Below are 71,182 nucleotides of genomic sequence, written 5' to 3' on the forward strand. Positions count from 1 at the left end.
CAACGGCTCCCAGATCTGCAACGGTCGACTGCGCTGTTTAAGGAAGGAAATCGGGCACCGGACAGTGTCCGGTGTGCACCGGACTGTCCGGTGCGCCCGACGACAGAAGGCAAGGATGGCCTTTCTGGATTTGTTCTCAACGGCTCCTAGCTGCCTTGGGGCTATAAAAGGGACCCCTAGGCGCATGGAGGAGGACACCAAGCATTCCTACAACATTCCTAAGCACCAAGACATCGTTTCCACGCATTTGGTTCATTGTGATAGCATCTAGAGCTCTTGTTGAGTTGTGAACTCATTGAGTTGTGTTGCGAGCTCTTGTTGCAACTTGTGTGCGTGTTGTTGCTCTGATTTTGAGTCTTGTGTGCGTTGCTAGTTCCCCCTTACTCCGTATTTCTTTGTGAATCTTAAGTGTAAGGGCGAGAGGCTCCAAGTTGTGGAGATTCCTCGCAAACGGGATATTGAAAGGCAAAACAAAACACCGTGGTATTCAAGTTGGTCTTTGGACCACTTGAGAGGGGTTGATTGCAACCCTCGTCCGTTGGGATGCCACAACGTGGAGTAGGCAAGCGTTGGTCTTGGCCGAACCACGGGATAAACCACTGTGTCATCTCTGTGTTTGATCTCTTGTGGTATTGTGTTTTGTTGTGACTCCTCTCTAGCCACTTGGCAATTATTGTGCTAACACTTAACAAGTTTTTGTGGCTATAAGCTTAAGTTTTCACAGGATCACCTATTCACCCCCCCTCTAGGTGCTCTCAATTGGTATCGGAGCCGTTCTCTTCACAAAGGGACTAACCGCCCGAAGAGATGGATCCTAAAGGGAAGGGAATCGTGATCAACGACAAGGAGAAGGAGTCCTTCATCAACGAGCCAAGGGATGACAAGTCCAACGACTCGGGCTCGGGCCACAGACGCAAAGATGGGAAGAAGAAAAAGACAAGACGTATCAAGGAGATTGTCTACTACGACAGCGATGAGTCTACTTCCTCCCAAAAGGACGACGACCACAACGAATACGAGAGAAGGAAACCGGTTAATTCGAACTTTTCTTTTGATTACTCTCGTATTCCTCAGAGTACTAATGCTCATTTATTATCTATTCCACTTGGTAAACCTCCTCATTTTGATGGAGAGGACTACGGATTTTGGAGTCACAAAATGCGTAGTCACTTGTTCTCTCTCCATCCTAGCATATGGGAGATTGTAGAAAGTGGAATGCACTTTGATAGTACGGATAGTCCCATGTTTATTAATGAACAGATTCATAAAAATGCACAAGCTACTACTGTGTTGCTAGCCTCTTTGTGCAGGGACGAGTACCATAAGGTGAGCGGCTTGGACAATGCCAAGCAGATCTGGGACACCCTCAAGATCTCTCATGAGGGGAATGATGTCACCTTACTCACCAAGATGGAGTTGGTGGAGGGCGAACTTGGACGGTTCGCAATGATAAGGGGCGAGGAGCCAACTCAAACATACAACCGGCTCAAGACCCTTATCAACAAAATAAGGAGCTACGGAAGCACGCGATGGACGGATCACGACGTCGTCCGCCTAATGCTAAGGTCCTTTACTATTCTTGATCCTCATTTGGTGAACAATATTCGTGAAAATCCTAGGTACACCAAGATGTCGCCCGAAGAAGTACTTGGGAAATTCGTTAGCGGGCGAATGATGATCAAGGAGGCAAGATACGTGGACGACGCCTTGAATGGTCCGATCAACGAGCCGCAACCCCTTGCTCTCAAGGCAACAAGGAGCAAGGAGGCACTACCGAGCAAGGTGGCGCAAGTTGAGGCGGCCGGGCTAAATAATGAGGAGATGGCCCTCATCATTAAGCGCTTCAAGACGGCGCTTAAAGGAAGCAAGGGACAGCCAAGCAAGACCAAAGCCAAGGGGAAGCGCTCGTGCTTCAAATGCGGTAAGATTGGTCATTTTATTGCTAACTGTCCCGACAATGATAGTGACCAGGAACATGGGAGCAAGAGGGAAAAGAAGAAGCATTACAGGAAGGCCAAGGGCGAGGCACATATCGGAAAGGAGTGGGATTCGGATTGCTCCTCCTCCGACTCCGACAATGAAGGACTCGCTGCCACTGCCTTCAACAAGTCATCCCTCTTCCCCAACGAACGTCACACATGCCTTATGGCAAGGGAGAAGAAGGTATGTAATCAAAACAATGTCAATTATGATTCATCTAGTGATGATGAGTCTAGTGATGATGAAATAGATTACTCTAGTTTGTTCAAGGGATTGGATAGAACTAAAGTAGATAAAATTAATGAATTGATTGATGCCTTGAATGAAAAAGATAGACTCTTAGAAAAACAAGAGGATCTTTTATATGAAGAGCATGACAAATTTGTAGAGGCACAAAAATCTTATGCTTTAGAAGTTAAAAGAAATGAAGTGCTCTCTAGTGAATTATCTTCTTGTCATGAAACCATTACTACTTTAAAGAGTGTTAATGATGACTTAAATGCTAAACTAGAAGTAGCTAGTAAAAATTCTTGTGTAGAACATGTTGAGATTTGCACTAGGTGTAAAGATTTCGATGTTGATGCTTGTAGTGATCATTTAGTTTCAATTTCCAAATTAACTGAGGAATTGGCTAGTCTTAATGCCCAACTTAGGACTAGCAAGAATGAATTTGATAAACTAAAATTTGCAAGGGATGCCTACACGATCGGTAGACACCCCTCAATTAAGGATGGACTTGGCTACAAAAGGGAAGCCAAGAACTCGACAAGCCATAAGGCTCCCATCTCCGCCAAGGAGAAAGGGAAGGCCCCTATGGCTACTAGTGCTAAAAAGAATCATGCCTTTTTGTATCATGATAGGAGACAAACTAGAAATGCTTATAGGAGTTATAATTCTTACGATGATTTTTCTCATGCTATGTTTGCTTCTAGTTCTTCATATGTGCATGATAAAAATGTTGGTAGAAGGAATGTTGTTCATAATATGCCTAGGAGAAATATTGTTAACATTCCTAGGAAAGTTAATGAGCCTTCTACAATATATCATGCTTTGAATGCTTCCTTTACAATTTGTAGAAAGGATAGAAAGGTGATTGCTAGGAAGTTAGGGGCAAAATGCAAGGGTGATAAAACTTGCATTTGGGTCCCTAAGACAATTGTGACTAACCTTGTAGGACCCAACAAGAGTTGGGTACCTAAGTCCCAAGCCTAAATTTGCCTTGCAGGTTTATGCATCCGGGGGTTCAAGCTGGATTATTGACAGCGGATGCACAAACCATATGACGGGGGAGAAGAAGATGTTCACCTCCTATGTCAAGAATAAGGATTCCCAAGATTCAATTATATTCGGTGATGGGAATCAAGGCAAGGTAAAAGGGCTAGGTAAAATTGCAATCTCCAATGAGCATTCTATCTCTAATGTGTTTTTAGTGGAAAGTCTTGGATATAATTTGCTATCTGTTAGTCAATTATGTTATATGGGATATAACTGTCTATTTACAAATGTAGATGTGTCTGTCTTTAGAAGAAGTGATGGTTCACTAGCTTTTAAGGGTGTATTAGACGGCAAGCTCTACTTAGTTGATTTTGCAAAAGAAGAGGCCGGTCTAGATGCATGCTTAATTGCTAAGACTAGCATGGGCTGGCTGTGGCATCGCCGCTTAGCACATGTGGGGATGAAGAACCTTCACAAGCTTCTAAAGGGAGAACACGTGATAGGTTTGACTAACGTACAATTCAAAAAAGATAGACCTTGTGCAGCTTGTCAAGCAGGTAAACAGGTGGGAGGAGCGCATCACAGCAAGAATGTGATGACCACTTCAAGACCCCTGGAGCTGCTGCATATGGACCTCTTCGGACCCGTCGCCTATCTGAGCATAGGGGGAAGTAAGTATGGTCTAGTTATTGTTGATGACTTTTCCCGCTTCACTTGGGTGTTCTTTTTGCAGGATAAGTCTGAAACTCAAGGGACCCTCAAGCGCTTCCTAAGGAGAGCTCAAAATGAGTTTGAGCTCAAGGTGAAGAAGATAAGGAGCGACAACGGGTCCGAGTTCAAGAATCTTCAAGTGGAGGAGTTCCTTGAGGAGGAAGGGATCAAGCACGAGTTCTCCGCTCCCTACACACCACAGCAAAATGGTGTGGTAGAGAGGAAGAACAGGACGCTAATCGATATGGCGAGGACGATGCTTGGAGAATTCAAGACCCCCGAGTGTTTTTGGTCGGAAGCCGTGAACACGGCTTGCCATGCCATCAACAGGGTCTACCTTCATCGCCTCCTCAAGAAGACTTCGTATGAGCTACTAACCGGTAACAAACCCAATGTATCTTACTTTCGTGTATTTGGAAGCAAATGCTACATTCTAGTGAAGAAAGGTAGAAATTCTAAATTTGCTCCCAAAGCTGTAGAAGGGTTTTTGTTAGGTTATGACTCAAATACAAAGGCGTATAGAGTCTTCAACAAATCATCGGGTTTGGTTGAAGTCTCTAGCGACGTTGTATTTGATGAGACTAATGGCTCTCCAAGAGAGCAAGTTGTTGATTGTGATGACGTAGATGAAGAAGATGTTCCAACGGCCGCTATACGAACCATGGCGATTGGAGAAGTGCGACCACAGGAACAAGATGAACGTGATCAACCTTCTTCCTCAACAACGGTGCATCCCCCATCTCAAGACGATGAACAAGTTCATCAAAAGGAGGCGTGTGATCAAGGGGGAGCACAAGATGATCACGTGATGGAGGAAGAAGCGCAACCGGCACCTCCAACCCAAGTTCGAGCGGTGATTCAAAGGGATCATCCTGTCGACCAAATTTTGGGTGACATTAGCAAGGGAGTAACTACTCGATCTCGATTAGTTAATTTTTGTGAGCATTACTCCTTTGTCTCTTCTAGTGAGCCTTTCAGGGTAGAGGAGGCCTTGCTAGATCCGGATTGGGTATTGGCCATGCAGGAGGAACTCAACAACTTCAAGCGCAATGAAGTTTGGACACTGGTGCCTCGTCCCAAGCAAAATATTGTGGGAACCAAGTGGGTGTTCCGCAACAAACAGGACGAGCACGGGGTGGTGACGAGGAACAAGGCTCGACTTGTGGCAAAAGGTTATGCCCAAGTCGCAGGTTTGGACTTTGAGGAGACATTTGCTCATGTGGCTAGGCTAGAATCAATTCGTATCTTGCTAGCATATGCCGCTCACCATTCTTTCAGGTTGTTCCAAATGGATGTGAAGAGCGCTTTCCTCAACGGGCCAATCAAGGAGGAGGTGTACGTGGAGCAACCCCCTGGCTTCGAGGATGAACGGTACCCCGACCATGTGTGTAAGCTCTCTAAGGCGCTCTATGGACTTAAGCAAGCCCCAAGAGCATGGTATGAATGCCTTAGAGACTTTCTACTTGCTAATGCTTTCAAGGTTGGGAAAGCCGATCCAACTCTGTTCACTAAGACATGTGATGGTGATTTGTTTGTGTGCCAAATTTATGTCGATGACATAATATTTGGTTCTACTAACCAAAAGTCTTGTGAAGAGTTTAGCAGGGTGATGACGCAGAAATTCGAGATGTCGATGATGGGCGAGTTGAACTACTTCCTTGGGTTCCAAATGAAGCAACTCAAGGAAGGCACCTTCATCTCACAAACGAAGTACACGCAAGATCTGCTAAAGCGGTTTGGGATGAAGGACGCCAAGCCCGCAAAGACTCCGATGGGGACCGACGGACACACCGACCTCAACAAAGGAGGTAAGTCCGTTGATCAAAAAGCATACCGGTCAATGATAGGGTCTTTACTTTATTTATGTGCTAGTAGACCGGATATTATGCTTAGCGTATGCATGTGTGCTAGATTTCAATCCGATCCTAAGGAGTGTCACTTAGTGGCGGTGAAGCGAATTCTTAGATATTTGGTTGCTACGCCTTGCTTCGGGCTCTGGTATCCAAAGGGGTCTACCTTTGACTTGGTTGGATACTCAGATTCCGACTATGCTGGATGTAAGGTCGATAGGAAGAGTACATCGGGGACGTGCCAATTCTTAGGAAGGTCCCTGGTGTCGTGGAACTCTAAGAAACAAACTTCCGTTGCCCTATCCACCGCTGAGGCCGAGTATGTTGCCGCAGGACAGTGTTGCGCGCAACTGCTTTGGATGAGGCAAACCCTCCGGGACTTTGGCTACAATCTGAGCAAAGTCCCACTCCTATGTGATAATGAGAGTGCTATCCGCATGGCGGAAAATCCTGTTGAGCACAGCCGCACAAAGCACATAGACATCCGGCATCACTTTTTGAGAGACCACCAGCAAAAGGGAGATATCGAAGTGTTTCATGTTAGCACCGAGAACCAGCTAGCCGATATCTTTACCAAGCCTCTAGATGAGAAGACCTTTTGCAGGTTGCGTAGTGAGCTAAATGTCTTAGATTCGCGGAACTGGGATTGAATTGTAGCATACATGTATTTATGCTTTTGATCATGTTCCTTTTTGCATTTTGTTGCTTATTGTGGTGCTCAAGTTGTACAAACACTCCCTGGACCTCACAAGTCCGTTGCAAAGTGATGCACATGTTTAGGGGGAGATGTGTTACAACTTGACCCTTTGAGACTAACCATGTGCTTGAGTTGATGATTTAGTCTCGAAGGAGGATTGAAAGGGAAAAGGTGGACTTGGACCATGAAAGACTTCCACTGCACTCCGATGAGAGGGTAACTTATTCCAAGTTCATCTCATAAACTCTTATTGCCATTTGATCTTCATTGAAGACTTTGGTGAGGCAATGGGGTTATAGGGCCAAGATTGATCCCGTTTTGGTGCTTGATGCCAAAGGGGGAGAAAATAAAGGCCAAAGTGATAAATGGATCAGCTACCACTTGAGAAACCTTGAAAACAGTAGGATAGAGCTTTTGGTTTGTCAAAACTCTTGCATTGTCTTTTTTGTCAAAAGTTGGCCTCTTATGGGGAGAAGTGTTGATTATGGGAAATAGGGGGAGTTTTTGAAATCTTTGATCAATCTCTTTTGGAATGACTCTATTTGTGCTTCAACATGTGTGTTTGACTTAGAGATAGAGATTTGAGTTTGATTTGCAAAAACAAACCAAGTGGTGGCAAAGGATGATCCATATATGCCAAATTGAATCAAAATGAATTTGAGTTTTTATTTGAAGTGATATTGCACTTGTTCTAGTTGCTTTATGTTGTGTTGGCATAAATCACCAAAAAGGGGGAGATTGAAAGGGAAATGTGCCCTTGGGCCATTTCTAAGTATTTTGGTGATTGAGTGTCAACACAAGTGCTTAAATGGGAATCTATGCTCATGGATGAACAAAGTGCAAATCTATAGCAAAGGTATGTTTCTAAGTCTTAGTACATTGGTTTTGTGTACTAATATACTTGTCTAAGTATCAGAAACAGGAAGAAGAGGAAAAGAGAATAGTTGGTTGTGTACAGCCAAAAGGCTGTTTCGGTCTGGGGCACCGGACTGTCCGGTGGTGCACCGGACAGTGTCCGGTGGTGCACCGGACAATGTCCGGTGCGCCAGGCTGCCTCGGGCGAACTGGCCGCTCTCGGGAATTGACTGGCGACGTACGGCTAAAATTCACCGGACTGTCCGGTGTGCACCGGACTGTCCGGTGAGCCAACGGTCGGCCGGGCCAACGGTCGGCCGCGCGATCTGCGCGGGACACGTGGCCGAGCCAACGGTCGGAAGGGGGCACCGGACTGTCCAGTGTGCACCGGACATGTCCGGTGCGCCAACGGCTCCCAGATCTGCAACGGTCGACTGCGCTGTTTAAGGAAGGAAATCGGGCACCAGACAGTGTCCGGTGTGCACCGGACTGTCCGGTGCGCCCGACGACAGAAGGCAAGGATGGCCTTTCTGGATTTGTTCTCAACGGCTCCTAGCTGCCTTGGGGCTATAAAAGGGACCCCTAGGCGCATGGAGGAGGACACCAAGCATTCCTACAACATTCCTAAGCACCAAGACATGGTTTCCACGCATTTGGTTCATTGTGATAGCATCTAGAGCTCTTGTTGAGTTGTGAACTCATTGAGTTGTGTTGCGAGCTCTTGTTGCGACTTGTGTGCGTGCTGTTGCTCTGATTTTGAGTCTTGTGTGCGTTGCTAGTTCCCCCTTACTCCGTATTTCTTTGTGAATCTTAAGTGTAAGGGCGAGAGGCTCCAAGTTGTGGAGATTCCTCGCAAACGGGATATTGAAAGGCAAAACAAAACACCGTGGTATTCAAGTTGGTCTTTGGACCACTTGAGAGGGGTTGATTGCAACCCTCGTCCGTTGGGACGCCACAACGTGGAGTAGGCAAGCGTTGGTCTTGGCCGAACCACGGGATAAACCACTGTGTCATCTCTGTGTTTGATCTCTTGTGGTATTGTGTTTTGTTGTGACTCCTCTCTAGCCACTTGGCAATTATTGTGCTAACACTTAACAAGTTTTTGTGGCTATAAGCTTAAGTTTTCACAGGATCACCTATTCACCCCCCTCTAGGTGCTCTCAGAAGCATTACGCAAGGCATTAAGACCTCGAAGGAGTGAAACCACTCCTCCGAGGCCTCGGGGGCTACACCCGGCGGGTGCGCTCGCGTGCACCCACCGGAAGAAAATGCAACCGAGAAAAGCTGGTCCCCTTGCAAAAAAGTGCGACGAAAGCCTCCAAGCGAGTGCTAACACTCCCTTCGAGGCTCGGGGGCTACTGTCGGGGACCATAATTAGGGGTACCCTCAAGACGCCTAATTCTCAGCTGGTAACCCCCATCAGCATAAAGCTGCAGAGGCCTGATGGGTGCGATTAAGTCAGGGATCAGTCCATACGAGCGACTCGATCACGCCTCGCCCGAGCCTAGCCTCGGGCAAGGGCAGCCGACCCCGAGGGGTTTCCGTCTCGCCCGAGGCCCCCTTTTAACGGCGGACACATCTCCGGCTCGCCCAAGGCCTTGCCTTCGCTAAGAAGCAGCCCTGACTAAATCGCCGCGCCGACCGACCGAGTCGCAGGAGCATTTAACGCAAAGGTAGCCTGACACCTTTATCCTGACGCGCGCCCCCCGGCAGAGCCGAAGTGACCGCCGTCACTTCGCCGCTCCACTGACCGGTCTGATAGAAGGACAGCGCCGCCTGCGCCACTCCGACTTCAGTGCCACTTGACAGAGTGAGACTGACAGGCAGTCAGGCCTTGCCAAAGGCGCCATAGGAAACTCCGCTCCGCCCGACCCAGGGCTCGGACTCGGGCTAGGCCCCGGAAGACGGCGAACTCCGCTCCGCCCGACCCAGGGCTCGGACTCGGGCTAAGGCCCCGGAAGACGGCGAACTCCGCTCCGCCCGACCCAGGGCTCGGACTCGGGCTAGGCCCCGGAAGACGGCGAACTCCGCTCCGCCCGACCCAGGGCTCGGACTCGGGCTAAGCCCCGGAAGACGGCGAACTCCGCTCCGCCCGACCCAGGGCTCGGACTTGGGCTAAGGCCCCGGAAGACGGCGAACTCCGCTCCGCCCGACCCAGGGCTCGGACTCGGGCTCAGCCCCAGAAGACGACGAACTCCGCTTCGCCCGACCCCAGGGCTCGGACTCCGCCCTGGCCTCTGCCGAACGACCTCCGCCTCGCCCGACCCAGGAGCTCGGGCTCGGCCTCGGCCATGGAAGACAGACTCGACCCCGGCTTCGAAGGAGCCTCCACGTCGCCCGACCTAGGGCACAGGCCCGCCACGTCAACAGGAAGCGCCATCATCACCCTACCCCGAGCCGACTCGGGCCGCAGAGAACAAGACCGATGTCCCATCTGGCTAGCTCCGCCAGATAGGCAATGATGGCGCCCCGCTAGCCCTGTGACGACGATGGCTCTCAGCTCCCTTACGGAAGCAGGGGGACGTCAGCAAGGACCCAACCGCTCCGACAGCTGTCCCTCCGCCAGGCTCCGTTGCTCCTCCGACAGCCACGACATCACACCAGCAGGGTGCCAAGATCTCTCCGGCTGCCACATTGGCATGTACTTAGGGCGCTAGCTCTCCTCCGCTAGACACGTAGCACTCTGCTACACCCCCATTGTACACCTGGATCCTCTCCTTACGCCTATAAAAGGAAGGACCAGGGCCTTCTTAGAGAAGGTTGGCCGCGCGGGGACGAGGACGGGACAGGCGCTCTCTTGGGGCCGCTCGCTTCCCTCACCCGCGTGGACGCTTGTAACCCCCTACTGCAAGCGCACCCGACCTGGGCGCGGGACGAACACGAAGGCCGCGGGATTTCCACCTCTCTCACGCCCGTCTCCGGCCACCTCGCTTCCCCCCTTCGCGCTCGCCCACGCGCTCGACCCATCTGGGCTGGGGCACACAGCACACTCACTCGTCGGCTTAGGGACCCCCCGGTCTCGGGACGCCGACACTTGGTAACGCGCGAATGATGACGAGCATAGTGCACGCAACAGTATGTGCGTACTGTCTGCCAATGGAATGGACAGACACGCCGCCTGCGGAACGGACTGGTCGTCGCCTGCCAGCGGAATGGACATGTCTCATTAAATGCGGAGGTGGCACATCGCCAGTCAGCGGAATGGACAGGGCTCATTAAATGCGGAGGCGGCACATCGCCTGCCAGTGAAATGGACAGGGCTCAATAAATGCAGAGGCGGTACACCGCCTGCCAGTGGAATGGACAGGCGGCGTGCCTTATCCGCAATAAATGCAGAGGCCTTACGTCAGACTCCGCCTGTTGGCTTACATCACGTGCACCATGCCACGTGGCAGCATCGAGGCTCCGCCTGGGCGGGGAGCAGAAGTGTAAACGATAAGGTCCGGACACGTGTCGGCTCCGGACCCCCGCCTGACCTTGATTAAGGCCTGGGCATTCTCTGTCCTAGAATCCCGGGACCCTGCCGTGAGCGGCCCGAACTCCACATGGAGGGGTCCAGACCCCATCCCAGGGGTCCGGTTTGCGCCCGTGGGGGTCCTGGACCTTACCCGGAGGCCCGATCTGTATATACAGGGGTCCGACACTTTCCCATAGGGGTCCGGACTCACTTTTGATACCTTGGAGTATATCATCTTCTCCGGCCATGTGGCGGCCCCGGGACCATCCACGTGGAGGGGTCGGGTGCTGTCGCTGGCCTAGAGTAGTTGTCCGAGGCTGGGGCGAGCCATGGTCTGGTCTCACGCACAACTCCTTTACCACGCGACTAAAGATAGTCGCGTGGGTACCGCGTCTTCATACGGTTGTAAGGGGTACCCCTGTTTTACGGTACTGACACATTTCTTGTTACCTGATATACTCAACAAGTTTTAATGATGCTTAGCCTTGCTTAGAAAACAAAATATTTGTTTTAAAAGGTGAGGCTTCACACTAGAATGGGAATGCTTACAAAGAAAAAACTTATGATGGTGGACCCATCATGGTCGTGATGGATTCAGCAAATCCGAAAAGAATACCACTGACAGGTACCAAGTTTTGGGTTATAAATTAGAAGATGAGACCGTGCGGGTGACTTGCACGAGAAGAGAGTCTCGGTGTAGTGTCTTCGACTGAGTCGTTTAAGGACCGAGCCGATGCAGGTTTGATGATAGATGACCTTTTAACTGGCCACATATCTCATCATGGGTAAGCTTTCCCTCGACCGGACCAATATTAGAATAGCTCGCCTGCATTGGGCGTGGGAGATGGTGAGAGTAGCGTGTACCCTCCATGGCAAGAGGCTGTACGGTGGAGTAACTGTGCTCTCGGGTAGTGGAAACCCGTTCTGGTCTTGAGAAACCCGGGGGCGAGTTGACATATGCAAGGGTTAAGGGAGAGATCCCCAGCTGGGTTTTAATCGATTTGAATCGCCGTTACTTCTCGGATTTGAAGACTTGGTCACTGCCCTACACCGTAGCGACAAGTAAACTCAGAGTTTAATAAAAGACGGCTAGTGTAGGCCAAGTGCTTGATCTAGATTAGGAAAATCTAGATTTAGGAAAACCACTCACTTGACAAATAAAAAGAATTTATAAGGATCAACTTTAGTGTGTGTTGTGCAAACTAAGTCATTGGTTCTTGATAAAACTTACCTTGACTCCTAAAGATCAGCATATCCTTGAGAGTCTTTTCTGTTAGTCGGGTAAGACTTAAGAAAGTACACTCTATACTCAGGGTTTCTGAACTCATGTTGTTGTAGGTGAAGAGCCTGTAGAGTTTTGCTGCTTCTATTCCAAGATCGTCCCCAAGCAGGAGGACAAAAATTAAATATGAACTTATGGAAGGTGTCTACCTTCCGGCGATGTAATAAGTAGAAGTATTCAGACCCTTATATTGTAATAATCACTCTTTCTATATTGTTACTTTAACAATATCAATATAAATTAAGTTATTGTAACTCTTTTTTCCGCTTTTACTCTGATATGTGTAATATTTGTGAAATGGGATATGCGCTCTTGGGAGAGGTTGAAAAAGAAACAAGAACTAGGTCATGTCAAGCTGTTGGGTGCGATGCGTGGCTGAACAGCCGAGAGAGAGGAGGCGCTCTATCCTGAGTTTAGTTTGTATTGGTTGTTCGCAAATAATTTATGAGATATTAAGGTCGATGATAACATATATATTACTCATTTTCATGTAATCGTTATGAGCTAATATTTTATCAAATATTAATGTGTCATCTCAACGCACGAGCATTGTACTAATGTTTTATATTCTATGTTCAAGTATAATGTTTTATATTCTATGTTCAAGTATAAATCCGTAGCAGTGTACGGTCAATTTGCTAGTTGGTGTTTAATGAGGATCACTAAAACAGTATCATGATGTAGTGATTAATCTTTCTTTTTCTTAGCAAATGTGAAATACTAACTCAAATAAAGAGGCGATGCAATTAGGCTAGATCCAACCCTGGTGTGGTCTGTGTCGCCGCCACCATCGTCGGTTTCTATCTGCCGCAGCAACGCGTTACCTGTTGATAGTAGGCTGTAGCAGAGGCCAGTGCGCAGTTAAGAGCCGTTTTCCCCAGTATCCCAAATACGGCATCTTCCAACTGGAGTCTGGAGGAACTGATGAGATGCTTAAGTTTTAAAGCCACTCTGCATGCATAATGTTTCCACGATAAATAAGCAGCCGCGTTTCATACAACGTAGCCCACTCTGTACATTCAAGTAGTTCTCTACTGACTAGTAGTAGATAGAGTAACTAATAGATGCAATCCATCAAAGGTCCTCAGCGTGCGCCATCGAACCAAGTAGGCAATCCTATAGAAAGATCCAATCCAATCCAAGCAAGAACTCGGTCGCGTCATCCCCCCACGCTTGGCGTGCGTGAAGCTCGGCGACTTGGGTGTGCGCGCGCGTGCATTGCTTATGCATGCTTCCTAGCTAGGCGTCGCGTCCCTCACTGTTTGCCACCGGCGCCGGTCTCGATGTCGTTGCTGTTGGTGCTGCTGTCCTCGCCATGGCTCTCGTGCAGCTCCATGATGGGCTTCATCTTGTGGTCCGTGATGGCGATGCAGATGTCGTTGGGGAAGAGCTTCCGGAGCACGAACGCGTGCACCAGCGTGGTGACGAACAGCGCCGTCACCGTGAGCACGGCGATCACGGACAGCGCCACGCAGAGCGCCTTGGTGAAGGTGTTGTCCACCTCGGTGGAGTAGCGGATGGACGCGATGGCGGCGCCGGTCATCGGGAACGTGTACGCCCACCACGCCAGCGAGAAGCGGAACCCCCGGAAGAAGTTGATCCGCACCGCCAGCGACGCGTACAGGAACATGGCGATGAAGTAGGCCACCCTGGGCCCGTAGCCGAACTCGCCCGTGATCTTGGCCCACGCCATGCTCGCCACGCTGGGCGCCGCCACGAAGAGGAAGAAGACCGGGTGGAGCTCCTTAGGCAGCGTCTCGTTGGTGGGGAGCCGCTGGTACAACGTGACGAACAGCACGCTGTAGTGCGCCAGCCCCACGGAGAAGAAGAAGACGGGGCCCTCCCTGAGCCCCATGTTGGCGCCCAGCAGCGCGCCCACGAAGTTGCCCACCACGGACAGGTGGTTGGACGGGTTGGCCACCTTGGACAGGCGCCTCTGGCCGCCGGACATCCACTGGCCGTAGATCTTGAGCTCCATGAAGAGCACGGGCGCCATGAGCGCGTACCAGAGCCACCTCGGCAGGGGCTCAGTGGCCACGGACGGCGGCACGCCGATGGCGAGGAAGAGGCAGGCGATCCACGGCGCGAAGAAGAAGTTGACCCGGATGGGGTGGTAGTACTCGCGCCTCACGGCCTCGAAGAAGAAGGCGAGCTTGAGCGCGTAGACGGCCGTGATGGCGCACATGAGCAGCACGGAGATGCACCAGAGCACCAGGTTCACCTTGTGGGATACGTGCAGGAACGTGGTCGGCGACGACGACGCGATCGTCTTCCACAGGATCGCCTGGCTGCTCACGCCCAGGCAGATACCGAACGCCGACACGGGGAACCGGAGCAGGAACGGCCACGTCTTGTCCGACGGCAGCACCAGTTCCTCAGACGTCTGAACACAAGGCAGGAGAGATGATTTATAATTATAATCGGTCAAACTTAAGCACTAGCTACTGTAAAGCGATCTACTATACCTTGAGCTTGTCGAGTTCGGGGCCTTCCAGTGCGGCGAAGAAGCGATCGACTTTGGGCATGGACGTGGTGCGGGAGGTGGCGGCGTCGACGGCGTCATCTCCTCGCACCTCTTGGACCTCCGGGGCGCCGGCCAGGTGGGTGAGCTGGCGCTCGAGCTTCCCGGAGAAGGTCTTGAACGTGTCATAGCGCCTGTCCCGGCTGATGGCCCTGCAGGCCCGGGCGGCTCGGCTGCCGGCGCGCTGTGGCTGGCCGCCGGGAATGGGCTGCGAGCGGAACACCAGCTTGTCCGGCTGGTGCATGAACCGGACGCCCCCTCCTCCATTCTCCCGCGCGGGCGGCGGCGTCGGCGCCGGCGCCTGCTGCGGGTCGCCGGCCGCGGCGTTGGCCTGGAGGGCCTGCCTCCGGAGGCCGTCGTCGTCCGAGTCGGCGGCGGCGGCGTTGGCCGGCGCGGGGATGACGGGCACGCCGAAGCCGAAGCCGATGGGCGACGCCGGGAGGCTGATGGAGACGGGCTGCACGGAGCGGTAGCCCGGCGCCTGGAACGGCGAGTCCAGCGGCGGGAACACCACCTCGCTGCGGCACGGCACGCGGTCCAGCGGCGGCACCTGCATATGGGATATACATACATATACGTGCAAGAAGAACAGGATGAGTCCACGTTGGCCGTGACACGCGACCGGACGCGCGGGCAGAGGAGTAGAGAGCAAAACGGAACCCACCCCGGGGCGGGACGACGGCTTCGTGGGCGGGCGCGGGCTCGGCGTGGTGGCGTCCTGGCCGTGCGGGCTCGGCGTTGGGGTGACGTCGAAGCCGGGCAGGTTGGAGACCTCCACCTCGGCGAGCAGCGGCGGCACCGCGCGGGGCCGGGGCGTCGTCCTGCGGTTGGCCTCCGCCATGGCTCACTCAGACCAGACGACTTGAGTGACCGTGAGACCTCAAGTCCTGCAGCTGGGGAGCGAGGTAGAACCGCTCAGAACTACATTAAAGCAACAGGCACAGCGTACTGTAAAAAAAAAGTAGCCGGAAGTGAATCCCATCTCAACTCATGCATGGCCAGATTGTCGTGAGTCGTGAGGAGAGCGAAAAATCCACAGGAGAACTTACAAGTGTCAGTGCCCAGCTGGACGGCTGATTAAGCTGAGATCAACGGATTTGGCAGGAAGCTATGACGAATCTGAATCGATAAGATAACCTAACACTAGTTGGAGATATCTGGACAGTTCTTGTGCCGAGTTGTCGTTGGACGGACACCTCTTGTTCGATCGAGAGCAGCAGAGGCAGCCCGACCGGAGCATGTGCAGGCAACGGGGGTTCGGGGGGGCTTTTAACAAATGGCCAGGCCAGAGGCCAGAGGCGCCGGCAATGATGATGGCAGCCTGTAATGAGTGCAACAAACAAATGTGTCTGTGCTGTGCGGATACGTACGCCAGCGGACGACGAGCATGCATGCCGTCTGTTCCTTACTTCCTTGTGTTTCGTTAGTCCAGTGTGTGTAGTCACTCAAACAAACGCGTGTCCAACGGCCCCGCGCGGCCAAATCGTTCGACAGCTGACATTGAGATGAAAATTTGGCAGATCGAGCAGCTAGCCACTGCTTTATTTGAGTCGAACCTATGGTTTCTTTCTTGTACAAGCGCTAGGCCGTTACAAAATGCGGTGCGATGAGCTAATGATTCCGTTGGCGGCTGTTGGAGACGCACGCACGCCGTAGGGTTAACCAACTCGTCCGTGGCATTCTGGAATAAGGCGCCACGTATACGGTGCCACATTTGCGTTTAGTTTATGGATGTCATGGCGTTGAGACGGTTTCCCTACGACCAACGACTATGGCTGAAAAATGCTAAATAATTTGTTAAAAATACACTATCTCCTGTACAATACCGCCGGGTCTTGAAGAGAAGTGAGAGCCGGCGTCACTTAACCGGAGCCGTGCCAAACATGCCTACTGTACATGGCACCGCTGGGGTACACTTGTATGGTATGGATGACAGGTCTGGCCACGCTAAATATGCTCCCGCCGGGGGTCCCACCAGTAGCGTTGAGAAGGATCCATGCATGGATGCATTGTACTTCCTGCGGTGCCGGGGCGCACCAGGTGTGCATGCAAACTTCAAATCGGAAAGCAACTAGCTATCACTAGTCCCTACTAAAATACTAGTAGTGCTACGTACGACCAGGGCCAGGCACGGTTTACAAAACCGTTTTGTATACTAAAACCGCTACCCACCGGTAACGGTTTACCAACGGTAAACCGATAAAAACCGGTAAAAACCGACCGGTTTGATCAATTCAAATCAATTTGAATTCGAATCGGTTTACCGACAAAAAACCGGTGAAAAACCGCTCTAAACCGCCGGTTAACCGCGAAACGAATCGGTTTTTGCTGTTTTTTACATAAAAAATGGAAAATTTTGACAAGATTTATTTGTAGTTTGCTAAATTCACATTGCATAGTAAATATTAATTGATCCACACGACATGTGTTCACCAAAATAACATATAACATACATATGTAACCACAAACTCTAGTTCTCATGCAACAAACAACCAACGAACTTCGCAATACTCAAATACAAGTTCTTTTACAACTCTCCAACGAGGCAACGACACATAGGTCGACTTATTTCACAATACTCACATATTTATCTCGAGTCATAGTGATAGTACTCAGGCATGTTGGAGGGATCGTGATATTGTTCCAATCCGTTATAGTGATAGTGATAGGTCTATACAAAATATATGAGATACATTAGCGGGAAAACAAGAACGACAAATAAATATTTATCCACAAAGCAAAAAAAACACATCGGTATGTGTGTTTAGAGATGGCAATGGGTACCCGCGACCTGATACCCGACGGGTATTTACTCCATTAAGATATGTATGTGGGCTAAATATTCTACCCGTGGGTCTGTTATTGGGCAAAAATCTTCACCCAATGGGTAAACGAGTATTAGAACGTTCTACCTTCACCCATACCCGTTAACCCGTGGATATAAAATATCCAATATAAACTTAGCCCAAACATAAACTTGGACTTTAGTCATCCATCTTTTTTACTATTTAACAACCTTTTAGGTCATAGTGTCATAGAAGACTTAACAACAATTTAATGACCATGTAATGGAACATGTAATGTGCTATGTAGTACTGTTCTAGTGTTACTACTTTATCCAATTGTCTTTGGTGTGTTGAATGGATGGTTAAATGATGCTAGAAATTTTGTAATGTTATTTAGATGGATATACTTGACATTTGTATAATATAATATTTTGATAGATTTTTAATTTTTATGGGTACGGGTGACCCATACCCACATGGGTATGGGTATGGGAGTAAATCCATATCCACCGGTGTATATGGGTGATCCAATGGGGTTATTTTTTGTCGTGGGTATGAGTATGGGGTACTAATACCCGGTGGGTATTTACCCATTGCCATCTCTAGGTGTGTTTGATGTTTGTGTACCCACGGTTTACAAAACCGTTTTGTATACTAAAACCGCTACCCACCGGTAACGGTTTACCAACGGTAAACCGATAAAAACCGGTAAAAACCGACCGGTTTGATCAATTCAAATCAATTTGAATTCGAATCGGTTTACCGACAAAAAACCGGTGAAAAACCGCTCTAAACCGCCGGTTAACCGCGAAACGAATCGGTTTTTGCTGTTTTTTACATAAAAAATGGAAAATTTTGACAAGATTTATTTGTAGTTTGCTAAATTCACATTGCATAGTAAATATTAATTGATCCACACGACATGTGTTCACCAAAATAACATATAACATACATATGTAACCACAAACTCTAGTTCTCATGCAACAAACAACCAACGAACTTCGCAATACTCAAATACAAGTTCTTTTACAACTCTCCAACGAGGCAACGACACATAGGTCGACTTATTTCACAATACTCACATATTTATCTCGAGTCATAGTGATAGTACTCAGGCATGTTGGAGGGATCGTGATATTGTTCCAATCCGTTATAGTGATAGTGATAGGTCTATACAAAATATATGAGATACATTAGCGGGAAAACAAGAACGACAAATAAATATTTATCCACAAAGCAAAAAAAACACATCGGTATGTGTGTTTAGAGATGGCAATGGGTACCCGCGACCTGATACCCGACGGGTATTTACTCCATTAAGATATGTATGTGGGCTAAATATTCTACCCGTGGGTCTGTTATTGGGCAAAAATCTTCACCCAATGGGTAAACGAGTATTAGAACGTTCTACCTTCACCCATACCCGTTAACCCGTGGATATAAAATATCCAATATAAACTTAGCCCAAACATAAACTTGGACTTTAGTCATCCATCTTTTTTACTATTTAACAACCTTTTAGGTCATAGTGTCATAGAAGACTTAACAACAATTTAATGACCATGTAATGGAACATGTAATGTGCTATGTAGTACTGTTCTAGTGTTACTACTTTATCCAATTGTCTTTGGTGTGTTGAATGGATGGTTAAATGATGCTAGAAATTTTGTAATGTTATTTAGATGGATATACTTGACATTTGTATAATATAATATTTTGATAGATTTTTAATTTTTATGGGTACGGGTGACCCATACCCACATGGGTATGGGTATGGGAGTAAATCCATATCCACCGGTGTATATGGGTGATCCAATGGGGTTATTTTTTGTCGTGGGTATGAGTATGGGGTACTAATACCCGGTGGGTATTTACCCATTGCCATCTCTAGGTGTGTTTGATGTTTGTGTACCTCACCAAGTGTTAGACTTTTCTCCTGATCAACAAATCTTAAAAACACATATATAAGAACTGGAGCTAAGAGTTCTAGATTTAGTCTTGTGTAGACGGATAGTTATTGGAAGAAATGAAGCTACTTGATCTACGGATTCCATCTTGGACAGGAAATGAAAATGAAATTAACCACTAAATGCCGAAACTGAACTTGAGCTACGGGTTTATCTTCACATTTAGCATCTTCACATATAGCATACAATAGTAAACAAGACTAATATGACTAAATTGACCACTAAATACTCAGTTTTGATATTAAATCTGGTTTTTCGGTAAAAATTAGCGGTTTACCGGTCTTAAATAACGGTTTACCGGTCCCAGAAAACGGTTTACCAGCGGTTTTCGGTTTTTATGAATTTTTTCAAATTTTTTAAATTTAGAATGAATTTTGAAAAAAAACCGGTGGTTTACCGAAACCGCACCCCGGCGGTTTCGGTAAACCGACCGGTTTACCGCCGGTTTTTACCGGTTTTGTAAACCGTGTGTGTACCTCACCAAGTGTTAGACTTTTCTCCTGATCAACAAATCTTAAAAACACATATATAAGAACTGGAGCTAAGAGTTCTAGATTTAGTCTTGTGTAGACGGATAGTTATTGGAAGAAATGAAGCTACTTGATCTACGGATTCCATCTTGGACAGGAAATGAAAATGAAATTAACCACTAAATGCCGAAACTGAACTTGAGCTACGGGTTTATCTTCACATTTAGCATCTTCACATATAGCATACAATAGTAAACAAGACTAATATGACTAAATTGACCACTAAATACTCAGTTTTGATATTAAATCTGGTTTTTCGGTAAAAATTAGCGGTTTACCGGTCTTAAATAACGGTTTACCGGTCCCAGAAAACGGTTTACCAGCGGTTTTCGGTTTTTATGAATTTTTTCAAATTTTTTAAAATTAGAATGAATTTTGAAAAAAAACCGGTGGTTTACCGAAACCGCACCCCGGCGGTTTCGGTAAACCGACCGGTTTACCGCCGGTTTTTACCGGTTTTGTAAACCGTGGGGCCAGGCCAGCGATCGAAGAGAGAAGGCGACCGGGAGACGAGACCTTAGCTTAAATTGCGGCGAGCCGTCGCCGTCGCCGTCAGCCGGACGCGACAAATCGCGCATATATATATATGCTACGCTATAAACCTGGTAGTACCTGTCTGTCGCCCATGCACACCGATCGAATCCATCCATCATCGCCGGAGCAGCGCTAGTCTACCGTCTACGTCACGTCGGCCGGCGTGATTAAGCGCAGGTGGCACCAAATAAATCAATAAATTTCTACGCAGTCACACGCTTGCGGTTGCAGGCGCGGCGGCGGCGGCGGCGCGCGGTTGGCCGTGTCATGCACGCTACTACTAGACAGTAGTACTGCCTGCCAGCTACCTGCGCGCGGCGATAGAATAGAACTGTGTGCATGTCCTCGGCGGCGGCGCCGTGATTAGCACCAGTAGATTGATTAATCCGATCGTGGTAATGGATGGGACATATAAATAATGTATCAGCAAGGCGATCGAACGAAACGACACGAGATCTAGCTATATATATTACACGCACACAGCAAGCTGGATCCTAACCTGGCCGTGGGTGAGAGATAGAGCTCAGGGATCGGAGCTGTCGCCGTCGACGGCGGCCACCACCGTCCGCAGTAACACGAAGGCGCGCCGCCCGGCCCGTGCAGCAACGTGTAGACCGTGGTGCATGGCGTCGCCACTCGCCCGCCCGCCGGGAGCCGGGAGGAGCACCAGCAGCGACGCACGGCCCCACCCGAGACCCCGCGGCCCGGCCGGGGGTTGCTAATAAGTTCGTCGTTCATGCTGCTCCACTCCAGGCTGGGATGGACGGACGCTAAACATGGCCGCCGCCGTGATTGGCGCACCCCCCGGGAGAAGGAGTGCCTGGCTGGCCTGCCGCGTCCGTCCAGTCGTCCACCCACGATGCCGAAAGCGCAGACGGCCTGTTTTTCGGTCACGCGTATAAACTGAACCGCTTTTTTTTTTTTTTTGCTTTTTTGGGTCCCAGACCACGCACCACGCATGCAGCAGTACGTGGTTCCTTTTTCCAGTCGAAAACGAGTGCGGGCGGCAGAGGCCACGTGGTAGGGGCAGGGGCGCAGGGCAGGCCCGGCCGGCAACAAAGGATCGCCGGGGATCTTGTCAGCCGTGCCTCTGTCCGTCCGTCGTCAGCCTGCCCAGCCCAACTGGCTGCCATAGTGGCTGTGGCATGGGCGCATGGCCACAAGGGACATTTAAGTTGTACTACTAGGTGCAGATTCCAGACAGGTAAGGTACAAAGTGGTTCCCAAGTCCAAAAAAAATATGCAATTTTTACTCGTGGATAGTAATAATTTAGTCGTCCGTCGATCCCCTATGTTGTGCCACAGACCCTACGCAGAAGCTTGAATTTTTTCCCCCTCCATCTTTTACTTGCCCAGAAGATAGGAGTCGGATCACATGACCCGACCAAGTACGGTACAGGCAATGCTGCGTTCCATTTGTTCATGTGCAGTAAGTGGAGAGCGAGATGGATGGACTCACCTGGCTCTGATGATGATGCCCCGCGACGAACGCCACGCCAGGCCGGGACTCACTCACTCACCGACGAGTCGACGACGCGGCGCGCGGCAGTGCTCCTGGTCTTGAGGGGCACCGGAGATTGGTTGCCTGTGGCTGTGACCGGAGATCGACGTGTGCGGGGGGCGTTTATATATAACGTATTACGGATCTCTCCTCCGGGAGGCAGCTTCCAGGATCCTCCTTGCCCTGTCCCAGTGTCCTTCCTCCGTCCTCCCCTCCCACGCAGCTGTTTCCACGAGAGAATACGCAAGAAACCAAACACACGCTGGGCTGAGGCCTCTCTGTCCTGGTGTCCCGGGCGGTTCTTCCGGGGGGTTTACCTGATGCCTCTGCTCTGCTCTGCTCGCTTCCCCCTTCCATTTATTTCTATTTAATGTATCTGCTAATCGCTTCCCCTTCCATTTATTTCTATTTAATGTATCTGCTAATAGCACACATATAAACGCGGATTCTGCCACACGGGTTGCAGCTGAAACGGCGACAGGTCGACTAAACAGGGGAGGTAATTTCTCTTTTCCTTTACATCAAATAGTTCAGTATCTAGAAAGCGATGAATTCCTAATATCGTGATGACTCAACTGATTTTATGTTCATATTGATTTTGGATGATTCTTGTTTTCCCCATGGCCAGACTCAGCAGAGATAAATTAAGGTGAGAGATAGAGAGAAGTAGAGATAAGATGTATTGGAAAAAGAGAAAGATGTATTGAGAAAAGATAAATGTGTATCGAAAAGTGAGAAGGTCAAAATGTTTCGCGGTAAATTTTGAATCCTATAATGGTCTTCTATTATCGAAAGAGGGAATTGTTATCTTTGTGTGTATATATATAGAAATGCTATTGTTACAAACACATATGGACTATATGCAGTCGCACTGTCAGTGTTTTTTCTTTTACAACAAGCTTCTGTTCTGAAATTATATTGTCTATGATTTGTAACATGCTTGGTGGTATCAACAAGCTTTTGTCTGGTCCTTGATCGGGTAGGCGGTAGTGTTGTGCATGGCGGACTTGAGATAGTTGATGGTTTGTCCGAAGCATTGGAAATCTGAGAGTGATCTCCCTTGTATGATTGCTTTGGCTAATTTGGTTTTGATATGCCCACGACTGTAGGTGCTGTTATGCTCTTGTTTATTTATTGTGTTTCCTGTTATAGTTATAGAGTTTGATATTAGATCATTTAGTTCAGTGTATTCCCTGATGAGCTAAGGGCGCCTTCCTTCCATATTTACTTCTTATTTCAACCAAACCAAGATGTTAGGTTTTAGGCCCAGAACCATGCATATGACTGATTGTAAGTTGTAGGCACAGATGCCAATGTGTTTTTTTTTCTGTTTTCAACTTTTAATGACTACATATCTGCTGAGGGTGGCCGGTGATGAGCAACCTGTCTCTTTATTTATAACAAACTCATACCAAGAATGACAGGTGCTTTTGCTTCTATATTTGTTGATCTACTATATTTGCTTCTATATTGGGAGTTCAATATAATGATTCAGTAATATAAGTCTCGAGATATATTTTAGTTGATCTACTATATTTGTTGTCTGATTGGAATCCTAATACTTTTGTTAAGTTATTTTTGTTGACCTAATACTTTCAAGTAACTGCAGATTGCTTCTGTGAAAATTATACGGAACAAGCAGACTGGGCACTTAGAAGGCTATGGTTTTATTGAGTTTTCCTCTCGAGCTGCTGCAGAACATACTCTGATGAACTTCAATATGCAGATGATGCCAAATGTTGAGATGACTTTTGAAAGGGAATTAGGCTTACACCTAGTCCCTAATTAATTTTGGTGGTTGAATTAGCCAACATAAACATTTGGACTAACTAGTTTGCCCAAGTGTATAGATTATACAGGTGTAAAAGGTTCACACTCAGCCAATAAAAAGACCAAGTTTTGGATTCAACAAAGGAGCAAAGTGGGAACCGAAGGCCCTCTGGTCTGGGAGCACCGGACTGTCCGGTGCGCCAAAGGAGGTCGGCCTCAGGAACTCGCCAGCTTCGGGAAACTCCAACGGCTAGTCCGCTATAATTCACCGGACTGTCCGGTGTGCACCGGACTGTCCGGTGCGACTCCGGAGCAACGGTCATCTCCGCGCCAACGGCTCTCTGCCGCGCATTTAATGCGCGCTCTGCACGCGCAGATGGCAGGCGCGCCCATTCTGGCGCACCGGACAAGGAACAGTAGATGTCCGGTGTGCACCGGACATCCAGGCGGGCCCACAAGTCAGAAGCTTCAACGGCTAGAATCCAACGGCAGTGATGACGTGGCAGGGGGCACCGGACTGTCCGGTGTGCACCGGACTGTCCGGTGCGCCATCGAACAGACAGCCTCCCAACGGCCACATTTGGTGGTTGGGGCTATAAATACCCCAACTACCCCACCATTCATTGCATCCAAGTTTTTCCACTTCCCAACTACTACAAGAGCTCTAGCATTCAATTCTAGACACACCAAAGAGATCGAATCCTCTCCAAAATTCCACACAACGCCATAGTGATTAGAGAGAGAGATTTGCTTGTGTTCTTTCGAGCTCTTGCGCTTGGATTGCTTTCTTCTTTCTTGATCCGTTCTTTGCAATCAAACACACTTGTAATTGAGGCAAGAGACACCAATCTTGTGGTGGTCCTTGTGGGAACTTTGTGTTCCAAGTGATTGAGAAAAGAAAGCTCACTCGATCCGTGGATCGTTTGAGAGAGGGAAGGGTTGAAAGAGACCCGGCCTTTGTGGCCTCCTCAACGGGGAGTAGGTTTGCAAGAACCGAACCTCGGTAAAACAAATCTCCGTGTCTCACTTGCTTATTCGCTTGAGATTTGTTTTTGTGCCCTCTCTCGCGGACTCATTTCTTTATTACTAACGCTAACCCGGCTTGTAGTTGTGTTTATATTTGTAAATTTCAGTTTCGCCCTATTCACCCCCCCCCCCTCTAGGCGACTTTCAATTGGTATCAGAACCCGGTGCTTCATTAGAGCCTAACCGCTCGAAGTGATGTCGGGAGATCACGCCAAGAAAGAGATGGAGACAGGCGACAAGCCCACTACAAGCCAAGGGAGCACTTCATCGGAAGAGTCCCGCATCAAGAGGAAGGAGAAGAAGAAGGACTCCTCCAAACGGAAGGAGAAAAGATCTTCTTCCTCACATCACAAAGAGAAGAAGGAAAAATCTTCTTCTCACAAGTCGCATCGGAAAGGCGACAAGCACAAGAGGATGAGGAAAGTGGTCTACTACGAGACCGACACTTCATCAACATCGACCTCCAACTCCGATGCGCCGTCCGTAACTTCTAAGCGCCAAGAGCGCAAGAAGTTTAGTAAGATCCCCCTACACTATCCTCGTACATCTAGACATACTCCATTACTTTCCGTTCCATTAGGCAAACCGCCAACCTTTGACGGTGAAGATTATGCTAGGTGGAGTGATTTAATGAAATTTCATCTAACCTCACTCCACAAAAGTATATGGAATGTTGTTGAGTTTGGAGCACAGGTACCATCCGTAGGGGATGAAGACTACGATACGGACGAAGTGGCCCAAATCGAGCACTTCAACTCTCAAGCTACAACCATTCTCCTTGCCTCTCTAAGCAAGGAGGAGTACAACAAGGTGCAAGGGTTGAAAAATGCAAAGGAGATTTGGGACCTACTCAAGACCGCGCACGAGGGTGATGAACTCACCAAGATCACCAAGCGGGAAACGATCGAGGGGGAGCTCGGTCGCTTCCGTCTTCGCCAAGGGGAGGAGCCACAAGATATGTACAACCGGCTCAAAACCTTGGTGAACCAAGTGCGCAACCTCGGGAGCAAGAAATGGGATGACCACGAGGTGGTTAAGGTTATTTTGAGATCACTTATTTTTCTTAACCCCACTCAAGTTCAATTAATTCGTGGTAATCCTAGATATACTCAAATGACCCCCGAGGAAGTTATCGGGAATTTTGTGAGCTTTGAATGTATGATCAAGGGCTCCAAGAAGATCAACGAGCTTGATGAACCCTCCACGTCCGAAGCACAACCGGTAGCATTTATGGCAACAGAGGAGAAGAAGGAGGAGTCTACACCAAGTAGACAACCAATAGACGCCTCCAAGCTCGACAATGAGGAAATGGCGCTCGTCATCAAGAGCTTCCGCCAAATCCTCAAGCAAAGGAGGGGGAAAGACTACAAGTCCCGCTCCAAGAAGGTTTGCTACAAATGTGGTAAGCCCGGTCATTTTATTGCTAAATGTCCTATATCAAGTGACAGTGACCGAGACGACGACAAGAAGGGAAGAAGAAAGGAGAAGAAGAGATACTACAAGAAGAAGGGCGGCGATGCCCATGTTTGTCGGGAGTGGGATTCCGACGAAAGCTCAAGCGACTCCTCCGACGACGAGGACGCCGCTAACATCGCCGTCACCAAAGGACTTCTCTTCCCCAACGTCGGCCACAAGTGCCTCATGGCAAAGGACGGCAAGCGGAAGAAGGTTAAATCTAACTCCTCCACTAAATATGAGTCTTCTAGTGATGATAATGCTAGTGATGAGGAGGATAATTTGTGTTCCCTTTTTGCCAACCTTAACATAGCTCAAAAGGAGAAATTAAATGAATTGGTTAGTGCTATTCATGAAAAGGATGACCTTTTGGATTCCCAAGAGGACCTCCTTATTAAGGAAAATAAGAAGCATGTTAAGGTTAAAAAGGCTTATGCTCTTGAAATTGAGAAATGTGAAAAGTTATCTAGTGAGCTAAGCACTTGCCGTGAGATAATTGACAACCTTAGGAATGAAAATGCTAGTCTAAATGCTAAGGTTGATTCACATGTTTGTAATGTTTCAATTCCCAATCCTAGAGATAATAATGATGATTTGCTTGCTAGGATTGAAGAATTAAACATTTCTCTTGCTAGCCTTAGAGTAGAAAACGAAAATTTAATTACCAAGGCTAAAGAACTAGATGTTTGCAATACTACAATTTCCGATCTTAGAGATAAAAATGATATTCTTCATGCTAAGATTGTTGAACTTAATTCTTGCAAACCCTCTACATCTATTGTTGCACATGTATCTATTTGCACTAGATGTAGAGATGTTGATATTAATGTTATTCATGATCATATGGCTTTAATTAAACAACAAAATGATCACATAGCAAAACTAGATGCTAAAATTGCCGAGCACAACTTAGAAAATGAGAAATTTAAATTTGCTCGTAGCATGCTTTATAATGGGAGACGCCCGGGCATCAAAGATGGCATTGGCTTCCAAAGGGGAGACAATGTCAAAATTAATGCCCCTCCTAAAAGATTGTCCAACTTTGTTAAGGGCAAGGCTCCTTTGCCTCAGGATAACGAGGGTTACATTTTATACCCTGCCGGTTATTCCGAGAGCAAAATTAGGAGAATGCATTCTAGGAAGTCTCACTCTGGCCCAAATCATGCTTTTATGTATAAGGGTGAGACATCTAGTTCTAGGCAACCAACCCGTGCTAAGTTGCCTAAGAAAACTCCTAGTGCATCAAATGATCATGATATTTCATTTAAAACTTTTGATGCATCTTATGTTTTAACTAACAAATCCGGCAAGGTAGTTGCCAAATATGTTGGGGGCAAGCACAAGGGGTCAAAGACTTGTGTTTGGGTACCCAAAGTTCTTGTGTCTAATGCCAAAGGACCCAAAACCATTTGGGTACCTAAAGTCAAGAACTAAAATTGTGTTGTAGGTTTATGCATCTGGAGGCTCAAGTTGGATACTCGACAGCGGGTGCACAAACCACATGACAGGGGAGAAAAGGATGTTCTCCTCCTACGAGAAAAACCAAGATCCCCAACGAGCTATCACATTCGGGGATGGAAATCAAGGTTTGGTCAAAGGGCTTGGTAAAATAGCTATATCTCCTGACCATTCTATTTCCAATGTTTTTCTTGTAGATTCTTTAGATTACAATTTGCTTTCCGTATCTCAATTATGTCAAATGGGCTACAACTGTCTATTCACTGATGTAGGTGTCACTGTCTTTAGAAGAAGTGATGATTCAATAGCATTTAAGGGAGTGTTAGAGGGTCAGCTATACTTGGTAGATTTTGATAGAGCTGAACTCGACACTTGCTTAATTGCTAAGACTAACATGGGTTGGTTCTGGCACCGCCGACTAGCCCATGTTGGGATGAAGAATCTTCACAAGCTTCTAAAGGGAGAACACATTTTAGGATTAACAAATGTTCATTTTGAGAAAGACAGGATTTGTAGCGCATGCCAAGCAGGGAAGCAAGTTGGTACCCATCATCCGCATAAGAACATAATGACGACCGACAGGCCACTGGAGCTCCTACACATGGATCTATTCGGCCCGATCGCTTACATAAGCATCGGCGGGAGTAAGTACTGTCTAGTTATTGTGGATGATTATTCTCGCTTCACTTGGGTATTCTTTTTACAGGAAAAATCTCAAACCCAAGAGACCTTAAAGGGATTCTTGAGACGGGCTCAAAATGAGTTCGGCCTAAGGATCAAGAAAATAAGAAGCGACAACGGGACGGAGTTCAAGAACTCTCAAATCGAAGGCTTCCTTGAGGAGGAGGGCATCAAGCATGAGTTCTCTTCTCCCTACACGCCACAACAAAATGGTGTAGTGGAAAGGAAGAATAGAACTCTATTGGACATGGCAAGGACCATGCTTGATGAGTACAAGACTTCGGATCGGTTTTGGGCCGAGGCGGTCAACACCGCTTGCTACGCCATCAACCGGTTATATCTACACCGAATCCTCAAGAAGACATCGTATGAACTCCTCACCGGTAAAAAGCCAAACATTTCATATTTTAGAGTTTTTGGTAGCAAATGCTTTATTCTTGTTAAAAGAGGTAGAAAATCTAAATTTGCTCCTAAAACTGTAGAAGGCTTTTTACTTGGTTATGACTCAAACACAAGGGCATATAGGGTCTTTAACAAGTCCACTGGACTAGTTGAAGTCTCATGTGACGTTGTGTTTGATGAGACTAATGGCTCTCAAGTAGAGCAAGTTGATCTTGATGAGATAGGTGAAGAAGAGGCTCCATGCATCGCGCTAAGGAACATGTCCATTGGGGATGTGTGTCCTAAGGAATCCGAAGAGCCTCCAAATGCACAAGATCAACCATCCTCCTCCACGCAAGCATCTCCACCAACCCAAAATGAGGATGAAGCTCAAGTTGATGAAGTAGAAGATCAAGCAAATGAGCCACCTCAAGATGATGGCAATAATCAAGGGGGAGATGCAAATGATCAAGACAAGGAGGATGAAGAACAAAGACCGCCACACCCAAGAGTCCACCAAGCAATACAACGAGATCACCCCGTCGACACCATACTCGGCGACATTCATAAGGGGGTAACCACTCGATCTCGTGTTGCACATTTTTGTGAACATTACTCGTTTGTTTCCTCTATTGAGCCACACAGGGTAGAGGAAGCACTACAAGATTCGGATTGGGTGGTGGCGATGCAAGAGGAGCTCAACAACTTCACTAGAAATGAGGTATGGCACTTAGTTCCACGTCCTAATCAAAATGTTGTAGGAACCAAATGGGTCTTCCGCAACAAGCAAGACGAGCATGGTGTGGTGACAAGGAACAAAGCTCGACTTGTGGCCAAGGGATACTCCCAAGTCGAAGGTTTGGATTTCGGTGAAACCTATGCACCCGTAGCTAGGCTTGAGTCAATTCGCATATTATTGGCCTATGCTACTTACCATGGCTTTAAGCTTTATCAAATGGACGTGAAAAGTGCCTTCCTCAATGGACCAATCAAGGAAGAGGTCTATGTTGAGCAACCTCCCGGCTTTGAAGACAGTGAGTATCCTAACCATGTCTATAAGCTCTCTAAGGCGCTTTATGGGCTCAAGCAAGCCCCAAGAGCATGGTATGAATGCCTTAGAGATTTTCTTATTGCAAATGGATTCAAAGTCGGCAAGGCCGATCCTACACTCTTTACTAAAACTCTTGAAAATGACTTGTTTGTATGCCAAATTTATGTTGATGATATTATATTTGGGTCTACTAACGAGTCTACATGTGAAGAGTTTAGTAGGATCATGACACAGAAATTCGAGATGTCAATGATGGGGGAGTTGAAGTATTTCCTAGGATTCCAAGTCAAACAACTCTAAGAGGGCACCTTCATCAGCCAAACGAAATACACTCAAGACATTCTAACCAAGTTTGGGATGAAGGATGCCAAGCCCATCAAGACACCCATGGGAACCAATGGGCATCTCGACCTCGACACGGGAGGTAAGTCCGTGGATCAAAAGGTATACCGGTCGATGATAGGTTCTTTACTCTATTTATGTGCATCTCGACCGGATATTATGCTTTCCGTATGCATGTGTGCAAGATTCCAAGCCGACCCTAAGGAAGCTCACCTTACGGCCGTGAAACGAATCTTGAGATATTTAGCTTATACTCCTAAGTTTGGGCTTTGGTATCCTAGGGGATCCACTTTTGATTTAATTGGTTATTCCGATGCCGATTGGGCGGGGTGCAAAATCAATAGGAAGAGCACATCGGGGACTTGCCAGTTCTTGGGAAGATCCTTGGTGTCTTGGGCTTCAAAGAAGCAAAATTCGGTCGCTCTTTCCACCGCTGAAGCCGAGTATATTGCCGCAGGTCATTGTTGCGCGCAATTACTTTGGATGAGGCAAACCCTGCGGGACTACGGTTACAAATTCACCAAAGTCCCTTTACTATGTGACAATGAGAGTGCAATCAAAATGGCCGACAATCCCGTCGAGCATAGTCGCACCAAACACATAGCCATTCGGTATCATTTTCTTAGGGATCACCAACAAAAGGGAGATATCGAGATTTCTTACATTAACACTAAAGATCAATTAGCCGATATCTTCACCAAGCCACTTGATGAGCAATCCTTTAACAAACTTAGGCATGAGCTCAATATTCTTGATTCTAGGAACTTCTTTTGCTAGATTGCACACATAGCTCATTTATACCTTTGATCATATCTCTTTTATATGCTATGACTAATGTGTTTTCAAGTCTATTTCAAACCAAGTCATAGGTGCATTGAAAGGGAATTGGAGTCTTCGGCGAAGACAAAGGCTTCCACTACGTAACTCACCCTTCGCCGTCGCTCCAAGCAACTCTCCGTTCTAGGGGGAGAAAACTTGAGCATCAAGAAAGAGGACATCTTCTTTGGTATAATCTTAACTCATTTGTTTATGACCAAAGAGGAAGATAGCACTTCGAGGGCTCTAATGACTCCGTTTTTGGCGATTCATGCCAAAAAGGGGGAGAAGTGAGCCCAAAGCAAAAGGACCGACCGCACCACCACCTATTTCAAATTTCAAAAACTCAGTATTGAATATTTTTCATTTGGTATCCTATTGTGTTCAAAAAGTGGGAGAAAGTAGTATTTCAAAATGATATATCAAAACCCTCTTGAACACTAAGAGGAGAATCTCTTTTAGGGGGAGTTTTGTTTAGTCAAAGGAAAAGCATTTGAAACAGGGGGAGAAAATTTCAAATCTTAAAAATGCTTTGCAAAATTCTTATTCATTTGCCTTTGACTATTTGGAAAAGAACTTTGAAAAGGATTTACAAAATAATTTGCAAAAACAAAACTTATGGTGCAAGCGTGGTCCAAAATGTTATATAAGAAAGAAACAATCCATGCATATCTTGTAAGTATTAATATTGGCTCAATTCCAAGCAACCTTTACACTTACATTTTGCAAACTAGTTCAATTATGCACTTCTATATTTGCTTTGGTTTGTGTTGGCATCAATCACCAAAAAGGGGGAGATTGAAAGGGAATTAGGCTTACACCTAGTCCCTAATTAATTTTGGTGGTTGAATTAGCCAACATAAACATTTGGACTAACTAGTTTGCCCAAGTGTATAGATTATACAGGTGTAAAAGGTTCACACTCAGCCAATAAAAAGACCAAGTTTTGGATTCAACAAAGGAGCAAAGTGGGAACCGAATGCCCTCTGGTCTGGGAGCACCGGACTGTCCGGTGCTCCAAAGGAGGTCGGCCTCAGGAACTCGCCAGCTTCGGGAAACTCCAACGGCTAGTCCGCTATAATTCACCGGACTGTCCGGTGTGCACCGGATTGTCCGGTGCGACTCCGGAGCAACGGTCATCTCCACGCCAACGGCTCTCTGCCGCGCATTTAATGCGCGCTCTGCGCGCGCAGATGGCAGGCGCGCCCATTCTGGCGCACCGGACAAGGAACAGTAGATGTCCGGTGTGCACCGGACATCCAGGCGGGCCCACAAGTCAGAAGCTCCAACGGCTAGAATCCAACGGCAGTGATGACATGGCAGGGGGCACCGGACTGTCCGGTGTGCACCGGACTGTCCGGTGTGCACCGGACTGTCCGGTGCGCCATCGAACAGACAGCCTCCCAACGGCCACATTTGGTGGTTGGGGCTATAAATACCCCAACTACCCCACCATTCATTGCATCCAAGTTTTTCCACTTCCCAACTACTACAAGAGCTCTAGCATTCAATTCTAGACACACCAAAGAGATCGAATCCTCTCCAAAATTCCACACAACGCCATAGTGATTAGAGAGAGAGATTTGCTTGTGTTCTTTCGAGCTCTTGCGCTTGGATTGCTTTCTTCTTTCTTGATCCGTTCTTTGCAATCAAACACACTTGTAATTGAGGCAAGAGACACCAATCTTGTGGTGGTCCTTGTGGGAACTTTGTGTTCCAAGTGATTGAGAAAAGAAAGCTCACTCGATCCGTGGATCGTTTGAGAGAGGGAAGGGTTGAAAGAGACCCGGCCTTTGTGGCCTCCTCAACGGGGAGTAGGTTTGCAAGAACCGAACCTCGGTAAAACAAATCTCCGTGTCTCACTTGCTTATTCGCTTGAGATTTGTTTTTGTGCCCTCTCTCGCGGACTCATTTCTTTATTACTAACGCTAACCCGGCTTGTAGTTGTGTTTATATTTGTAAATTTCAGTTTCGCCCTATTCACCCCCCCTCTAGGCGACTTTCAACTTTTAAGCTGAACTGGGCTTCTGCTAGCACTGGTGATAAACGTGGAGATAGTGGCTCTGATCACACAATATTTGTTGGTGATTTGGCTCATGGTGTTACTGACTCCATGTTGGAAGATGTGTTCAAAGCTAAGTACCCTTCAGTTAGAGGAGCTAATGTTGTTGTTGATATGATTGAAAGGGAATTAGGCTTACACCTAGTTCCTAAATAATTTTGGTGGTTGAATTGCCCAAACACAAACAATTGGACTAACTAGTTTGCTCCAGTGCATAAGTTATACAGGTGCTAAAGGTTCACTCTCAGCCAATAAAAAGATTAAGTTTTGGATTCAACCAAGGAGCAAAGGGCCAACCGAAGGCACCTCTGGTCTGGCGCACCGGACTGTCCGGTGCACCAGAGGACTCCAACACAAACTCGCCACCTTCGGGAATTTCCAGAGGCACTCGCGCTATAATTCACCGGACTGTCCAGTGTACACCGGACAGTGTCCGGTGCGCCAAGAAGGAGCTGCCTCAGGAACTCGCCAGCTTCGGGAATCTCCAACGGCTAGTCCGCTATAATTCACCGGACATGTCCGATGTGCACCGGACTGTCCGGTGCAACTCCGGAGCAACGGCTAACTCGCGCCAACGGCTACCTGCAGAGCATTAATTGCGCGCTCTGCGCGCGCAGAAGTCAGGCGTGCCCATACTGGTGCACCGGACAGTGAACAGTGCATGTCCGGTGCGCCACCGGACATCAAGGCGGGCCCACAAGTCAGAACTCCAACGGTCAGAATCCAACGGCATTGATGACGTGGCGGGGGCACCGGACATGTCCGGTGTGCACCGGACTGTCCGGTGCGCCATCGAACAGACAGCCTCCCAACGGCCACTTTTGGTGGTTGGGGCTATAAATACCCCAACCACCCCACCATTCATTGCATCCAAGTTTTCCACCTCTCAACTACTACAAGAGCTCTAGCATTCAATTCTAGACACACCAAAGAGATCAAATCCTCTCCAATTCCACTCAAGCCTTTAGTGACTAGCGAGAGAGATTTGCCGTGCTCTTTTGAGCTCTTGCGCTTGGATCGCTTTCTTTCTTTCTCACTTGTTCTTGTGATCAAAACTCAATTGTAACCAAGGCAAGAGGCACCAATTGTGTGGTGGCCCTTGTGGGGAAGTTTTGTTCCCGTTTGATTGAGAAGAAGAAAAGCTCACTTGGTCCGAGGGACCGTTTGAGAGAGGGAAGGGTTGAAAGAGACCCGGCCTTTGTGGCCTCCTCAACGGGGAGTAGGTTTGCGAGAACCGAACCTCGGTAAAACAAATCCGCGTGTCTCACTTGTTTATTCGCTTGCGATTTGTTTTGCGCCCTCTCTCGCGGACTCGATTTTATTTCTAAACGCTAACCCGGCTTGTAGTTGTGTTTATATTTGTAAATTTCAGTTTCGCCCTATTCACCCCCCCTCCAGGCGACTTTCAATGATGACTGGATGGCCCAAAGGATATGGTTTCGTGCGTTTTGGAGATCTGAATGAGCATGCACGTGCTATGACTGAGATGAATGGAATGTTGTTATCTACAAGGCAAATGAGTATTGGTGTTGCAGCTAACAAGAAGAATAGGGATGCTCAGCAGACATATGCAACTGACCGTATGTACTTGTCGAACATCTTCATATAGGTTTTTAATGTTCTCCTTCTTCACCTCGCTGGGTGGGTTCGGGGGCAGCTCGGACGGCGCGAGGGGCCTCACCAGCGTCGACCTGTCCAATTCCGAGTCCAGGCCAGACAGTGTGGCACAACGTGGCTTGGACCACGACACTGAAGAGAGGGTGGAGGAGCTCACATTGAAGAACTGCATCAACACTGGTATCCAGCCTGAGGTTTCTGCTGGTGGGAGCACAAGCAGCAGGGATAGGCCTACCCGTATTAAGGGCCTGTGGGGTAATTTTACACGGAGAACTAGCAATTTGGTCAGCAGGGAAAACGCTGCACTGAGTTCTGGCGACATTGCAAACTTGAGGGCTCGTGATGTTTCAGCAAAGGTGAGGTTTCTATTGTCTCAAGGATGGTACCTGCACTTGTCAAACATAAAAGCTCGCTACCTATTTTATTTAGACACAATTAAGGCAATAAGGCCTACTAGAGTTTTTGCATACTCAAGGGTTCATGGGCATCCCAGGCTCCCAGCAATGGAATCTGCAAGGTATGGCTCATTTGAACCATATGTGGAGAAGTTTAATTCCTTATTAGTGAGAGCAGAAGACAGAAAATGCAGAATAGTTGTATAGTGTTTCAAAGGCGTTGCCTACGCACGTCCGGCCGTCCAGGTATCTCCAGCTCGCTACCTATTTTTGTCATTATGGAATCTGCAAGGTATGGCTCCACATTGATACAATTGATGGTTTGTCTGCATATCTAGCAAGTGTGCAGGAGGATGTTGCATCAGTTATCATTGGTAAAAAAACTATATTGCATGTGCGGACTGCCTCTGATGCTATTGATATGAGGATCTCAGTTGATGAAAGAGTAAAGGACAAGCTCTCAAATTTGGTAACCAGGCTCCAAAATGAAAGCTTTACCGCTTCCCGAAAGAACTAGCATCACTCTCAGAGTGCTTGTTTCATCTGAAAAGGAGACCACTTTTAGGTGGCATAATCCGACATGAAGATGAAAGATCTGTACTTAGGAATTTGTTCTTGAATGCTTTGTTTGACCTTTCACTTCGTATGCTACCACTTCAGTGTATAATGCATTGTGAAGATGTACATTTGTGCTTGTTTGATCTGAAAAGGGGACCACTTTTAGATAGCATAATAGGATATGAAGATGAAAGATCTGTACTTAGGAATTTGTTCATGAATGCTTTGTTTGACCTTTCACTTCGTATGCTGGCACCTCAGTGTATTAAGTGTTAATGTTACGGTTATTCTTGGATCAACATCATTCGAGTATTTGACTATTGCTTGTCACGTGCACCTGTTATTTTTGCATCACTATTAACCAATTTATAAGCTACCGTAGCAACGCACGGGCACACATCTAGTTAATTATAAAATCGGATAAATTTCTGACCGTATCGACGATATCGTTTCCGACCAGCTGTAGGTGCCCATTTTTTTTTCTAAAACCAAAAAGAAAACGAGAAAAAACACCTGTGCCTGCCCATAGTACGGTGATGGTGGCCAGGCATCATATCGGCAACACGACGATGGAACAAAGCTGGAGGCGCCGGCGAGCACCAAATTGAGGCGCGGATAGTCCGGCCCTGAGGCCGGACGGTCCGCGGTCCGGACGGTCCGCGCCTGTGGGCCGGACGGTCCGCGCCTGTGGGCCGGACGGTCCGCGCACGCGCAGAACAGTTTAGGGTTCCGAGTTTTTTGCTGCGTTTGTTGGCGAAAATCGCGGGATTTGCTCGGAGTTCTGACGGTAAAGGGTCCAACCCCCCTCCTCTATAAATAGAGAGGTCTACGGCCGATTTGGAATCAACAATCGAATCAATACAACTTTTATTCGCATTTTATCCTAGGAGTAGTTCTAGTCTAGTTTAGGTTTAGCCTCTCGATCCCCAAATTCTTCGCCTCTCTTCGGCTCTACGTCGATTAGAGGAGTCTAGGTCGGCCGGCCCGAGCCTAGACACCACCTAGGATCTCTCCTCCCCGACGGGGTCCCTCCCGGGAGCGAGATCCAGGCGCCGCCGGCGACTTCCGCCGCCTCTGCGTACGCGCGGACCGTCCGGGCCCCAGGGCGCGGACCGTCCGGCCGTCAGGCAGAGAAGCCCTAGCCGCGCACCAGGCCGCGGACTGTCCGGCCCCAGGCCGCGGACAGTCCACCCATGCGCAGAGAGTACCACCGCGCCTCGCACCAGGCCGCGGACCGTCCGGCCCCGCGCTCGGACCGTCCGCCCCTGTGCAGAGAGCACCGCCGCCGGTTCTTCTTGAGTATTTGGCGCTCCGAAAAGGCGTCAACATACTTTTTGGCGACTCCGCTGGGGACATACATATCTAAGCTCATCAAATCGGCCCTCAATGGCCGGTTCAAGGGATAGCTATGATATTTCTCCAAGCAACATCATAGAGCCGACTTGGGTTATGATATATAAAGTAATGATTTCCTACTATCGCAACGATTCGACCGATTCTGTGTTTACGTTGATTTTAGATGGTTTTAAATAAAGTGAATCTCATACAAGTGAACCGAAAAGCTGGACGTTTTGGCAGTCTACAGCAGCTTCTAGTGGCGAGAAGATGAAAATAGTTGAAACAAATAGAACCTTTATGATCACATGACATGGCCTAGATAGAGTACTTTCGCTTTGCCCTCGGTTAACTCCTACTCCCTCCATTCACACAGCTCACACAAAAGGATAGTTTAATTTTCGAAAGAGTCAAATCTCATGTTGTACTTCCTCCAATTTTTTACATGCTACATTAGCTTCTGCTAAGGTCATTCTCAATGGAAATTTCATATCCATTAAATACGATGGCATATCATCATACTTGGTGACATGGCAGTGCAATTAAAAGAAGAGATATAGAGAGTTTTATGGGAGATGATAGAGTCATACACGGTTATCTAGTTTAAATTTGATGTGGTAGCATCGAAAATTATCACTAAGAATGGTCTAAGGACCTGTTTGGTTCCTTTTAGTCCTAGGACTAAAGTTTAATTACTATTATGTTTAGTTTAATGGACTAAAAGTGTTTAGAACTCATTAAATGACTTGTTGTAAGAAGAGCAAAATACACTTTACCATTCTTTCACCACTACCCTTCTCACGTGGCAAAGGAAATAAAGAAAGGAGAAAGGGCAACAGGTAGAATCAATATGGTTTAGTCTCTTTTAGTCATCTCTTGAGAGATTACGGACTAGAGCAGTTTAGCCTCTCCTTTAGTCCCATTGTTTGGCAATTTATGGTATTTTTTAGTCCCTAAAACCAAATAGGCCTTAAGTTAAATATTATTGTCTTTAATAATCCTTTTTAAATTTTGTATAAAGTTATAATGTATAGATTATAGATTATAAAAGGATTTCTCATAGTGAATCTAAAACAAAAATCTTATGCATGAACTTATATAAACCTTTTGAAATTGATAGCCAAAGATATAAACATTTGACTTAGAACAAGGTTAATACGACATGTAAAACAACAGATGTTGGAGCATTTTTTTCTTAGAACTATAGCAAAAAAAATAAAGATTGAAAATGATCTACCTTATTAATCTGCACGAGATGGATAAGAGATAATAACTGAATGCACTAGCTAGCTAGCCACCGGCTCTTCCATCGGTACCTCTTTCCCAATTAACGATCAATCAGCGACAAGAAATAAAACATCAACGAGTCGTCATCGGAGAGTAAATGAAGTACCCAAATGGAGCTAGCAAGCAGCAACGCATGCACGATGCCCTCGTGCATGCTACGGCCGGCCGGGAGATGTGCATGTGTTACTGTAAAGTTGTGTCCACACCACCCCACATAATAACATGTGCACCTGGGCAACGCAACGCATGGCAATACTTCACGGCAGCCAGCAGCTAGCTGAAATCCCTCCTGTAGGCCTTGTTTAGATAAAAAGGGATTGAAGTAGATTGAAGTGTATTTTAGAGATTAAAAGGGAAATTAGTTCATATTACACTTCAATACACCTTATACCACCTCAACCTCCACTCCAATCAAAGATTACCCAAACAAGCCCGTATTGGGATGGTAATGACTCTAAACTTGGCTAGTTCATTCAAAAACAGGTTTGCTCCAACCAGATGTTGATATGATGCAATGCTATGTTGAAGTTACTTCGGTCTTCAAACTGATATATTGTATTATTTAGATCTCCGAATTTAACATATTGTGTTACTTGGGTTGTTCCGAGCTTTTATTAATGCACTCCTACGTGACACGTCATGTTAATATCTAGTTTAAGCAAACTCAGTTTTGGACGAATCAACCAATTAAGTTATTGCACTTATTTCCTAGGTTTTAAGAGTCCAGAAATCCAAATGATACGGTATGTTAAGTTTAAAGACCGCTGAACCAACCAATTAAGTTATTGCACTTATTTCCTGATGTATATACGGTCAAGGCACAAGACGTCGGAGCACTCTGTAGGAGCGGCAATGTGGTTGGAGCCATCTGGCTAGGTGCTGCCGCGGAGTCGCAACGACGTGTGGTTTTCTTTGAGGCACGCGTCAGCTATCAGCTAGCTAACATGTAGTTGCACCACAAAGGTTAGATAATGAGTAAAATACACTATAGTTCCTAAACTTGTAGTTGTATCATTCTGATTCCTAAACTCTTAAGATACACATCCAAAACCATAAATTTATAAAATTTATCATCCGGATCTCTAAATTTCTAATGTACACATTTTACTCCTTATACTTGTAAGGTTATATCCAAGACATTATAGTGTATTTTTTATTTATATATTCTGATGTTATGTGATTCTATAATCAGTTGAAATTAATTGTAGTCAAGATAATCTAGAATGCGTTTAGAAATTTCTAGTTTGGAAATCTGGTTCGTTTCGGTTATTCTTTACCATCAAAGAGACTTGCATGTTACATGTATGCCGCCATCTATGGCTAGACGCCGCATACACTATCTATAGCGGTTCCCTCTAAATTATCTCTCTATATCACTTTTTTACGTTACATAGTTAACATTTTAACTCCTACTTCTTCAACTCAAGCAACGATTTTTTCTAAATTCTTTCTCTATATCTCATTACAGCTATAAAATATTATTTTTTATACATACTTTTCATTCACTATTAATTTTTTTTCTACTAATAATTAGAGACGGATCCACGTAAACAGTGCAAGGAGATGGCTACGCGTACGCCACAGCTGGAGAGAAGGGAGTGAGCACGTGGAGGACGCTATAGGGGGCCACGCTGCAGGCGTCCGCGTGCTAGTGCAGCCGCCGTAGAGGGGTGAGAGCGCAGCGGCTGTCTCAGATTGTCTGCAGCAGTTACCCCTAAATTTTTCCTTCTATATCAATTTTTTATGTCACATCATCAACATTTAATCTCCTACTTTTTCATCTCCAGCAGCGGTTCCCTCTAAAATCTTCCCCTATACCCCACTACAAATATAAAATATCATTATCCAACCCTATTCATCATCTATTATAATTTTTTCTTTAACTATTAAATACGCGAATAGTGTTTAGAATAGCATGCAGACTGACACGGGCTGTGGCGTACTGAGACTGCCCGCAGCGGCTGCCACGCCCTCGCCCCCTCCCCTTGCATGGCGGCTACAGGAGCACGCGGCAGCCCGCAGCGCGGCTCTCTACGGGGCTCCCCACAGCGCGGTCCCCTTCTCTCTCCCCTCAATCCAAGGATTCACTATTCATCCCCTACGACACTGTGATGTGGGTCCACGAGTAATTGTTAGTAGATAAAAAAATGATAGTAAATATAGAAAATGATATTTATAGTTGTAGTGTGGTATAGAGGGAGTATTTAGGGGAAACCGCTGCGGGAGATGAAAAAATAGAGAGTAAAATGTTGATGATGTGACGCAAAAAAGTGATATAGGGAGAAAAATTTAGAAAGAACCGTTGTGGATAGCCTGACGCTGACTTTCCCCGCGCAGGGAGCCTGGCAGAGGGCGCCGCTGGGCTATAGCGGGCGCCCTGTAGCCGCCATATGTGCTACAGGGCAAGGGGAGGGGCCTCGCGCTCAGGACACGCGGCGCTCCGCCTCTTCACCGGTGCTATTTTTTTTAGCAAACAAGAGAGCTGAATAGTCTGCAGGCTACTGTGGAGCCTAGTAATAGGACCCCACACCTAAATCGATGAATGCTAAAACAACACTTTACGGAGGGAATATGTAAAACTACTTGACTCAAAGCACCTTGTGCGGCTGAAAAATCCAGGCAACCGTTTTACTTTTCGTACGTACAACGTTTACTCCCGTTCTTTTTTCCCCTCTAAACCCAATTCATACCCTATATTAGAAGGGGAAAAGGACATGTTGCGATGGGTTAAGATAGCACAATTATCAAAAAAGAATTGTAAGGAAAATCGAGTGCAGCCAAGCCTATTAGTGCTAGTTTGAAAACCACAAAACCGCATGGGATTAGAGAGGCTAAAATCACTGAATAAGGCAGCCAAGCCTATGGATCCCTTCGTGATTCTTGGTCATCAAAACAGCTCTAAGAGTCACGGAGATTCTAGCCCCCAATCCCCTCAGGTTTTGTAGCTCCGGAACTAGTCCTTAAAGTATCTTTTTGATGACTCCCGATCTTAAACCATAATCGAGTGGACTGAGTTATCGCCGACCCATATATTCGTATTCCTCCCAGGCCCCAGAGCCAGGGCTTCAAAAGGGGTCAATCCATTCCCTTCAGAAATTCCTCCGGGCCTTGGTCCTCCAGCCTTTCTGCTGTCTCCAAAACCATGTCCCTCAGATCATCCTGGTACTTAGTTACCCTGCAAGAATAAAATGCCACAACAATACAGTGTGACGGCCTGGAAAATTGATAGAGATATGACTGCTACGCGCTTTATGAACATGAAGCAGCTATGGAAGGTTAAACTGCAAAGGCAGATTCTTAAAGATATTAAACATTGGCAACTTACGCCATATAACATACGGCTAATTTCGAGCGAGTTCAATGTTCTATCTGAATAAAGACACAGTATTTGTTCTTGTAAAGAAAACAATACAACAAATCGGCCTATGCCTTCATTTATTAGCTTGTTCCTAGATAAACCAGCCATACAGGTAATCAATGGGAAACCACAAGTGACTTAAGTGAGGCTTTCGAAATTCTATAGGGAGAGTGGTACATGATTTGGAGGGGGTAGGGGGGTATTCAAGACCGATCCAAAACAGGCTCTCAACGCCGCAATGCAAATTTCCCTTAGGCCTTATTCGGTTATTCTCCCATTCCATGGGGATTGGATGAGATTAGGGAAAATTTAGGAAGAATTTTGACTTGCTAGGGATTAAAACCCCACTCTCTCCCGTCCAATCCACATGGACTGGGAAGGAAACGAACAGGTCCTAAGGACATATTCAGTTAGGAGTGGATTGAAAGGGATTAAATCCCTTGCTAGTCAAAATTAAACAGAAGATGATTTAATCTCTCTCTGGGCTTGTTCGGTTAGGCCAATCCTCCTCAATCCACCCCTAACCGAACAAGCCCTCAATCTCCTACGATTCTCATGCAACCGAACAAGATCTAAGGGAGAAATTACTATGGCAAACAGTTGCCCTTGCCCCGTTCAGAACTAAGAATTTGAATGCAAAAGTAACACTAGCAAAGAACCATACCTGTCCTGGAGCTCAGGATCTCTTGCAGCCAGAATCCTAGCTGCCAGCAAACCTGCATTTTCTGCAATCCCGATAGCAACAGTCGCAACAGGAATACCTTTTGGCATCTGCAAGGGTAAGATTATCAATACAACAATTAACTTCATCCATAAGAGATCAGTGGCGAAAACAACGGGCGGTCATGCATGCATTGATGATGGCATGATGAATTCTTCTAGAGCTAATTGGTGGACATTTCATTTCTGTGGGTGCTCTGCAACGCTGTTCAATAGCAAAACGTGCATTGTGGTTGCTGTGCCTACACTGTGAGGTGATTATCATTCTTGTATTGGCTGAAAGGTGTAAGATGTGCCAGTGAGACCACATAGGTGCCTAAGTGGAAGCTTCAAAACATCTCACTCAACAGTGAGGTAACAGAAGATTTGTACAGTTCTAACATGCTGCTTACCAAAGAAAGTATCAAGCTTGAAAAATCCATGTCATCACAATGGGAACGCCTAGCAAAAATTGTTCTAGAATGCAACTGCCACTAAAACACTCTATGCTTGCACTGATAAAAGAAATTCGTTCATGTAATGAGCAATGAAAACGCAGAAACTGAAACCATTAATGTCATCTTTCAGAGGGGAAAATTCAGGCAACAAATAAAGCAAATGCAAGGAATCGTAAATATAAGAGAAGCACTAGCCATCAAAGAACTGCTAGAATTATTAACAAATGTGGTTATACTACAATCTGATTTTTGAATAACAGAATTCTTAGAACACTAACTTGCACAATAGATAGGAGGGAATCAAATCCTGATAGTGTTGAAGTCTTAATGGGAACTCCGATTACAGGAAGAGGAGTCAATGAAGCCACCATCCCTGCAATAAACAAAAGTGTGTTATCCTTAATTAAAAACCAAAATTTATTAGGTGTTTGTGTTCCATAAACTTTAAATAAATATACGAATCTGGTCAGCAGTTTAAAGGTAAACCTATTTCATCCAGAAACACTGCTATGTTCAGCATCACACTACATAAACTAAACTTAGTGGTGGTGGGATAGAAAACAATGAGGCTACATCATGAAAATGAAGTAGAGTGTTAAATCCTAAAAACTAAAATGCTTCTAAAAACTAAATTACTTCAATGTCGATAAAATATAAGTGCACCTAATACGCACGCAACATGACTTGAAATTTACTTTGAAACATAATATTTGTGTATTTTTATACTTGCCTGGTAAATGAGCTGCTCCGCCTGCACCTGCAATTATGACCTCGAAACCCCTGTCTTTAGCAGACTTCGCATAATCATACATCCGCTCTGGTGTACGATGTGCAGAAACAATAGTTAGCTGAAAAAATTAGGCATTCACAATGTTACACTCTTCTCAAGCTTGACTTGGCACGTGAGCAGAGGTTTCAGATATCAAACCTCACAAGGTATGTCGAACTCTTTCAAAACCCTCTCAGCATCTTTCATCACAGGAAGATCAGATTGGGACCCCATTATAATAGCAACACGAGGGCTAACTGCAGCAAAGATTACATCATTTCAGTATATCCACAAATCAACTGAAACGGAAAAAAAATAAGTGTTGTTTCAAATAAAGATGTGAAATCAGGTCAAAAGCGTGAATAGTTTCATAGTGACAGATGTAAATTGTAAAGAAATTAGCATTGCCCACCACAACCATCAACAAAGTAGTGATGATGATGACAAGAACAACAAAATGAAGCCTTTCAATCCCTACCAAGCTAGGACATATAAAACGATAGCAATGAACTGTTATATACGATTCAGAGCGACCAAAAGATTTGCTGCAAGCATGGGCATTGATCCAAACAAATTCTGATAATATTTAATAGTGAATCAATACCTTCCTTGGGATCAGACGAGTTTCTTTGCAGCAAGTTGTCCAAGCGTGATTTTACACTTATCTTAGAAGGCCCCACAATTGTAATATGACCCATCTTCCTTTGCTTCCGCATCTCTGGAAAAAAAAATCTGAATGATATTTTCTAACACAAGGAAGCAAGAATGTTTTGCATGGAGTAAGCTAACCTGGCTTTGCGTACCAATGGACCGATGTGCCTGGAATGGTTAGTGCCCTACTGATAAGCTGATGAGCCAGAAAGAACCCTGCTTCACCCTACAGCACAATCAAGTCTGATATATTAAACTCTAACTGAATTACTACAATAACTAAAATATAAACATGGAGGCACGCCAACAAAACCCGACCATCAGCCTATTATTGCATACAGTATATTCAAAATGTAATCATAAGCACAGAAGAAAACAGCATTCATTACCTCATCCTCGCCCAGGATGTTGTACATTATTGCTGCAGGTGCTTTCATTGAGGGATCACCAAGAGGAAGGCCAAGAATAGCGCGTATATGCTGCTCATATTGTGAGGTGTAGCATGACTCTATTGTGTGATGTCCACTATTGTGAGGCCTAGGGGCTACCTCATTCAATAAAACCTAGAGAAAGAACAACACAAGGATAATGATGTAAACACCACTACAGGAGGAATAGATTTTGAAAAAATATGTAGATAGTCCAAAACAAACCTGATCATCTTCTGTTAAAAACAACTCTACAGCAAAGACACCAGCTCCTTCTAATGATTTAATAGCTTTTTCAGCCACGCTAGTAGCTAACTTCTTTATTTTGTTAGATACATCAGCAGGAGCTTCAACAACATGGCATATATTTTCCCTGAAGGTTCACACACATTATTTCTGTTTTCGAAATTTAAAAGTACAGAGAAAAATGTAGTTCAAATAATAAACAAAAATAAATAACAACTTATCATTAAAAAACAGTCTTACTTGTGAACTGTTTCCACAACAGGATAGCAGACAGTAGAGTTGTCTCTGCTCCTTGCCACGATTACAGAAAGCTCCTAAATAAAAAAGATAGAAAATAAAATAAATTGTGACTGTAATTAAAATAAGTACCTAAAAAGTCCTAATAATATAACGAAAATTGTTGTTGGATAGGACCATTATTAAGAGAAGGTATTATACCACATACAGCCAGGATACCCTATAGACTGCTTTTTTTCAACGAAAAGCAAATAATTCTAGTCAACATGCAAAACACATCCTATATACATATCAGCTACATGAAAATATCATGAACATAGGCATCAAGAATAATTGACAGATAGATAGCAGGCCGCTAGCATAATTTACAAAATAATTATGAGGAAAAAAATTATGTTGTGCCTAAAACATCAATTTATTGAGCATAAAGTTGACGCAAAAAATAAAAATGAAAAAATAAGAAGACAATAAACCACAGGATTTGAACTTAAATTTAACAGACTAAGAAAAGTCATTCAGTACATGCATACTAAACTGAATTTTAACTAACCTTTACGAAAGGAGTCCATCTCTCAACATACAAGCCCCGCTCAAACCCACCTAGTGCTGCACGAAGAATGGAGAAAACACTAGATTCAAAAATATGAACCTCCGAATAGTTTTATCTACTTACAAGCTAATTTTCAGAGAAAAATGAACAATCAGCATAAAAACATGTGATTTTAAGAATTTAAAGAGAGAATTTAAATCACTTTCCAATCTACTTACAAGCAACAACAGAAGGTAGCTCCTCTTTGTTCTTGGCTACAGCATTTCCTCGACCATCATATGCTAATCTCTTGCTTTTGACCATTAGGGGATAGCCAAACTTTTCTCCAGCCTCCTCTATACTGCGTAAAGTATCTACCTGTAAATCAGAACTATTACATTGTGTATACACGTAAGATACAATACTAGCTCATAGGTTAGAAGTTTGGGCATTACTTCCATGAAGTCAGGCAATGGGATCTCGCATCTTGAGAAATGCTTTTTCTGCCTGTACTTGTCCTGCAATTGATTACCGATACACAACAAACTATCAGTGAGACAATTTGTTAAAGTGTTATAATTGGCGTAACAAAATCAGAAGAATAAGTAGCAGTGATCAGCTTACCTGAATAATCATGATTGTGGAGGCGTTAGGCTCGCAGTCAACGCCCTGTTTTTCCAGTTTCTCCAGTGTGGTGACATCAACATGCTCAATCTCCACTGTTAGGACCCCACACCTAATAACAAAACTCAAAAAAATGAACGAGAGCAGCCGACGGGCATTGCATATATAAGGCCTCCAAACAATCGTAAAAGGATTGCAACTCAGGCTACCTCTTGGCGAACTCCCGGACCGTGTCCTCATCATTGAAGCTCCCAATGACGTGCTCATCGCAAACCGAGCTCGCGGGGCAGCCGGGAAGAGGGTCGAGGATGACAATTCTAATCCCCATCTGACTCGCTGCATGGCAGAGCATCTTCCCGAGCTGACCGCCCCCCAGGACCCCGATGACGGTGTTGGAGACGCCGTGCACCGGCGGACCACCATGCCTGGAACACAGCACAGCCCAAGCATCCATCAGACGCAGGAACGGACGGACTATCACACGCCCTGGCCATCGTGATCGGCGCGAATTGGTAGGATAGGGCACGTACCGTGTGTTTGGTTGGGTGGCTGAGTGCAGAAGCTGCAGCCGCGGATCTTTAAAACATAGTTAGTTTGGTTGATATCTCTACTAAGTCAGGCTACATAGATGCAAATAGGAGGCCTGAGCCAGGCCGGCTGGCGATGCCCAATCTGAGCATCTGCGCGCGGCCAGGACAGTGGGATGCAGCGACACGTTCTACTAAAAGATTGTTTAGTTTGTTTTTTAATTATATTTTCCAATTAAAAGATTTAATCACTGAACCGATTTCGTATTTGTATTTTTGATATTTTTTCGGACAAAACTAGATCATATATGTTGTATAAAATTTGAAGATTTATTTGTAAATTTTTCTTTGGTTCATGTTTTGATACAAGCAACCAAACAATGTCTCATAGTAGCCAGGCTAAATTAAATCAAGTAACCAAACATTGAACAATTGCATAGATGAAACCAGGCCACCTATAGCCTGGCTGACTAGCGTGAGCCAGGATCGACAGGGAAGAGAACCAATCACACGGGTAGAGACTCCACTCGGTGCTCACCCGTCGTGCGCGGGAGAGGCGGGCTGCATGGAGGCCCGGGCGCACAGCGAGTGGAGAGGCCGAGGCGGCGGCGCGGACGCGGACGCGGGGCCTCGCGGCTTCCAACACGCGCGGCGCGGGCGGGCGCCCGTGAAGGCCAAGCGAACGTACGGGGAGGGGGCGGCGGAGGCAGGGGACGGCGCGCTGAGGAACCTGGCGTGCATGCTCTCTACCTCCCGGAGGCGGGCGGTGTCTAGGGCTCAAGCAGGGTTTAGCCGGGAACGGGAGACGATGGGTGCGGCGGGAGAGGTGAGGAGCGCCGGTCGGCGGCGCGGCGGCGGCGCGGGAAGCGATTTGTGCTTTTTGAGCGTGGGGCGTCGCTCGATAGGCTATGCAATGGGCTGTTAAAAAACCCTACCAGGCCTTCTTCAACGATTTCCCGCCTTAAATTCCCTTTTCGTACTCTAGTCATAATTAAATATCTTTCCTTAAGTACTGAAAAAATTTGTACGCAAACTAGAATATTTGTAACCCTCAGTCCTCACAATCTAAAGAAAAGGCCTTACTTAATCTCGAAGGCTCCAAAAAATATAAGAAAATTCATAGACATGATTTGGCAACCAATAAACTCAAGAAACATATTTAAAACTTTTGAAAATGTTTTTAATTATCTTAAATAAATAGATTTTGAATTTCTAAATATAGAAAAAATATTCATAAAAATATGAAATTTTACGGACGACTTCTGCAAGACATATTAACATGATTCAAACACCTTTTGCACTTGAAAACACTATGCAGCAGCGTGAATGCAACGATCATGACACTTCTATAGCTCCTACTAACATAGAACCAAAATAATTCTCTACCGTTTTGTGATAAAGGAAAAAGAAAAGTGAATAAATGGACGGGTAACACCTGAATTTTGAGTACAGGGTAAAGAATTTTTTGTACCCCGAGATTTAGGGTGTTACACCCGAAGTTTCGCGGGTGTGGGTGTAGGTTTCTATTCCAACCCGCGAGTGACCCGCACCGACCCGAAATTTGGTTTATTCTTTGTTTTGCATAAAAAAAAATAAGATACAATAGTAATTATTTTGTATAAGTAGCTTGTCCAATGATTTATGAATGTTTATTTGCTGCTCAATGTGAAAAGGTTTAAAATCCGTACATATAACTCAACTATTATTGCTACTTAATTGCTTATTGCTAAGTTATTGTTTAAAAGCGTACAATCAGTAAAAACCCGGGTGATTCAAAATCCACCCGAAAACTCGACGGGTTCGGGTGCAGGTTTGGAATGGCAGGGGTGGATTTCCGTAGTCTTTACGGGTGCTCTCACGGGCAGGTTTTCTTCACCCGATCCAGTTCTGATCTATTGTTATTTCTACTTTTAGGGTGTGTTTGGTTTGATGCACATACAGGGATGAAAAAGGGCGGCGTGGTAAACCTTGAAATAGTTTTTGATGGCGGTGTGGTCCAAAAAATCAAGAAGACGGTGTCGTAACCGCCTCATCCCACTTTGATTTCAAACCAAACACATCCTTACGTGCGCTCGGGGGCAGATTTTTCTCGACCCGATCCAACCCTAACCTATTGCTAACCCTGCTTTCGACTTGACGTGCAAATAACGTGGCCGTAGAGAGCCTTCTCCGAGAAGCTGAGCTAGAATCCAGCCGAACTAAACACGAGGAGGAAGAGCACGACGCGCGCATGGGACTGGGATGGCCGGAGGTGTGTTGCGTTGCGCGGGCACAGCACATCCACATACCACAGCCCCGCAATCATCCGCGCGCATGGGACGGACGACGGATGTGCCGGCGTCGCCCAAACAACACATCCCGTGACCGACCCTGGCCTGGCCCCGGCCACCGCTCCGTCTCCGTCTCCGTCCTTTTCACGCAATGATGCGGTTCCGAGAACTTGCGGTAGCGCCGCCGCCGAGTCACCAGCAGGAAGAAGCTTGTGGATCTCGTTGCACTTGGACAGTGCTACGCTACGGTATATGGACACAGCAGCAGCGCCCGTGCTTGATGCCTTGATCTCGAGAAGCCACCTTTCCTTTTTCCCTTGTGCCTCGTTTATCAATGTTAATTAACCTGGCCGATGTGCTTTGTCACGTAGGAAAATATTACAGTTTACATTGGCACGTACCACCAGAGACGTAGCTCGTGACTCGTCCCATCCATCACCCAACTTTCACCGCACGTTGGCACGCCATCCAAATGTAATAAATCGCATGCGCTTAGTTAGTTCGATGCTCGCTCACCGGTTGGATTTTCATCTAACTAAACACGTACTGTCAGTTAATACCTTTGCAAAAGAAATCTCCAACGTGGTAATATCACTACACACGCACATTCTCCAACTTAGGCTCGGTTACACAGGGATTGAGAGATATTAGATCTATCTATATTCAATTTTAATTAGGAAGAGATTTTTTTTCTTTCTTCAATCTCCTTCAATCCCTTCGCAACCGAACATGCCCTCTCTTAAGGGATTGAAGTTAGTTTGGAAAGTCAGATCCCCTCGGGGTCCCTCTCATTTCACAGTATTAAGTAACATTTGAATAAGATATTAAGTTTAGATCTCTTTTCTCTCAAACTAGTTACGAGAGGGATTCAATCTCCTTCTATTTAATTTTGATTAGAAAGAGATTTAATCACATTCGATCTAGACGCTATCGAACAAAGCCTAATATAAATCAAATGGGATTGAGCGGGATTAAATCTATTTCTATTTATTTTTTAGAATGATTTAATCCCTTCGGTCCCCTATCGATACAAACGCAATGAAATAAACCTTAAAGGCTTGTTCGGTTAGAGGTGGAATGAGAGGAATTGAGGGGAATAAATCCCTTGCTATTCAAAATTCAATAGGAGGGGATCAAAATCCCCTCTATTTCTCAATGCAAACGAACATGCATGGCCTAAGGGGGGAAACAATATGTAACCATCTCACTTCAATATATATGTCCATACTAAATTACTTCAACGTACAGATTAAGACCACCCCACCCACACACAGCAACTGATCGATCAGATCAGCAGCAATACTGTTGCTCCTCATGCATGGAGATGGACGCTCACGAGCATGCAAGGCACGCTGGCGTGGACACAGCGAAACACGTCCGATCCGGAACCAGCCAAGCCAGCCGACGGTTTAATTTGATCCCAGCCGCAGATCTGGAGTGATCTAGGGCTTTCGGGCCCTCCCCTCCCCTTGCTTTTCCAGCTCCCCTCCATCTCCGTGGACGCATCATGTCACGAGCTAACGACGCATCTGCACCACTAATTAATCTACACTACACTTTTTCCAAACTGCATGCACCGGCCCAGGGACACCACACCACACTGTGTATATAAAGTACCTCCTGTGCGTTACCACACACTCCACATTCAAGCAAAGATCGAGTTGATGAATTGCTAGATACCAAAAAAACAACAACATAGAATTGTTGTCATCATCTTTCACTCAATCAGCTCTTAGTTTTAGTACCAAAGCTAGAGTTCCCATTAGCTAGCTGTTCTTTCCCTGTAGCGATACAACAACAGATCGATACAGCAGAGAGTCCGTTCACCAACTCTTTGGTTAATTCGATTCTTCATGGCGCCTACTAGAGACGCAGCGGCCGCACAGGCGCCGGCACCGAAGAAGCAGTCGGCGAAGCCGAGGAGGATCTCGATTGAGGGGCTGCAGCGCGCCATGTCCGACCTGGCCCTGGAGCTGGCCAGGGACAGCAAGAAGCAGGCCGCCACGCCCGCCGACGCCGACGCCGCCAAGCTGCAGCAGCTGCCGGCAATCGCGGAGCAGCAGCAGCAGCAGCAGACGGAGGAGGAGGAGGAGCTGGCGCGGTGCGAGTGCTGCGGCATGCAGGAGGAGTGCACGCCCCAGTACGTGCGCCGCGTCCGCGACCGCTACTGCGGGCGCTGGGTTTGCGGGCTGTGCGCGGCGGCCGTCAGCGCCGAGGCCGAGGGCGGCCGCGCGACGACGGAGGCCGCGCTCGCGGCGCACATGGCCGTGTGCGGGCGGTTCAACCGCTTGGGTCGCGCCAACCCCGTGCTCCTGCAGACGGAGGCCATGCGGCAGATCCTCAGGAAGCGGGGCGCCAGGTGCGACAGCCCCCGGGTCCGGGACCGCGGCGCCCGCCCCGCCGCCGCCGCCGCGCTCGCCAGGAGCTCCAGCTGCATCCCCGCCATAACCAAGGACTTCAACTGACGAGCTAGATGAGAGGACCACACCGACACTGGCCTTCTTCGATCCATGGTTGCTAGCTTGGAGTTGGAGCGCTGCATCTCGGTGCATCTGCGTGCATGCATGAGACTGAAAGGCCTCGGCATGGATGGGCAATGGGCATGTATCTTATATATGTACTAGGTAAGTGCCCGTGCCGTGCGTTACGACGGCATACAAAATATTGAATAAAATAGTAATGCACAACTAAATCAGTTCAAAAAGATATGTAATGCTCAAAGGATAGTGTTTGTGGATGTCAGAGAGCGGGCGGACGCTCCTGGATAGCGAAGCGTGGAGAACGAGCGAGCGGGTGGGGGCGCGACGCACAAAAACAACGACTGGAACTATTAAAAGTAGTGCATTATAGTAGTAAAGATAGTAGATAAAATACCCCACTCAGTTGTTAAAACATGTCGATCTAATAATTCAAAATACCACTTTTAAAGATGTGATAAATATATTAGTCAAGATTTCCAGATAACAAAACCACATTAAATTAGCCAAAGAGACTATATGGTTCTACACTTCTACATAAAATAAAATAAAAAAAAATAAGAAAGAAAATTCTCGTTGAAAGAGAAGTGATAACAATAATGTGAAATGAGAAGAGAAAAAATACTCTACAGTAGGGTCTATCATATGAAGTTCGTGAAATAAAGTTCTAGCACAGAAAACAAGTTTGTTCAAATCAAGACAATATTTACAGTTATTCAATACACATACTGCTTTTGACCGGAAGGTCCTGCTAATTAGCAGTCGAACTCATCAGCATAGAATAAACAAATGGTCTCAAGCTTTATGCTTCCTGAACAATGGAAAAGCACACACGCAAGCAATTCTAACATGCCCTAGTAGTTGACACAATATTCAAAGGAACTTGGATATCACACGGCAGGAAGTCTGAAACGTTGTAGTTGCGACCGTAAGTAATGCTCGATTATTGTAGACCTGCACGACGAATTACTCAAATAGTTAGCGTAGCGCTATATAGAGATTAGGGGGGGGGCAAGCTAGCAGACCCCTATTCAACTTGGTGATTATTTTGTGGGAAGATAATTCTTTCAGAAAATATTATTGTCCAAGGTTAGTGCGATTATAAAACTTACCCAACAGCAGTGGCACCCCATGAAGCAACATTATAAATGACTTTAGTTCCATCCCATGCCTTCCGGATTTTACTTTTCTTCTTTTCAGCTGAAAACGTCTTTCTAAGCGCTGGACAGTCAAAAAGTTTAACATCAGAATATCCAATAAAAAAATTTATTTGATCGTTCCTCTTAATTAAGCGAAGAAAAAGAAACCTTTTTGAAGTTGATAAGGGGCAGGTCCTGCATAGACATGAAATTCACACATTAAATATGTAAATCACCTCTCATACAAAGATCCAGTTAGTGGCTATTTTTCTTTGAATTATACCTGGAGAACCATCTGTTTAGAAGTGTGAGCTTCATCTCTATTACAAATAGATGCATTTGTGTGGATGCCTGATACTCTACCCGGAAAAAATAGCCACTAACTGAACTAACGCTGGCACAATGAGTTGGTTATGATGATTCAACTATTTTATATAAATTGGTTATGATGATTCAACTATTTTATATAGATAGAAACTAAGTATCCAGTTAGCAATGATGATCAAGTCCCAACTTCTTTTTTTGTGCTGCTTTGATTATGGGTCACATTTCTATAATTGTTAGCATGATAATGATGCCGACCGTATCTCAAAAAGTGCATTTGTACTTATTGCCTTCAGAATAGAAATGATAGTTGGTTTGGCAGATCTGATGATCGGATATTGGATGGCAGTTGGAGTTGTATTAAGGTTATCCCAGAAAAAAAGAGACAATTTTATTTAATTATGTAGCTTGGTTCTGATTCTGTCTTGTGTGTTACATTACTTATTCTTTTTTAAAGATCTCTGCTTTTATCGAAAGCAATTAAAGGTTTTACAGAACCAAAGCTGGGGTAGCCAACAAAAGATAGCTATCCTATTACATCCATCATCGTCAAATTTCTCCAATATCCGATGCATTGCCTTCCATGGGAATGAACTCAAGTCATCTTTGCTCTTTGTTTTTTTACATTACTTATTCTTAGTTTTCTTAATCTGTCAATGTATTAAAACTATCTTTCTTTTCCAGGGTTTGCAACTGAGCACAATTCCATGTCAGCAGACGTGATCCGAAAAGCTTTCCAAGAAACTGAGGGCTTTCTTTCTCTAGTCATCAAGGAATGGTCTTTCAAGCCTCAAATTGCATCAGTTGGCTCCTGTTGCCTTGTTGGTGTAATCTGTGCTGGGACTCTCTATGTTGCAAACCTGGGCGACTCGCGTGCAGTTCTTGGAAGGCTTGTTAAGGCAACTAGAGAGGTTCTGGCCACGCAGTTGTCAGCGGAGCACAATGCATGCTATGAAGAAGTTAGACAAGAGCTGCAGTCATCACATCTTGATGATCCGCGTATTGTGGTTCTCAAACATAACGTTTGGCGAGTGAAGGGTCTCATCCAGGTACACAAAAATCTGTACTCTTGATCTGGTTGCTGATTTTCCACTTTATGGTGTAATTGTAAGGACATGGCAAAACTGGACATCAGGATTCTAGCAAAACTGGCTCACATTATTTCAGCAAAACTGGATAGCAGGATTAGATTGGTGTGTTTCAGCAAACAGACTAAACTGAATATATTTGTAAAACTGGCAGCAGGATTTCAGCAGAGTTCTGCTACCTTCATATAAACAGACAATCTACAAACATTGTGTGTTCAGAAAAATAATCATTAAATTAATATTCCAACAAATTACATTTTCAGTTTTCATAGTTGTCTAAATTCAACGTAAAGAAAAAAATGTTGAAGAACATATAAAAACACCAATTTTGTTATTGTATCGACTTTTGAGCTGAATCTATTGCACAAATTGTGTTGCAGCACATACAAGAAATTTAGTTCTTCATTCACCTATGAGAATGTCCAGTGTTATTATATAAATATAGGCTACTGTTTCTAATGGGGGAGAAATGAAACATAATATGAACATTAGTTGCATTGCATTACATAGTACCTCGGAGCAATGTCCCAAAGGCGAACATCTGCCAAGAAAACACTACTTCAACAACATAAGTAGAAAAAAGAGCTCGGTCGATGGGTTAGTTGCATAGAGAATCTGAACACACCTGACGTACATATTACTTGCATATTGGGGGAACCGGAACATGTTTCTGATGACGCTTAAATTGCATCGTTCATCTCTCGAACTACGAAATCCGAATAAACAAGAGCGCAACGACAAAATTGCTAATATGGCACGCTACACAGGAAACAAAACTCTAAGGAACAGAGGTGACACCACAATGCTTGGCTTATCAAAGGAGGAAGCAGAAAACAAACCTTATATAGCTTCAATGGGGATCTATATTTTTAAGAAAGACATACTCCTAAACCTTCTAAGGTGTGTCAATTCAACTTACTGGAGCTCACAGAGTTTCATTAAACTATCTATGTGATTATCTAGGCAAAAGGGAATTAGGATCCTCCATTTTATGTTCAAATATTCTATTCAGTTAACTGCACAATTACTCGTTTACCTTAAGCCAGATTATATCATAGTTAGGTCAGATGGTGTTTTCCCACTGCAAATTATTTTGGTTCTGAAATAATTCCTGCTTCAGCAAAAGAAATCGATGTAAAGGTACGTCCGTACTTGTACCTATGAATTTAACATATTGGATTCCAAGTAGTAATTACACTGTTTAAGCATGGTTGCATAGTTCAAGAAAACAGGATCGCATCACTTTGCTATTTGCATTCTTGCTAACAAACAGTCGGAAATTTAATATGCCATGCCCCATGCAGAACATTCGACAAAAAATGGCATGCATGCTAGTATGTAAGATCTTTTTCAGCAACACCTTCACTTGCTAAGTTACAGTTGTGCTGCAAATCTTGCACAATTTGAATACAGGCATATCACCATCTTAGTTATGTATTAATCCTGCCTCATAATCTTGTCCCAAAATCTTGACTTGGACATTTCAGGCTTATCTTTTCAATGATTATTGGGAAGATATTGGAACTATTAAGTACTTCTTTGAGGCAAACCTTGCTCTTGCTGAACATGTACGTGTTTAATGATTACTGGCTTTCTGCAAACTCTTCGAGTAACTCTTTGTACTGCTTTGCTTTATGTTTTTTTATATTTCTCTAGAAAAGTACTGAAGCTGAAAGGGAATTAGGCTTACACCTAGTCCCTAATTATTTTGGTGGTTGAATTGCCCAACACAAACAATTAGACTAACTAGTTTGCCCAAGTGTATAGATTATACAGGTGTAAAAGGTTCACACTCAGCCAATAAAAAGACCAAGTTTTGGATTCAACAAAGGAGCAAAGTGGCAACCGAAGGCCCTCTGGTCTGGGTGCACCGGACTGTCCGGTGTACACCGGACAGTGTCCGGTGCACCACCGGACAGTGTCCGGTGCACCAGAGGACTCCAACTTGAACTCGCCACCTTCGGGAATTTCCAGAGGCACTCGCGCTATAATTCACCGGACTGTCCGGTGTACACCGGACAGTGTCCGGTGCGCCAAGGAAGAACGGCCTCAGGAACTCGTCAGCTTCGGGAAACTCCAACGGCTAGTCCGCTAAAATTCACCGGACATGTCCGGTGTGCACCGGACTGTCCGGTGCAACTCCGGAGCAACGGCTAGTCGGCGCCAACGGCTACCTGCGGCGCATTAAATGCGCGCGCAGCGCGCGCAGAAGTCAGGCGCGCCTATTCTGGCACACCGGACAGCAAACAGTGCTTGTCCGGTGTGCACCGGACACCCAGGCGGGCCCACAAGACAGAAGCTCCAACGGTCAGAATCCAACGGCAGTGATGACATGGCGGGGGCACCAGACATGTCCGGTGTGCACCGGACTGTCCGGTGCGCCATCGAGCAGACAGCCTCCCAACGGCCACATTTGGTGGTTGGGGCTATAAATACCCCAACCACCCCACCATTCATTGCATCCAAGTTTTCCACTTCCCAACTACTACAAGAGCTCTAGCATTCAATTCTAGACACACCAAAGAGATCAAATCCTCTCCAAATTCCACACAACGCCATAGTGACTAGAGAGAGTGATTTGCTTGTGTTCTTACGAGCTCTTGCGCTTGGATTGCTTTCTTCTTTCTTGATTCTTTCATTGCGATCAATCTCACTTGTAATTGAGGCAAGAGACACCAAACTTGTGGTGGTCCTTGTAGGAACTTTGTGTTCCAAGTGATTGAGAAGAGAAAGCTCACTCGATCCGTGGGATCGTCTGAGAGAGGGAAGGGTTGAAAGAGACCCGACCTTTGTGGCCTCCTCAACGGGGAGTAGGTTTGCGAGAACCGAACCTCGGTAAAACAAATCCGCGTGTCTCACTCTTCATTTGCTTGCGATTTGTTTTTGGGCTCTCTCTCGCGGACTCGTTTCTTTATTACTAACGCTAACACCGGCTTGTAGTTGTGTTTAAATTTGTAAATTTCAGTTTCGCCCTATTCACCCCCCCTCTAGGCGACTATCAATTGGTATTAGAGCCCGGTGCTTCATTAGAGCCTAACCGCTCGAAGTGATGTCGGGAGATCACGCCAAGAAGGAGATGGAGACCGGCGAAAAGCCCACTACAAGCCACGGGAGCACTTCATCGGAAGAGTCCCGCACCAAGAGGAGGGAGAAGAAGAAGAGCTCCTCCAACAAAGGGAAGGAGAAGAAATCTTCTTCTCACCACAAAGAGAAGAAGGAAAAATCTTCTTCCCACAAACCGCATCGGAGTGGGGACAAGCAAAAGAGGATGAGGAAGGTGGTCTACTACGAGACCGACACTTCATCAACATCGACCTCCGGCTCCGATGCGCCCTCCGTAACTTCTAAACGCCAAGAGCGTAAGAAGTTTAGTAAGATCCCCCTACACTATCCTCGCATTTCTAAACATGCACCACTACTTTCCGTCCCATTAGGCAAACCACCAACTTTTGATGGTGAAGATTATGCTAGGTGGAGTGATTTAATGCGATTTCATCTAACCTCACTCCACAAAAGTATATGGGATGTTGTTGAGTTTGGTGCACAGGTACCATCAGTAGGGGATAAAGACTATGATGAGGATGAGGTGGCCCAAATCGAGCACTTCAACTCTCAAGCGACAACAATACTCCTCGCCTCATTAAGTAGAGAGGAGTATAACAAAGTACAAGGGTTGAAGAGTGCCAAGGAAGTTTGGGATGTGCTCAAAACCGCGCACGAGGGAGACGAGCTGACCAAGATCACCAAGCGGGAAACGATCGAGGGGGAGCTCGGTCGGTTCCGGCTTCGCAAAGGGGAAGAGCCACAACACATGTACAACCGGCTCAAGACTTTGGTAAACCAAGTACGCAACCTCGGGAGCATAAAGTGGGACGACCACGAGGTGGTTAAGGTTATTTTAAGATCACTTATTTTCCTTAACCCTACTCAAGTTCAATTAATTCGTGGTAATCCTAGATATACTAAAATGACCCTCGAGGAAGTAATCGGGCATTTTGTAAGTTTTGAGTGCATGATCGAAGGCTCGAGGAAGATCAACGAGCTTGATGATCCCTCCACATCCGAAGCTCAACCCGTCGCATTCAAGGCGACGGAGGACAAGAAGGAGGAATCTACACCAAGTCGACAACCAATAGACGCCTCCAAGCTCGACAATGAGGAAATGGCGCTCGTCATCAAGAGCTTCCGCCAAATCCTCAAGCAACGGAAGGGGAAGGATTACAAGTCCCGTTCCAAGAAGGTTTGCTACAAATGTGGTAAGCCCGGTCATTTTATTGCTAAATGTCCCATATCTAGTGACAGTGACCGAGGCGACGACAAGAAGGGAAGAAGAAAGGAGAAGAAAAGGTACTACAAGAAGAAGGGCGGCGATGCCCCTGTTTGTCAGGAGTGGGACTCCGACGAAAGTTCTAGCGACTCCTCCGACGACGAGGACGCCGCCAACATCGCCGTCACCAAGGGACTCCTCTTCCCCAACGTCGGCCACAAGTGCCTCATGGCAAAGGACGGCAAACGGAAGAAGGTTAAATCTAACTCCTCCACTAAATATGAGTCTTCTAGTGATGATAATGCTAGTGATGAGGAAGATAATTTGCGTACCCTTTTTGCCAACCTCAACATGCAACAAAAGGAGAAACTTAATGAATTAATTAGTGCTATTCATGAAAAGGATGACCTTTTGGACACCCAAGAGGACTTCCTTATTAAAGAAAATAAGAAGCATGTTAAGGTTAAAAATGCTTATGCTCTAGAAATTGAGAAATGTCAAAAATTATCTAGTGAGCTAAGCACTTGCCATGAAACAATAGACAACCTTAGAAATGAAAATGCTAATTTGTTAGCTAAGGTTGATTCTCATGTTTGCAATGTTTCAATTCCCAACCCTAGAGATAATAATGATGATTTGCTTGCTAGGATTGAAGAATTGAACATTTCTCTTGCTAGTCTTAGATTAGAAAATGAAAATTTGATTGCTAAGGCTAAAGATTTTGATGTTTGCAAAGTTACAATTTCCGATCTTAGAGATAAAAATGATATTCTACATGCTAAGATTGTTGAACTTAATTCTTGCAAATCCTCTACATCTACTGTTGAGCACACTTCTATTTGCACTAGATGTAGAGATATTGATGTTAATGCTATTCATGATCACATGACTTTAATTAAGCAACAAAATGATCATATAGCAAAATTAGATGCTAAAATTGCCGAGCATAACTTAGAAAATGAAAAATTTAAATTTGCTAGAAGTATGCTCTATAATGGGAGACGCCCGGGCATCAAGGATGGCATTGGCTTCCAAAGGGGAGACAATGTCAAAATTAGTGCCCCTCCTAAAAGATTGTCCAACTTTGTTAAGGGCAAGGCTCCCATGCCTCAGGATAACGAGGGTTACATTTTATACCCTGCCGGCTATCCCGAGGACAAAATTAGGAAAATTCACTCTAGGAAGTCTCACTCTGGTTCTAACCATGCTTTTATGTATAAGAGTGAGACATCTAGCTCTAGGCAACCAACCCGTGCTAAGTTGCCTAAAAAGAAAATTCCTAGTGCATCAAATGAACAAAGCATTTCATTTAAAACTTTTGATGCATCTTATGTTTTGACTAACAAATCCGGCAAGGTAGTTGCCAAATATGTTGGGGGCAAGCACAAGGGCTCCAAGACTTGTGTTTGGGTACCCAAAGTTCTTGTGTCTAATGCCAAAGGACCCAAAACCATTTGGGTACCTAAAGTCAAGAACTAAACTTGTTTTGTAGGTTTATGCATCCGGGGGCTCAAGTTGGATACTCGACAGCGGGTGCACAAACCACATGACAGGGAAGAAGAAGATGTTCTCCTCCTACGAGAAAAACCAAGATCCCCAACGAGCTATCACATTCGGGGATGGAAATCAAGGTTTGGTCAGAGGTTTGGGTAAAATTGCTATATCTCCTGACCATTCCATTTCCAATGTTTTTCTTGTTGATTCTTTAGATTACAACTTGCTTTCTGTTTCTCAATTATGTCAAATGGGCTACAACTGTCTATTCACTGATATAGGTGTCACTGTCTTTAGAAGAAGTGATGATTCAATAGCATTTAAGGGAGTGTTAGAGGGTCAGCTATACTTGGTAGATTTTGATAGAGCTGAACTCGACACTTGCTTAATTGCTAAGACTAACATGGGCTGGCTCTGGCACCGCCGACTAGCTCATGTTGGGATGAAGAATCTTCATAAGCTTCTAAAGGGAGAACACATTTTAGGACTAACAAATGTTCATTTTGAGAAAGACAGGATTTGTAGCGCATGCCAAGCAGGAAAGCAAGTTGGCACTCATCATCCGCACAAGAACATAATGACGACCGACAGGCCACTGGAGCTCCTACATATGGATCTATTCGGCCCGATCGCTTACATAAGCATCGGTGGGAGTAAGTACTGTCTAGTTATTGTGGATGATTATTCTCGCTTCACTTGGGTATTCTTTTTACAGGAAAAATCTCAAACCCAAGAGACCTTAAAGGGATTCTTGAGACGGGCTCAAAATGAGTTCGGCTTAAGGATCAAGAAAATAAGAAGCGACAACGGAACGGAGTTCAAGAATTCTCAAATTGAAGGCTTCCTTGAGGAGGAGGGCATCAAGCATGAGTTCTCTTCTCCCTACACGCCACAACAAAATGGTGTAGTGGAGAGGAAGAATCGAACTCTATTGGACATGGCAAGAACCATGCTTGATGAGTACAAGACTTCGGATCGGTTTTGGGCCGAGGCGGTCAACACCGCTTGCTACGCCATCAACCGGTTATATCTACACCGAATCCTCAAGAAGACATCATACGAACTCCTTACCGGTAAAAAGCCCAATATTTCATATTTTAGAGTTTTTGGTAGCAAATGCTTTATTCTTGTTAAAAGAGGTAGAAAATCTAAATTTGCTCCTAAAACTGTAGAAGGCTTTTTACTTGGTTATGACTCAAACACAAGGGCATATAGGGTCTTTAACAAGTCCACTGGACTAGTTGAAGTCTCATGTGACGTTGTGTTTGATGAAACTAACGGCTCTCAAGTAGAGCAAGTTGATCTTGATGAGATAGGTGATGAAGAGACTCCGTGCATCGCGCTAAGGAACATGTCCATTGGGGATGTATGTCCTAAGGAATCCGAAGAGCCTCCAAATGCACAAGATCAACCGTCCTCCTCCACGCAAGCATCCCCACCAACTCAAAATGAGGAAGAGGCTCAAGTTGATGAAGAAGAAGATCAATCAAATGAGCCACCTCAAGAAGACGACAATGATCAAGGGGGAGATGCAAATGATCAAGACAAGGAGGATGAAGAGCAAAGGCCGCCACACCCAAGAGTCCACCAAGCAATCCAACGAGATCACCCCGTCGACACCATCCTCGGCGACATTCATAAGGGGGTAACTACTCGATCTCGTGTTGCACATTTTTGTGAACATTACTCGTTTGTTTCCTCTATTGAGCCACACAGGGTAGAGGAAGCACTCCAAGATTCGGATTGGGTGGTGGCGATGCAAGAGGAGCTCAACAACTTCACTAGGAATGAGGTATGACATTTAGTTCCACGTCCTAATCAAAATGTTGTAGGAACCAAATGGGTCTTCCGCAACAAGCAAGATGAGCATGGTGTGGTGACAAGGAACAAAGCTCGACTTGTGGCCAAGGGATACTCCCAAGTCGAAGGTTTGGATTTCGGTGAAACCTATGCACCCGTAGCTAGGCTTGAGTCAATTCGCATATTATTGGCCTATGCTACTTACCATGGCTTTAAGCTTTATCAAATGGACGTGAAAAGTGCCTTCCTCAATGGACCAATCAAGGAAGAGGTCTATGTTGAGCAACCTCCCGGTTTTGAAGACAGTGAGTACCCTAACCATGTCTATAAGCTCTCTAAGGCGCTTTATGGGCTCAAGCAAGCCCCAAGAGCATGGTATGAATGCCTTAGAGATTTCCTTATTGCTAATGGCTTCAAAGTCGGAAAGGCCGATCCTACGCTCTTTACTAAAACTCTTGAGAATGATTTGTTTGTATGCCAAATCTATGTTGATGATATTATATTTGGGTCTACTAACGAATCTACTTGTGAAGAGTTTAGTAGGATCATGACACAAAAGTTCGAGATGTCTATGATGGGGGAGTTGAAGTATTTCTTGGGATTTCAAGTGAAGCAACTCAAAGAGGGCACCTTCCTAAGCCAAACCAAGTACACTCAAGATATACTAAGCAAGTTTGGAATGAAGGATGCCAAGCCCATCAAGACACCCATGGGAACCAATGGACATCTCGACCTCGACACGGGAGGTAAGTCCGTGGATCAAAAGGTATACCGGTCGATGATAGGTTCTTTACTCTATTTATGTGCATCTCGACCGGACATTATGCTTTCCGTATGCATGTGTGCAAGATTCCAATCCGACCCTAAGGAATCCCACCTTACGGCCGTAAAACGAATCTTGAGATATTTGGCTTATACTCCTAAGTTTGGGCTTTGGTACCCTCGGGGATCCACATTTGATTTAATTGGTTATTCGGATGCCGATTGGGCGGGGTGTAAAATCAATAGGAAGAGCACATCGGGGACTTGCCAGTTCTTGGGAAGATCCTTGGTGTCTTGGGCTTCAAAGAAGCAAAATTCGGTCGCTCTTTCCACCGCCGAAGCCGAGTACATTGCCGCAGGCCATTGTTGCGCGCAATTGCTTTGGATGAGGCAAACCATGCGGGACTACGGTTACAAATTGACCAAAGTCCCTTTGCTATGTGATAATGAGAGTGCAATCAAAATGGCCGACAATCCCGTCGAGCATAGTCGCACTAAGCACATAGCCATCCGGTATCATTTTCTTAGGGATCACCAACAAAAGGGAGATATCGAAATTTCTTACATTAACACTAAAGATCAATTAGCCGATATCTTTACCAAACCACTTGATGAACAAACTTTTACCAAACTTAGGCATGAGCTCAACATTCTTGATTCACGCAATTTCTTTTGCTAGATTGCACACATAGCTCATTTATATACCTTTGATCATATCTCTTTTATATGCTATGACTAATGTGTTTTCAAGTCTATCTCAAACCAAGTCATAGGTATATTGAAAGGGAATTGGAGTCTTCGGCAAAGACAAAGGCTTCCACTCCGTAACTCATCCTTCGCCGTCGCTCCAAGAGACTCTCCATCTTTGGGGGAGAAAGCAAAAGGACTTCGTCTTTGGTATAATCTTAACTCATTTATTTATGACCAAAGGGGAAGATAGCACTTCGAGGGCTCTAATGATTCCGTTTTTGGCGATTCATGCCAAAGGGGGAGAAAGTAAGAGCCCAAAGCAAAAGGACCGCACCACCACCAATTTCAAAAACTTAAGTGTTGAATATTTTGAATATTTTCAATTGGTATCCTATTGTGTTCAAAAGAGGGAGAAAGTAGTATTTCAAAATGATATATCAAAACCCTCTTGAACACTAAGAGGAGAATCTCTTTTAGGGGGAGTTTTGTTTAGTCAAAGGAAAAGCATTTGAAACAGGGGGAGAAAATTTCAAATCTTGAAAATGCTTCTCAAAATCTTATTCATTTGCCTTTGACTAATTGCAAAAGAACTTTGAAATGGATTTACAAAAGATTTTGCAAAAACAAAACATGTGGTGCAAACGTGGTCCAAAATGTTATATAAGAATGAAACAATCCATGCATATCTTGTAAGTATTTATATTGGCTCAAATTCTAAGCAACCTTTACACTTACATTATGCAAACTAGTTCAATTATGCACTTCTATATTTGCTTTGGTTTGTGTTGGCATCAATCACCAAAAAGGGGGAGATTGAAAGGGAATTAGGCTTACACCTAGTCCCTAATTATTTTGGTGGTTGAATTGCCCAACACAAACAATTAGACTAACTAGTTTGCCCAAGTGTATAGATTATACAGGTGTAAAAGGTTCACACTCAGCCAATAAAAAGACCAAGTTTTGGATTCAACAAAGGAGCAAAGTGGCAACCGAAGGCCCTTTGGTCTGGGTGCACCGGACTGTCCGGTGTACACCGGACAGTGTCCGGTGCACCACCGGACAGTGTCCGGTGCACCAGAGGACTCCAACTTGAACTCGCCACCTTCGGGAATTTCCAGAGGCACTCGCGCTATAATTCACCGGACTGTCCGGTGTACACCGGACAGTGTCCGGTGCGCCAAGGAAGAACGGCCTCAGGAACTCGTCAGCTTTGGGAAACTCCAACGGCTAGTCCGCTAAAATTCACCGGACATGTCCGGTGTGCACCGGACTGTCCGGTGCAACTCCGGAGCAACGGCTAGTCGGCGCCAACGGCTACCTGCGGCGCATTAAATGCGCGCGCAGCGCGCGCAGAAGTCAGGCGCGCCTATTCTAGCACACCGGACAGCAAACAGTGCTTGTCCGGTGTGCACCGGACACCCAGGCGGGCCCACAAGACAGAAGCTCCAATGGTCAGAATCCAACGGCAGTGATGACGTGGCGGGGGCACCGGACATGTCCGGTGTGCACCGGACTGTCCAGTGCGCCATCGAGCAGACAGCCTCCCAACGGCCACATTTGGTGGTTGGGGCTATAAATACCCCAACCACCCCACCATTCATTGCATCCAAGTTTTCCACTTCCCAACTACTACAAGAGCTCTAGCATTCAATTCTAGACACACCAAAGAGATCAAATCCTCTCCAAATTCCACACAACGCCATAGTGACTAGAGAGAGTGATTTGCTTGTGTTCTTACGAGCTCTTGCGCTTGGATTGCTTTCTTCTTTCTTGATTCTTTCATTGCGATCAATCTCACTTGTAATTGAGGCAAGAGACACCAAACTTGTGGTGGTCCTTGTAGGAACTTTGTGTTCCAAGTGATTGAGAAGAGAAAGCTCACTCGATCCGTGGGATCGTCTGAGAGAGGGAAGGGTTGAAAGAGACCCGGCCTTTGTGGCCTCCTCAACGGGGAGTAGGTTTGCGAGAACCGAACCTCGGTAAAACAAATCCGCGTGTCTCACTCTTCATTTGCTTGTGATTTGTTTTTGGGCTCTCTCTCGCGGACTCGTTTCTTTATTACTAACGCTAACACCGGCTTGTAGTTGTGTTTAAATTTGTAAATTTCAGTTTCGCCCTATTCACCCCCCCTCTAGGCGACTATCAGAAGCAAACCCTTCTACCACACCTGTTCATTCATTTTCTCAGCTCTGGCATTATTCTTTTGAATGTTTGTGGTGTTGCAGTGATTGTGAAACATTGAACTCTTTTTCTCATCTTTGATTGAACTATGCAGCCTCCAAGGTTCAGTCTCTACAATGCTGACAAACCAATGTATACATCACGGAGAAACCTACCACACCTGTTCGATGCGGCTGGTGGGCCGAGGTGACGAGTATCTACCTGATGAAGGTCGCGGCGGGTCGATGAAGGGGGTGAACTTGGGGATCTTGACCCCAGCAACGTTCTCCTAGCAGGAGCAGACGCTGATGGATGCAGCATGGACGGACTGGAGGACGACATGGCAGGCGACGTATTGTTGCGCGCACCAGAGGTCTACACACGCGGGGGGAGGGGGCATCACATCGGTGACATCGCGAGCGTGGACGAGGGGGGCATCGAGCGGGCGTCACGGTGATGCCAGACCTTGTAGGCGGTCTCGACACCAAAGCACGACACAACGAGAGGGAGGCAAAGCGGCGGAAGGAGAAGGTGAGGCACACCTATAGTGACCCGTACGCGGTCGCTCTTGTTGCAGAGCTTGTAGCCTTGTAGAGGTGGAGCAGCTGCCGGAGCCCAAACAAGAAAAGGAAGAAGAAACAAATGGAATCTAGAGAAGCAAGAACACTGACAGCACAACGCATGCCTAGGAGAAGCAGCAGAAGAAGGAACCCGCTACGCTAGGGATCTCATCTCAGACGATCATGGCGAAGCAAGCGAGCGTGAGCCCACCGTCGGGCTCGGCGACGGTGGCGGAACGCGACCACGGGGAAGGGGATGCGGAGCTGGCCCCGACGAGCGTACCTGTACTCCTGCGCGGCGCGACGCGGCGGAGCAGCTCGACGATGGGCGGGCGGCCCAGCAGCTCAGCAGGGATGACGAATCGCTGCGTATCCTCCCCCTCCGCGCCGACCACCACAGGCACGTGCCCCGCCGGCACCTTCCCGCAGGTGGCCCCCGGCAACGCCGACACCGGCTTCACCACGGCGCCCGGCGCCACCCTACACACCCCCATGGACACGCACCGGAGCAGTGCAAGTCTACAGCGACAGGACGAGGAGGAGAGGTGAGGCACAACACAACGCGGGCGGGGAGGGAGGGAAGCGGGCAGCGGGGACGTGTGTTCTGTGGGCGTTGCTATATAACCCCCGGCTACACGCGAGGATGGCGGGGCGGCCGCGCAGATCCATGAATGGTGCCTTCCATCTAGAGAGAACGTGGTGGGGGCGAGGATGGTGTCGCCGATGGAAGGGGACCGCGGGGAGCGGGGCGAGGATGGCGACGTGGTGGTGAAGCGGGGCGTGGAGAAAGACAGAAAGCGCGGCGTGCGGGCGAGACGCAGTTTGGGCAGAACAGTGCACCATCCCAGGTGTGGACGCCTACATTAGGCACTTAAGTATTAGTAGAGATGTTGTTTTATTTCAGTATATTATATTTTAGGTGTCTAAATTTTAAGATGATTTTGTAACACTCTTGTACCACCGAATAGTATAAGTAAAATGTTGCTTTTGTGATTTATTATTTTGTATTTATGGTATGACATATTAAATTTTGATCTCCATTAAACTATAAAAATAATCGTAAGGTATTAATTGTCTTGTACCAACTTTTTTTAAGTTCACCTAAGGGTTAGTTTTTCTTTTTCTTGAAACGTCGAAATGGCCGTTTTGGGCAAAAGCCACTCTGAGCCCAGTTACGAGCATTAGCGCAGACCAACAGTGACCAACCACATGGTTTTTGGTGGAAGTTGGGCCCGTTGGCCCATTTCTGAATGCTGCAAAGGAATGTGCTGCCAAAGTGCAGGACACGTCAGTGAAGAAGCGACCCTGTTTGTTTCACCATTTTTGCTGATTCTGTCAATCAGAAACTGTTGTGCACTCCAAATGCTCAGCTTTTCAACTAGTTTTTATAAAAATCGCTTAAGTGAAAATTGTCTATAATTAACGTGAATAAATAATCGATCGAATCTCTGTCTTTTTCTAAATCCTAAACCCTTTAAACCCATTTATCTACATAATCCTCACAATACTTAGATTCTGGCCAAAGATAGATTCTTAAAAGAGTCCAAAAAAAGCTAAAACAAACAGACATGCCCAGACAGACTCCCCTGAACCGGCACAACCAAACTTTTAAAAAGTCCCCTCCTTTTCCGGCCCTCGTGTTTTTAATTTATTCGATGCAAGCTACTATGCAGTATGCATCCTACACTCTATAGGCCTATAGCACGCTATACCAACAGTACATGCGTCGGTTATTGGGACGGAGCTGCACATGCGCCGCGCGGGTATCCATTGGTCGGCCGGTTCAGATGGCGCCGACACCGTACGTTGTCTCTCGGGCGGCCTCACCTGTTGCCGTCCAAATCTCTACTACCTTATAAGGGTCCAACGAGGGCGTCCACCCTATTCACCGTGCCCCCGCTCCCGTCATCCCCGCCGAGTTGCCAGCCAAGTCGCCCCGCGCCGCTCCATTCTCGCCTTCACGCCCTGCCTCCCACCCCTTTCCCCATGTACGCACCCCGTCCCCAATTCCTCCCGCTTCGCTCGCTATGGCAAGACTACCGCGGCCGCCCTCCACCCCCGATGCATCCATTTAAAGGGTCTGATCTGTGGACATCGCAACAATGGAGGCGCTCCATCCTCCCAGGCATCTCCGCCGGCGACTGGTACTGTCCATCCTGCCGCGCCCCGCCCACATCTTACATGCCCCTGCCTCCGTCACCAATGACGCGCCAAACATCCTCCCCACGGTGGCGTCGCCGTCGACTGCGCCCTCCTTCCATCCTCGCTCCCACGTCTCGCCCGCGATCCACAGGAGTTGCGCCCGCCATCCACGCTCCGCATATCGCGCCACCCTTCCATCACTTCCTCCTTGCCTTCCATGCCTCGCGCACGCTCTTTTCAGCCGTCGTGCAGCTCTCGCTCTCGGCCACCTCTGTCGTGAAGTTCCTCTGTCTCTTCTCTTCCTCCCGGCGCATCGGGCTTGCCTTCCAGCTTCGCCTCAATCCACTCATCGGTGACTCCGAGTGGCTTGTCGTCGACGAGGCGGAAACTGAAGCGGAGGCGCCTATGCCGGTGCCGACCCACCACAAGTAGCTCCTTGCCGCCACCTCCTACCTCGACATGCTCACAACGATGCCTCCCGCAACCGCCCGTACAACCTCGCCATCGACGCCACGGTCATGGACCCCACCTTCCGCGTCCTCGACATTGGGTGAGCCGTGAGCCTTCATTTTGCTTCAGTTTCAGCGCCCCAAAGGTTGGATTGGATTTGGCTCCAGCTCCTAAGGATGATAATGCTCAGGTACGATTAATCCAGATCTCCCCCTCCTCCACTGAAATCATCCTCTAGAATCTCCCGATCTTTACTCTGCCAAAGATCCTATACACGCGCGGCTATTTGTAGCGTCTGCCCTGCCCTGCCCGGCCTCGTGGAAAGGCGCTCCGCTCTTGGCTCTCCCCACCTGCGGGCAGGGGCTGTTGGTTCGGGGGGGAAGCAGTCAAATCCACCTGCGGCTGAATCGGGGGAGAGGGGGCGCATGGCGGAGGAGGACAGGCAACAGCGGCGGCGGTTCGCGAACCTGCGCAGTGTCCAGTGTCAGATCGATCTCAGCATCCTGCCGGCGTCGCCCGGGGCCTCCGTCGACAAGCTCCGCCACGCCGCCGCGGATTCGCGGAGGAGGTGAGGCTGATTTGCCCACTGGCTGTTTGGTGCGGTTCTTGTCGTCATGAATCTCTTCTCTTGTTTGTGTGTTTGGCTGTTGTTCTCGTCCTCTCATGACTATGACGAGAGAGAGAAAAAATGGGTAAAAAAATTGTCTTTTGCCAAGGAAACATTGCAATAATTAAGAGTTAATGCTTCCAATCGTATTACAGTATCAAGAAACAACTCGTTGGAAATTTGCATATCTGGTTAAAGGTTATTTTATTGTTCACGTGGCTATGAATTTCGATGAGACAAATTGCCGCTGAACGGCTGGTTGCTGAAGTTGTCAACTTGTCATCTTTATATGATTGGGCCAAGGGTTCTTTCAACTGATCTAGGTGTTTCTGGTTTCTTGTAGGTATGTTAGTTTGAGGCGCCGCCTTATGGTAGACCCGCATCTTCCAAAGGAGGAGGACAGATCATCCAACCTTGTTGTTGACAACCCGCTCTCTCAGAACCCAGGTATTTTTGTGCTAGACATGATTTCATGACCAGAATGATAAGCATGAAATTTTGATGATATATCTTCTGAATGTAGTTGTTTATTTTGTTTGCTACCCGTTTACTTTTGACAAGCCTTAATAATTAATGTTAGTGGGAACTACTATGTTTATTTTGCATCGTCATCGTAGATTCCTTATTTCTTCAATGTAATCCTAATTTATGTCAACCCTATGCGCCCTTATGAAATTGCTGTGAAAATAATGTTGTTCTAATATTTAACAGCTGTATATTTTAGTAAAAAAAGATCATAATAGGCACTCACAAAATAAATAAATAAATATGCTTACAAGTTCCCTCTATTTCCTTTTACACTTCACTGGTCCAGCTAATGAATGTAGCATAGAGGTTCCTGGTGTTTTAAATGTTCAAAGGCTTCAGCAGTTGCTTCTCACCTTGGCTACTCTAATAAAAAGGGTAAGTTTGCCCTTGCTTTCTTCTTAAACACTTACTGTAATTACAGAGTGCATTGATTTGGAGTGTCTCCCTCTTTGATGTAGGAACTATGTGACTCATCTTTTCTGGTGATTGGATATATAATGAAAAAAATCCTGTGAGGAAGACTTCGCAAGGGCAAGTTACTTTAGAGTTTACAGTGTAAATGAATATTAACAGCTACTTATGTATTGTTTAACAACATGAACATCACGCTTTTTCATCTTGCTTACTTACAGAGATGTGGTTCTGTCACTTCTGTGACCGTTGCCGTGTACGGAGACGAGGACAAGCCAGCGCTTATAATGTTTACAGAGATGTGGTTCTGTGACTGTTGCCGTGTACTCAGGCTTTATTTCAACAAGATTTAAATATGAGATGTAGAGTGATTGATGTACATCACTTCACTAATCATGAAATATGTAGAAGGCGAAACTACTAGCCATATATGATATGCATAATCCGTGTGGTAAACATTATTAATATCACACAAATAATTTGTAATGGATTTTGCATTATCATAGTGATTGTTGTCGTTCCGTTTTTATGTTTCATACAATTTTTTTTACTCCCGTCGCAACGCACGGGCACTCACCTAGTGGTGTCTATAGGGCCGATTCGTAAGAAGTTGTCGCTCACCCTCGATTCACGCTAGAGCCAAGTGGTGTCTAGGGGCCAATTCTTCACCACTCCAGCCACGATCATTTATAATGTAATTACATCCGGCCGTCCGCAAGCCGTTCGTTTTTTGATTACAGTCATACTACAATGAACAAGCTCTCTATAATGTAACTATTAAACTTTTGATCACCAAGTTATATAGGTGATGCCGATCACAAGCACATACTCTCATTGTTGGATCTTTTATGGGCTTGGCCCATTTATTAAATAAACTCTATGGTGTGTAATGGTGGAGAATACCAATAGTACCACATTGGAAGTCCAAGGGTCTTTTGCCTTGACTTATATGGTGGGATTTATTCCACTTAACTTGAGAAGTCAAGAAATGGACAAGGGCGTGCCACACGCGCGCGCGCGCCGCCGCCGCCGCCGCCGGCGGGGCCGGGCGTGGCGTAAGCTAGCCGAGTGACCCTTCTCCTTCAGCTGCCGACTCATGGCGTGACTCGGTGACCTTTCTCCTTCAGCTTCCCTCTGCGAGAGGTTAAATAGAGGAGCACCCCTGTCACTCGGTACACGCGAGAACACTTTCAGAATCACAATCCAGCCGCCGAGTGAGGGTGTTTCCATCTCGTGACTCTGCGCGCACGGAGAAGCGAGAGGGCAGGTGCCTCCGAAGCCGGTGCCGTTCGAGACCTTGCACGGGGGATCGGCAATTAGGTTTCTGGGGAGCGTCTACGCGACTGCCCAAAACATCTCCAACATGA

The 71,182-nt window shown here is 46.2% G+C and overlaps 3 protein-coding genes and 2 long non-coding RNA genes across 10 annotated transcripts; 3 read left to right on the top strand and 2 right to left on the bottom strand.

The window, feature by feature from the left end:
• Positions 1–12,960: 12,960 nt before the first annotated feature.
• On the bottom strand, positions 12,961–22,248 carry LOC100281575 (uncharacterized). Of its 5 annotated transcripts, none has more exons than NM_001368033.1 (4): positions 20,885–21,066; positions 15,233–15,461; positions 14,513–15,118; positions 12,961–14,430 (listed from the first exon to the last, which is right to left on the bottom strand). In NM_001368033.1, exons 2-4 carry the CDS (start codon positions 15,407–15,409, stop codon positions 13,303–13,305), a joined length of 1,911 nt encoding a protein of 636 aa, NP_001354962.1. In that variant the 5' UTR covers positions 15,410–15,461; positions 20,885–21,066; the 3' UTR covers positions 12,961–13,302. The 5 variants fall into 5 exon arrangements, with proteins under 5 accessions (NP_001354962.1, XP_023156045.1, XP_023156044.1 ...); XM_023300277.2 differs by lacking the exon at positions 20,885–21,066 and adding an exon at positions 21,845–22,248 and having other exon boundaries at positions 12,966–14,430; XM_023300276.2 differs by lacking the exon at positions 20,885–21,066 and adding an exon at positions 15,618–15,885 and having other exon boundaries at positions 12,966–14,430; positions 15,233–15,489.
• Positions 22,249–40,727: 18,479 nt separating this feature from the next.
• LOC103630165 (phosphoribosylaminoimidazole carboxylase, chloroplastic) lies at positions 40,728–47,583 on the bottom strand. The gene is made up of 16 exons (XM_008651246.4): positions 47,185–47,583; positions 46,329–46,544; positions 46,120–46,231; positions 45,951–46,013; positions 45,735–45,873; positions 45,517–45,572; positions 44,970–45,043; positions 44,709–44,856; positions 44,445–44,618; positions 44,194–44,281; positions 44,009–44,122; positions 43,564–43,661; positions 43,366–43,483; positions 42,914–43,008; positions 42,143–42,249; positions 40,728–41,295 (listed from the first exon to the last, which is right to left on the bottom strand). Exons 1-16 carry the CDS (start codon positions 47,385–47,387, stop codon positions 41,196–41,198), a joined length of 1,905 nt encoding a protein of 634 aa, XP_008649468.1. The 5' UTR covers positions 47,388–47,583; the 3' UTR covers positions 40,728–41,195.
• A 2,976-nt stretch (positions 47,584–50,559) lies between these two features.
• Positions 50,560–51,608, top strand: LOC103630166 (uncharacterized). The gene has a single exon (XM_008651248.3). It carries the CDS (start codon positions 50,770–50,772, stop codon positions 51,379–51,381), a length of 612 nt encoding a protein of 203 aa, XP_008649470.1. The 5' UTR covers positions 50,560–50,769; the 3' UTR covers positions 51,382–51,608.
• Positions 51,609–54,714: 3,106 nt separating this feature from the next.
• On the top strand, positions 54,715–55,598 carry LOC103630167 (uncharacterized). 2 transcript variants are annotated; one of them, XR_554892.2, is made up of 3 exons: positions 54,715–54,844; positions 55,007–55,084; positions 55,432–55,598. It is a non-coding gene; the product is annotated as an uncharacterized lncRNA (long non-coding RNA). The 2 variants fall into 2 exon arrangements; XR_554891.2 differs by having other exon boundaries at positions 54,716–54,844; positions 55,012–55,084.
• A 14,074-nt stretch (positions 55,599–69,672) lies between these two features.
• On the top strand, positions 69,673–70,052 carry LOC103630168 (uncharacterized). Its single transcript, XR_554893.2, has 2 exons — positions 69,673–69,779; positions 69,863–70,052. It is a non-coding gene; the product is annotated as an uncharacterized lncRNA (long non-coding RNA).
• Positions 70,053–71,182: the final 1,130 nt, after the last annotated feature.

Source organism: Zea mays, chromosome 6 (genome assembly GCF_902167145.1).
Source record: "Zea mays cultivar B73 chromosome 6, Zm-B73-REFERENCE-NAM-5.0, whole genome shotgun sequence".
In the NCBI taxonomy this organism is placed as follows: domain Eukaryota; kingdom Viridiplantae; phylum Streptophyta; class Magnoliopsida; order Poales; family Poaceae; genus Zea; species Zea mays.

What these genes read in the sequence shown, in the direction of transcription:
- LOC103630166 (XM_008651248.3), top strand. Translation starts at nt 50,770, where the DNA reads ATGGCGCCTACTAGAGACGCAGCGGCCGCACAGGCGCCGGCACCGAAG.
- LOC100281575 (NM_001368033.1), bottom strand. Translation starts at nt 15,409, where the DNA reads ATGGCGGAGGCCAACCGCAGGACGACGCCCCGGCCCCGCGCGGTGCCG. An exon ending in AGCCGTCGTCCCGCCCCGGG is followed by an intron (nt 15,119 to 15,232) that starts GTGGGTTCCGTT and finishes TCCCATATGCAG; the next exon opens with GTGCCGCCGCTGGACCGCGT. An exon ending in CCGAACTCGACAAGCTCAAG is followed by an intron (nt 14,431 to 14,512) that starts GTATAGTAGATC and finishes CCTTGTGTTCAG; the next exon opens with ACGTCTGAGGAACTGGTGCT.
- LOC103630165 (XM_008651246.4), bottom strand. Translation starts at nt 47,387, where the DNA reads ATGCACGCCAGGTTCCTCAGCGCGCCGTCCCCTGCCTCCGCCGCCCCC. An exon ending in AGTTCGACATACCTTGTGAG is followed by an intron (nt 43,484 to 43,563) that starts GTTTGATATCTG and finishes TAATTTTTTCAG; the next exon opens with CTAACTATTGTTTCTGCACA. An exon ending in CGGAGCAGCTCATTTACCAG is followed by an intron (nt 43,009 to 43,365) that starts GCAAGTATAAAA and finishes TGTTTATTGCAG; the next exon opens with GGATGGTGGCTTCATTGACT.